The following is a 72,089-nucleotide window of genomic DNA, read 5'->3' on the forward strand; positions in this document are numbered from 1 at the left end:
CACTACTTCCACGAATCTTTATGTCTTCACCATGCGCTCAAAACTGGAAAGAAGGAAGTGATGCAACCGACAGGGATACTAGAGACACTGTCCAACACATATTTGCAAAGCTTTATTAGATTTTCACAGTGGTTTCCATTAATTGACCGACGGGAACTTACTTTCTGAATATCCCTCGTATGTATGAAGACAGGACTCAGAATTTACGAAAACGTTTGAAATCGATGAACAAGCAAAAATCTAATGCCATTTTTGAAAACAGTGAAACACTGCGTGGAACTAATTCATTTAATCACTTAGGATCGTGCACAGTGGGATGAGAAGATCTGAGTCCAACTCAAAGTCTTGTAGGCTTTTTTGTCATTAGAGAACTAGACAAATCTTCATTAAATGTGTCAGTAAGATTTTTTGATATCATTAGTTTGAATCAGTTTACAAGGAATGACGATCATGATTAAAAATTGCATTTTGTTTGAGTATAGTGTCTGCTATTTCCGCTATTGAGACTATGGAGGAGATCAGCATTTTAGTTATTAAGAAACATGTGAGAAATAATTTAATGCTTTGTGGCAACCTGTCATCAAGTGTCCTACTACCTTAGAAGACAAATCGTAAGTGATCCTTTCAAAGCAGTTCTGTTTCAAAGTGAGTTCGGCATACTAGATACTGATATTTATTAGTGATAATCTGAGCTGAATTCAGGTATACACGCAGAAATTGACTGCTAAACGCTGTAAAGGAGGGTTACATCAAATATTGAATCAAATTTACAGCAGAAAAAAGCTCTTACAGAAAATTTTTAATAATCATAAAAAGAATTCACTAAACTGAATGTTATCAGTTAAGGTGTATGGTAACGAAAATTACGTGGGGACTTTACAATACCAATAGATCAGCACAGAAAGAAAGAACGGCAGAAACAGCTGTTTTGTGCGTCGACATTAGAAAAAAACCAGCGTGTGCTACTGTTCATAGCGGAAATACCCATACATTTTGGTATATGAAAAGATTGCGTTGCATGCATTTCATTTGAAATTTTGTTCCCAGCTAGACGCCGTGATGACTCAACCAAGTATGATTGCGCACAGAAAAGACTGTCAATAAAATACGGTGTATTTTGATACTTCTGCGTAAATGACACTTGCTTCCACCAGAATTTGCTTCCAAGTAAGAATGACATATTTTCAGCAAGTGTGCTGTTTTCCGTTATTAATAGGTATTTACTTCTTTCGTTTTGCGTTCAATTTAAAATAATATAAAATTTATACGAATAATAATTTATAGTTTTCACTTTTAAATATTCACACATCAAATTTTATACGGAATTTTATGTTCTTTGCGTTAGTTTATGCACTTTGCGTACTATTGCTCCCATATATCTCATTAGTTATTCTTAGTTGAAACAAATACTCGTAAACACAATACAATTTAATGGGCACATCTGCTGCTTTTAAATATAATACGTAACGATGAATACATAGCAGCGTCATCATCAGTACGAAAAAAACCATGGGTTCTAATGGAGTATCTCGTGGTTTAGTAGTTCTCAGTGCAAAATACTGATTACGTTACATTTTTAAATCTTCCGTTCACACCTTTTCTTTTTCATGACAGTATGTAACTTCGTGAATTAGTTGACTGCAAGTAGCGGCGTAACTTACATGAATTGGTGTGAAACTGATATACAGTGTGACAATAGTTTTACTTACGATGTAATTGTTTGTCAATAAGCTAACGTGAAGTGTCCTTTATAAAGATGTACGTGTTCCAGAGTGAAAAGCTGGTCAACTCGGCCGCCAGCTGTGGCTGGGCAGACGGCGACGCCCGCTTCAAGAGGAGCCTCCTCGTCTTCATGACGGTGGCCGGGAGGCCTCTGGAGATCACGGTGGGCAAGACGAGCAAGCTGTCTAAGCAGATGCTGGTACAGGTCAGTGGACGAGAGTCTCACTCATTCTTGCGCAGAAGTAAGCTTGTCAGGCGACTTTACAAGCGCGGAACTCAAGATTTCCGTTCCTTGCACAATCGAATAGTTTGATGGTCAGTCATTCCTTTACCTTTACACCACGCGTTCCATAAATCCCTCCATGAAGGCGAACCTTCGGAGATGTGTAACAAATCTCGTTACATATTAGAAGGTTATGGTCAGGAACTAACAATAAATCGGGACTAATATTGTCTGCTCACTTTGATGCTTATGGGAATATACAGGCCGTAACGGTTATACCTGCATATATTTTTACATGTAGTACCTAATGAGGAGGTATTGAATAGGACTGGGGAGAAGAGAAGTTTGTGGCACAACTTGACTAGAAGAAGGGATCGGTTGGTAGGACATGTTTTGAGGCATCAAGGGATCACAAGTTTGTCATTGGAGGGCAGCGTGGAGGGTAAAAATCGTAGAGGGAGACCAAGATATGAATACACTAAGCAGATTCAGAAGGATGTAGGTTGCAGTAGGTACTGGGAGATGAAGAAGCTTGCACAGGATAGAGTAGCATGGAGAGCTGCATCAAACCTGTCTCAGGACTGAAGACCACAACAACAACAACAACCTTAATATGTACGCACATGAGTGTGTTGGTTGTTTTTTCTCTGCTAACTGGTGTTTTATCTTCGTACATCCATATTTAAATTGGATTATGGTGGGACACAGCTGGTATAATTTTTATTAAAAATGAAACTCCTCCAGCTGTACTTAAGATTTTATATTTATTTGGTTACTAATTTCGACGTTGCGTCAATGCGATCTTCAGGCCCTATATAACACACCATACATAAAACAAACAATGTGAGACATCAGTAGTCTGTGAGCTATTGTACAAAATAAATATATTACAACCATACTATATAAAGGATGAATTCATTAAAAGTAGTTACATTTCGTTCATTTTCTCTAAGATGGAATTTACCTTGACATTAGCAATTTATACGGTACAAACAAGTACAAATGATGTTAAATATACACAGTTATTTTCGTTATAGATCAATACTAGACACTGCAATAAAAGTAGGGGTATATATAAGTCTAGGTGACCTGCCGTTACTCTTAGAGGTAATAATATAGGCATGAAACAGTACCAAAATTGTGTTAACATATGTAAGGTATGATTCCATTGTTTATAAATACTGAAAGTTGGGAAAGGCGGGAAGGAGTTACGTTTGCATCACACTGTATCGCCATCACTATAAAGTAACGAAGTGAAATAGGTTACTGAAGCAACATCATTCACAACGATACGAAACACAAGTGAGGAGGAACTGGAAGAATGATGTGGAATCCAGTTAACATATTAAAAGGTAGACAATGGTGTAAAATAAATACATATGAGTCAATTGATTAAGCAACTCATTCCAACAAGAGAAATGTAAGCTAACATGCCACCAAAATGTACCATTCCAATGTCGGTGCCTCATTTAAGGCCGTAATCCAGGTCTAATGTAATCTAATTCTAATATACCCGCATTCTAGTACTCAGCCACATACAACTGATTTCAACAAAGTGTACAGTGAGTTATTTGTCAAATGCTGCCGACATACACGTCCCATAAGTAGTAATAACGAAATACGACCGTTTCTCTATTCGTATGTCAACTGTTACTGTCACGTCACTTTCGGAATGACTTAGCTTCCTTGTAGTCTAGAAGTTCACGTCATTGACGTTTGCTACGAACATGGTTATGTAAACGACGTGCATATAAGGAACCCGCTCCCCCTATGTATGTCGTTTCTGAACTCGACCGGATTACTTAAACACACTGACAGTGTATTATAAGGAAGAAGAATCAGCAGTAATCAATGGCAGGAGGATACGGAAGGCACACAACGTGTATCTACACGACATGTCGATCCTCAGGACATGGAGTTGTTCTTATCAGAATCGTTCTCAAACCAATTCCTACAAAAATAGTTCAAGTATACATGCCGACGTCGCTAGCTGAAGATGAAGAGATAGAGAAAGTGTATGAGGATACCGAAAGGGTAATACGGTGTGTAAAGGGAAATGAAAATCCAGTAGTCATGAGGGACTGGTATGCAGCTGTAGGGGAAGGAGTAGAAGAAGGGTAGAAGAAAAGGCTACATGAGAATATTGGCTTGGGACAAGAAATGAGAGAGTAGAAAGACTAATTGAGTTCTGTAAAAAATTTCAGCTGGTAACAGCGAATACTTTGTTGAAGAATCACAAGAGGAGGAGGTTACTTTGAAAAGACCGGATGATGCGGAAAGATTTCTGTTAGATTACATCATCATCAGACATAGATTCCGAAATCAGAAACTGGATTGTTAGGCATACCCAGGAACAGATATAGACTCGAAACACAATATAGTAGTGATGAAGAGTAGACTGAAGATTAATACGTTAATCAGGAAGAATCAGCACGCAAAGAAGTGGAATACGGGAGTACTAAGGAATGACGAGATACGGTTGAAGTTCTCTGAGGCTATAGATACAGCAATAAGGAATAGCTCAGTAGGCAGTACAGTTGAAGAGGAATGGACATCTCTATAAAGGGCCGTCACAGAAGTTTGGAAAGAAAACATAGGTACAAAGAAGGTAACTGCGAAGAAACCATGTGTAACAGAAGAAATATTCAGTTAATTGATGAAAGACGAACGACAAAAATTTTCAGAAAAATTCAAGAATACAGAAATACAAATCGCTGAAGAATGAAATGAATAGGAAGTGCAGGCTGCAAAGACAAAATGGCTGAATGAAAAATGTGAAGAAATCGAAAAAGAAATGATTGTCGTAAGGACTGACTCAATATGTAGGAAAATCAAAACTACCTTCAATGAAATTAAAGGGAAGGGTGGTAAAATTAAGAGTGCAACGGCAATTCCAGTGTTAAATGCAGAGGAGAGAGCGGATAGGTGGAAAGAGTACACTGAAGGCCTCTATGAGGGAGAATATTTGTCTGATGTGATAGAAGAAGAAACAGGAGTCGATTTAGAAGAGGTAGGGGATCTAGTATTACAATCAGAATTTAAAAAAAAAAAACTTTGGAGGACTTAAGATCAAATAAAGAAGAAGGGATCGATAACATTAGGCCAGACCAAAATTTCTTGAGTCATTGGGGGAACTGGCACCAAAACGGCTATTCATGTTGATGTGTAGAATGCATGGGTCCGGCGACATACCATCTAATTTTCGGAAAAATATCCTCCATCAGTTCCGGAAACTTCAAGAGCTGACAAGTGCGAGAATTATCGCACAGTCAGCTTCACTGCTAATGCATCCAAGTCACTTACAAGGGTAGTATATAGAAGAATGTAAAAGGAAACTGATAGTGTGTTAGATGACGATAAATTTGACTTTAGGGAAGGTAAAGGCACGAGAGAAGCAATTCTGACGTAGCTGTTAATAATGGAAGCAAGACTAAAGTAAAATCAAGACACGATAATACGATTTATCGACTTGGAAAAAGAGTTCGACAAAGTAAAATGTGCAAGATGTTCTAAATTTTGAAAAAAATTGGGATAAGCTATAGGGAGAGACTGGTAATATACAATATGTAGAAGAGCCAATATAAATAATATGAGTGGACGACCAAGAACGAAGTGCTCGGATTAAAAAGGGTGTAAGACAGGCATGTAGTCTTTCGCTCCTATTGTTCAATCTGTACACTGAAGTAGCAAAGATGGAAATAAAAGAAAGCTTCAGGAGTGGAATCAAAATTCAAGGTGAAAGGATATCAATGACACGATTCACTGATGACATTGCTGTCCTGAGTGAAAGTGAAGAAGTGTTACAGATCTGCTGAATGTAATGAACAATCTAATGAGTATAGAAAATGGACTGAGAGCAAATCGAAGAAAGACGAAAGTAATGAGCTGCAGCAGAAATGAGAACAACAAGAAACTTAACATCACCATTGATGGTCACGAAGTAGATGACGTTAAGGGATTCTACTACCCAGGCAGTAAAATAATCAGTGATGGACGAAGCAAGACAAAAGCATACTAGCACTGGCAAAAAGAGCATTTCTGTCCAAGAGAAGTCTATTAGTATTAAACATAGGCCTTAATTTGAGGAAGAAATTTCTGATAATATATGTTTGGAGCACAGCATTGTATGGTAGTGAAACATGACTGTGGGAAACCAGAACAGAGGAGAATCGAAGAACTTGAGATGTGGTGTTACAGACGAATATTGAAAATTAGGTAGACTGGTAAGGTAAGGGGTGACGAGGTTCTGCACAGTACCGGAGAGAAGAGGAATATGTGGAAAACACTGACAAGGGGAAGGGACAGGATGATAGGATCTCTGTTAAGACATCCAGGGCACTAGAGGGAGCTGTAGAGGGCCAAAACTATAGAGGAAGGCAGAGATTATAATACATCCAGTAAATAATTGAGGACGTAGATTGCAAGTGCTACTCTGAGATGAGGAGGTTGGCACAGGAGAGGAATTTGTGGCGGACTGCATCAAACCAGTCAGAAGATTGATAACTCAAAAAACAACTAAGAATTTACGTTACCTTACTCATTTCAGAGATGATTATCAGCTGTCTACATATTAAATGAATTACAAATCTGTATAATAATTACTTTACTCCTAAATGGTATTTTTCAATTAGTCTGATAAATTATTTCTAGAATGGTTAGGAAACATAAGGTTTAGCCTATCTAGGAATATCCGGTTTAAACTCTGCGTCTGCCAGCAACTTCTAAGGCTACTGCACCAGAACATAAAACTCTACCCTGAATCCTAGACAAGAATCCTTATTATTGATCTGGTACACAAAAAGTTCGGCAGTAGCATCTCTAATGGTTCTTTTCACTGGTCATATGCCTTGCAGTTGTTTTTATTGACACTTTGTACTCTAGCTGAATATTAAATTCACCATTTACCTCACGGTATAGTTTTAATGCCCTAACTTCTGTAAGTTTCTCTTCCCCTATTACGGTTAGTATGTGAAATTTTCCCATGTGTTTCCTTGAGGCACAGTACAGCGGTAGATCACGATATGGGGTGATTGTTGTATCTGAAGGATAGTGCACCTGGTCGGTGTTTCAATAGTTTACTGCTTTTAGAATAACTTGAAGTAATCGGCAATAGAAACCGGCATAACCAATTTCCGACATTTACTACTTTTTGTTGATGTGAGGTTGGAGATAGATCTATGTGAAGTGTTTGTAAATATAATGAGTTCTATTTAAGTGCTGCATAACGTTTCACAGGTTCTTGGATGCTGTCGTTAATTCTTGAGTTACATAGTTTTGTCGTAACTAAAACTATGTATACTTGTAAAACTAGTTACACAACTCATGGACGCGTAAGCTTCACTTCCTTGGTCGTGTACCATCTTATACCATGAAACGGAAGATCTTCTACGATGGAATACATGAGATTTTCAAATAAACAGAGTTTCTTAAATGTCTTAAATTTTTTTCTGTCTAGAAAATGGAAATCGGTATTATCTGCCAGTCGCTTTTACTTCAAAATGTTTTTAACTTGTAAGTCTTTTGATAATACTTCCTCTTAATTTGATTTCATTTGTTGATTATTGATATGTAGCAGAGTAATTTTCTGTATTGCAACACTTTTAAATGTGATGAAAACAACAGTTCTTAGGTGCTTAACCATGTTGTGCTTTGGAACAGTTTTTCAGTTCATTTACAAGTCTCGCATGTTCCCTTTCAGAAGACGATACTTTTAAAAGTACAAGATGAAGCATCACCGACAAAGTTTGGCTCAATGTCCCACAATTTATGGGCAGCTAGCTGAGCACCACTCTACACCCTCCTAAAACGACATCTAACGAATGTATCATCTCGTACCCAGCTAAATGATTGTATTGCAGTTCTATCATTCTATAGAAGAATCAAATTTTTATTTAAGGCAGTTTCTTCTTATGTTTGATTTATGGCCCAGGGATTAAGATCGTATACACTGAACAATATGTATACCATGTAAATATGTCTTCATTCACGTGGGATTGTATCATCAAGGAGTTTTTCTCATTTAAGACTTTACTATTTGTCCAAATCCTGCAAGTAACTAACGTCTTCAGTTACTCAGAAATTTCCGTGCAGAGAACCATAGTAATTATTTCTAGTGAGAAGCCGCATGTATTAATTTTAGTGTGTTGTTGTTGTCGTCGTTGTGGTCTTCAGTCCTGAGACTGGTTTGATGCAGCTCTCCATGCTACTCTACCCTGTGCAAGCTTCTTCATCTCCCAGTACCTACTGCAACCTACATCCTTCTGAATCTGTTTAGTGTATTCGTCTCTTGGTCTCCCTCTACGATTTTTACCCTCCACACTGCCCTCCAGTACTAAACTGGTGATCCCTTGATGCCTCAGAACATGTCCTACCAACCGATCCCTTCTTCTAGTCAAGTTGTGCCACAAACTTCTCTTCACCCCAATCCCATTCAACACTTCCTCATTAGTTATGTGATCTACCCATCTGATCGTCAGCATTCATCTGTAGCACCAGATTTCGAAAGATTCTATTCTCTTCTTGTCCAAAATATTTATCGTCCATGTTTCACTTCCATACACGGCTACACTCCAAACAAATACTTTCAGAAACAACTTCCTGACACTTAAATCTATACTCGGTGTTAACAAATTTCTCTTCTTCAGAAATTCTTTCCATGCCATTGCCAGGCTACATTTTATATCCTCTCATCTTCGACCATCATCAGTTACTTTGCTCCCCAAATAGCAAAACTCCTTTACTACTATAAGCATCTCATTTCCTAATCTAATTCCCTCAGCATCACCTGACTTAATTCGGCTACATTCCATTATTCTCGATTTGCTTTTGTTGATGTTCATCTCATATCCTCCTTTCAAGACACTATCCATTCCGTTCAACTGCTCTTCCAAGTCCTTTGCTGTCTCTGACAGAATTACAATGTCATCGGCGAACCTCAAAGATCTTATTTCTTTTCCATGGATTTTAATACCTACTCCGAATTTTTCTTTTGTTTCCTTCACTGCTTGCTCAATATGCAGATTGAATAACATCGGGGAGAGGCTACAACTCTGTCTCACTCCCTTCCCAACCACTGCTTCCCTCTGATGTCCCTCGACTCTTATAACTGCCATCTGGTTTCTGCACAAATTGTAAATAGCTTTTCGCTCCCTGTATTTTACCCCTGCCACCTTCAGAATTTGAAAGAGAGTATTCCAGTCAACATTGTTAAAAGCTTTCTCTAAGTCTACAAATGCTAGAAACGTAGGTTTGCCATTCCTTAATCTAGCTTCTTAGATAAGTCGTAGGGTCAGTATTGCCTCACGTGTTCCGATATTTCTACGGAATCCAAACTGATCTTCCCCGAGGTCGGCTTCTAATAGATTTTCCATTCGTCTGTAAAGAGTTCGTGTTAGTATTTGCAGCCGTGACTTATTAAACTGATAGTTCGGTGATTGTCACATCTGTCAACACCTGCTTTCTTTGGGATTGGAATTATTATATTCTTCTTGAAGTCTTAAGCTATTTCGCCTGTCTCATACATCTTGCTCACTAGATGGTAGAGTTTTGTCAGGACTGGCACTCCCAAGGCCGTCAGTAGTTCTAATGGAATGTTGTCTACTCCCGGGGCCTTGTTTTGACTCAGGTCTTTCAGTGCTCTGTCAAACTCATCACACAGTATCGTATCTCCCATTTCAGCTTCATCTACGTCGTCATCCATTTCCATAATATTGTGCTCAAGTACATCGCCCTTGTATAGACCCTTTATATACTCCTTCCACCTTTCTGCTTTCCCTTCTTTGCTTAGAACTGGGTTTCCATCTGAGCTCTTGATATTCATAGAAGTGGTTCTCCTTCCTCCAAAGGTCTCTTTAATTTTCCTGTAGGCGGTATCTATCTCACCCCTAGTGAGATAAGCCCTTACATCCTTACATTTGTCCTCCAGCCATCCCTGCTTAGCCATTTTGCACTTCCTGTCGATCTCATTTTGAGATGGTTATATTCCCTTTTTGCCTGCTTCATTTACTGCATTTTTATATTTTCTCCTTTCATCAATTAAATTAAATATTTCTTCTGTTACCCAAGTATTTCTACTAGCCCTCGTCTGTTTTCCTACTTGATCCTCTGCTGCCTTCACTAATTCATTCCTCAAAGCTACCCATTTTTCTTCTACTGTATTTCTTTCCCCCATTCTTGTCAATTGTTCCCTTATGCTCTCCCTGAAACTCTCTACTACCTCTGGTTCTTTCAGTTTATCCATGTCCCATCTCCTTAAATTCCCAGCTTTTTGCAGTTTCTTCAGTTTTAATCTACAGTTCATAACCAATAGATTGTGGTCAGAGTCCACATCTGCCCCTGGAAATATCTTACGATTTAAAACCTGGTTCCTAAATCTCTGTCTTACCATTATATAATCTATCTGAAACTTTCTAGTATCTCCAGGGTTCTTCCATGTATACAACCTTCTTTCATGATTCTTGAACCAAGTGTTAGCTATGATTAAGTTGTGCTCTGCGCAAAATTCTACCAGGCGGCTTCCTCTTTCGTTTCTTACCCCCAATCCATATTCACCTACTACGTTTCCTTCTCTCCCTCATCCTACTGACGAATTTCATTCATCCATGACTATTAAATTTTCGTCTCCCCTCACTATCTGAATAATTTCTTTTATTTCATCATACATTTCTTCAATTTCTTCATCTGCAGAGCTAGTTGGCATATAAACTTGTACTACTGTGGTAGGCGTGGGCTTCGTATCTATCTTGGCCACAATAATGCGTTCACTACGCTGTTTGTAGTAGCTTACACGCACTCCTATTTTCCTATTCATTATTAAACCTACTCCTGCATTAGCCCTATTCGATTTTGTGTTTATAACCCTGTAGTCACCTGACCAGAAGTCTTGTTCCTCCTGCCACCAAACTTCACTAATTCCCACAACATCTAACTTTAACCTACCCATTTCACTTTTTAAATTTTCTAACCTACCTGCCCGATCCGTAGAACGCCAGTTTTCTTTTTCCTGATAACGACATCCCCTTGAGTAGTCCCCGCCCGGAGATCCGAATGGGGGACTATTTTACCTCCGGAATATTTTACCCAAGAGGACGCCATCATCATTTATCCATACAGTAAAGCTGCATGCACTCGGGAAAAATTATGGCTGTGGTTTCCCCTTGCTTTCAGCCATTCGCAGTACCAGCAGAGCAAGGCCGTTTTGGTTAGTGTTACAAGGCCAGATCAGTCAATCATCCAGACTGTTGCCCCTGCAACTGCTGAAAAGGCTGCTGCCCCTCTTCAGGAACCACACGTTTGTCAGGCCTCTCAACAGATACCCCTCCTTTGTGGCTATCTGTATCGCTGAGGCACGAAATCCTCCCCACCAACGGCAAGGTCCATGGTTCATGGGGAAGGAATTTTAGTGTACTGAAATCGATTAGTTATATCTTTTCCGATAAACACTTCCTTGTCTCTTTGACTGAGTTGTCTTTAATGACATATTCATTTCAAGGTACGATACTGTGAAAGCTTGCATTACACTTGTTTAAGCAGGACGCTATTAAACACAGAATTCATAATCGGATTCTCTTGAGCTTAAAGTTTTATTTCCCAATTAATGATTTAAGTGTTGTTACGCATTACGTTGATTCTTCAGACTACTGTAAAATACAGTACCCATGCTCAGCATATGTGAATGTGAAAGTGCTGATTTTTATAAGCACTGTGTTAATTTTCTATTGCAGCGAACCGCTGAAATGAAGCATAACTTTAGCTTTCCTAAAGTAAGATATGCGAAAATGTTCAAGTTTGGCTATAGCAGGAAAAGCGACGACAGTCTCTAACTAAATTTTGTTGTGTTACTTTCAATTATACTGGCTTCCTTGCAAATCCATATTCAGATTATTAGAATTTTTTAAACAACACTGTTTGAATATTGGTCACACATCGTTAAGAAAACTAAATATGAAATAGTCCAACTCAGTGAGAAGTTATATTGAGTCTCTAAAGTAGAATCTTGTACCTAACATCAAATTAAGCAGAAACAGATTTATGAGTGTCAATAAGCATATTCATTGTCTTGACTGACACTGCACTCTTTTCGTATTAATTAACGTATGTATTCCCATTTGCGAGAAAGAACAACACAATAAAATTTTCCCTGACATTTCCTTACCAAGTACTCTCTTTCTGTACTGATGCGATGAATGAGACAAACCCACCTGCTATTTGTATCTTTTCTTGACGCAAACTGATGCTCATTACACGAATTAAAGGTACACCAGTGAGATTGTTTCGACGACTACTTCGTTACCACAAGCGTTTGTCTCACGCACTGTCAAAGTATACACTACAATATCTTTAAGAACAATAGAAGAATAAAAAATGATATTGCTACTAATGTGTCCTTTTTTCACCACAGGTGCTGAATGGAACATACGGCCTGTTGAACTTGCTGTATCATTTTCATGGTGCTCAGTGAAATGACATGACACGGATAAGATATGAAATCCACACCACTGTAGAAACGCCATGCATGAAATGTAATTTCATGTCACCAAAGCTTTGATATATCGACGAAAATCAGATATGCAGAGCCCAAACCTAATTTGCAAAATCAAATGTAGAAAAATTCCCTATCTTTTCTGTAATAAAACAGCAACATAACATTCAGGGAAAAGTATGTATATCTGAGAATAAATTTCGTCGAAAGGTAAAATGTATCTTACGATTATTTCACATCTATACCTCTTACTTTGTAAGTGAATTCTTAGTACAATTTAGATAAAAAAATAAGACCATAAACTTAGAAATGACACACGATTCCCTAGACCTTGTCCTAAATATATGTGGACTAAAAAAAAGTGTGTTGATAACTTAAGTTTACAACATCATATGGAAAATCTAGTTTTAATCTGCAACTGTGTAAAAACACTGTAGCTATAGATTAACTAGCTAATTTTATTGAACAGAAATCACGTATAACACAATGAAACAAGTGTTACTGGTTTACAGAAAGCATTACGAGGCGATTAACAAGCAAGTCGACCCAGCACAGTGGAGTTGTGTTGCAGTCTCAGACCTGCCTATCAGATCAGGACCAGGAGGATTCTTCGAATGGTGTTGACATCGTTATGACCGAAGCAGACAGATACAAAAAATTACTTCTTTTAAGCCATTTTGCATACAATTAATCACAATACAAGAGTTAGTTCAGGCACCACATAACTAAAATTGATTCACCTAGTATATAACTATTCTCACGCAAAGTTCAAAAGCAGAAACAAACCTGCAGATATCAGTACAGTGCAAATGTATATTTAATTAAACACTGCCGCATTAAGTGTAAAACATTCTCGGTTTTCTTACCGCGTCAATTTGGGATAAAATCTCGAGCTTTCGACGCTAGCCTACAGAAGCCGTCCACGGGCTATAAAATGCCACCACAGCAACAGTAAAGACAGTCAGTTGCTCCTGACGATGACGATAGAGGCTATCGTCGAAAGCTCGAGATTTTATCCCGAATTGACGCGGCAAGAAAACCGACAATGTTTTGCATTTAAGTGCCGTCGCGAAATACTTCGTTCTCACTGCCACATTAAGTCAACTAAAAAATTTATGACCAAGACTAAGTTCAGTCAGGAAGGGCTTCATGGAGAGGCGCAGTCCACTCGAATGTTTGCTATCCATTACATGCAGAGTCCAACAAGGAATTGGTAAATGGCGGGAGCAACAGCGGCAACCTGGTTATTCATTGAACACACTGTAGCCGAGAGTGCTCAGTACTACTCCGCAACTGGGACTGGCTGGCTAGGTGTGGTACAGCCACTTAAACACTTACTGCTCGGAAGATCACTTGGCCCATTCCCAGGCAAGCACAATACCGGCTTAGTGAAATAGTCCACTGACTGTAGTGCCACCAGTTGCGATCCCCGCACTGGGGAAAAGACGCTGGCACTGCGCGTTTGTGCAGCTCTCTTCCCAGTGCAGCCAGTAAGCTTGTTATATCTTCTAGTGGCGGACGCTGACCAGTGTTATTATTTACTTGCAGTAGGTGCCAGCCAGTGTTATTATTCATAGGGAGACGACGCTTGCCGGTGTGGCAACGTGTCAGCGTTGGCTGTGTTGTGGTGCAGCTGAACTCCTATGACACTGTAACCACAGAGGTCACCTGTTACATACATTACATGGTCACATTAACATGATTTTCAATGCAGTAACTACTCAATGCACAAAATGGGGCGAAATCGTGCTATACAGGGCCGGTGCCGAAACAACTGTGGTACACCAAGGGCCACAGATGACCGGGGTGAACGTGTCCAGGCGAATAAATTTTCTACAAATGAAGAACTGACCATCCAGATGAACCAAGGTCAATGGGTCGATACAAGTCTGTAGCTACCTTGGGGATCTTGTCCAACCCTACACACAGTTTGTTTTCCCCCAGCACAATGGGATCTACCAGCAGACAGTGCAACGTGCCACACAGCTCGCATTTTACGTGTGTCATACGAATAGCACCAGGATGGGTTTACCGAACTCCCCTGGCCACCAAACTCCCCAGGTTTAAACCCAGTCAAGTATCTGTGAGACCAACTCGATAGAGCTATAAGCGCCGTGCTTCAGTGGAGAAACCTAGTGCAGCTGGCGACAACACTGGAGTCGCCATAGCTCCACATCCCTGTCGATACCTTCCAGAACCTTGCTAACTCTCCTCCTGCACATCTCGCAACGGTACGTGCTGAAGAAGGCGATTATTCGGCTTTTGACAGTAGGTCACATTAGAGTGACTGGACGATTTACATCTAAATATATGGTACCACTTAGTCAAATGGAATGATTCATCAGTGTATCAGGTATCTTTCATACGTTAAACGGAATGTGCAGCAATTGTTAAATCATCATTATTATACATATACGAAGAACAGCACGATAAGTGCCTCATTTACGGCTTTTCCACACATGATGGCCTTTATCTATGCTCATCCGTTCTGTTCCCGGATCTTACCTAGTGCATTCTGGCCACTAAATACTTTGTCGTGCTCGTGCTGACTACTCGTATCTTGGAATCCAGCATAGAACTTCGTTTGTTCATTTACTACCCATTCGGGGGATCGCAAGTCCTGCCCAACTGTAAAACATTTTCATAACAGCGAGTGTTACATCTTCCACTCAGGGAGTTTCTATGGTCCATTCGTGTGTCTTCGTGTCTCTCTTAGTTATTCCCAAGGCGCAGTTCTCCAGAGATGTGTAAACCTCAGTTCTCTATCTCCATGGTATACATCATAGCTGGGAACAACACACTGCATATTAATGGTGCTTCCACTCCTTTTGATTGAACAAAAACACTAGTTGGTCTACGTGTAACTTCAGTAGAGGTTAATAGTTCGGCGTACAACACAAACTTCTGCTGCCTGCAGTTTTGCAAAGGGTGAACACTGTGAAATACAGTAAGTCTGTGAATAAAACAGCAATCCATAGCACTCCTATGCAAAATCCCAGCCACAGTCAAACACCAAACATAGTCCAGGCACAAAGCTTAATTCGTCAGCAAGAGGGCAGTTAACACGAATTTTGTAAGCATGTAGATCATTGTCCGTCAGACTGAAGCTCGGGAATCAATTTTTCGTGCAGCCGGCGTTTGTCAGCCGTATTTTATAATAATATACATATAGCAACTAGCAGCCCATTCCAAAATCGTTAAGAGCTGCTTAAGAGTGTTCAGTAACAAACAAAAATACGTACAGAGACAGTAATACTTACAATTGTGTTTAATTATAATGGACGTTAGTGAATTTGTCCATGAGCTAGGTAAAGTTGGCCACTTACCTCAGGAGCAGAAGGGTAAGAACTGCGGCCCCTGTTACGTTAGGGGATGCGAAAAGGTGGAATGTTACATTGTTTGTCCTCCTGTACTGACAACTCACGGGCTATGTGCCTCCTACCCATCAGGTACAATAGTAAAAATTTTAAATACAAATAACATAGAATGCACGTTATACAGTCGGTCATTATAAAATGCGGTACACAGTTGTACCAAGGAATATTAATTAAATTAGCGCTGTTCTAACAAAATGAAATGACTAGAAGTTAAATGACATTCAAATCATTTAATAAACACTTGTCACGGGGTCTCATGTTTAAATCCATTATGCAATACAAATACAAATACTGTTATTAGCCAGTTAAGCATCCGGTCAATCAGACAATGCAAAAACACATAGTTAGGCATTTACGGTCTCACAATTTTGGAATTGCTAAGGATGGTAGCAATCCGAAATGGAGAACAGTCGAACGAAATCTTCCGAAGGATGCTGACTTTTAAGGATCAGTACTTGGGGGCCGGCGACCAAGTCTTCGCACCCTTACTGCAGATAGTCTATTGCTGGCTCACAACGTGGGTAACCAATTAATGGTAAGACTGGTAGGTATGCGGCACGAGGTATGTACAGTCTCAGTACTGGCTCTAGAACAAAAATGTTTGCCGACGGAGTACGGCAGTGAGTTGTGATCGCTGATAGGGCAGCTTTATGTCGCCGAGGAGACCATGGATTCGCCGCCTGCTGAATGTATGTGGCACCTCCAGTTGTGGGAGCGAGTAAATAGTCTTGCTCTCTGAGTCACAGACAGCGCTACACGACTGCAGACTTTCTGTTTGAGGCATGACGATAACTGAGTTTTGGAAAACCTTTCGGCATTAAGAGAAGCATATCTGATCGTCTTTACCGTTTGTGTATTTATCTCTCTCTCCTTACAGTCTTTGTCTTTAACTGTCCTAAATACAAAAGACATCAACTTCTTTATGACACTATATTTAATTAGTACCAACTTATTTTCGATTAGTCAGTTTTACATTACTCTAGTCTTGTTCGAACCACTTTCAGACCCACATGAAAACTTGCTTTGCTTTTGCTGACATTTATTACAGTCAAACAGCACAACGTGTTTCCATTTAAGGATCTGGAGTCTATGGTAGTTAAGAAATGTTTTGATGGCGACTTCTGCCAATACCCTGATAAACACTAATGTAAGCATTTACGTACATGTTCCATATTGTAGTCACGTAAGTTTCTTTCCCTTGTTTTCTAGGTCTATTAGTGCAGATTTAATTTGTGAATTCTAGGCAAAGAGATCATTCAAACGTGTAGCTGTTTAGAGTTTCATTCATAACATGCAAATGGACTCTTATGCTATATCCACTTCTCAATTGTGACTATTTCTAGACTTGATTAAATTCCAATCTTGGTTATATGCAGCTGATGAGAATTTTAGTCACCGTCTTGTACATTACGGGAATTATTTTCGTAAGTCAGTAGTTTTTTTGTGTTTTGGACTTCCTTTCTTGTGAGTTTAAATTTTAAATAACATAAGAAATGCAAAAGATCATTATGTGATATCTCAGTTATCATCAGTCGTTTTTGCTTTGAATATATCTTTTTTTCCTATTAAGAATCTGTAATGTCTCATACAGGGAACTGAATTACATTCTCAGGCTTCTCCCGTCTTGCACTGGCGACTAAAAAAGCACTTGGACGTTCACATTTGAACTCTTCCGTCGTGAGGGTGAACTTGGAGTTGGAGTGGCTTCGTAGGACTGATATATGGTCCCATACTGGTTTGATTCATGTGGATGCTATCGATAGGTGGGAGTACACTAGGCATGGCCTTCACCTCAATAGGAAAGGGAAGGGAAAACTGTCTGGGTTGATAGCAGAAAACTTAAGGGGGGCACTGTCACAAGTGGTAAAATACCAGTGGTCACAGGTGTCAGAGGGATGCCTTTTTTAGGATAGGGAAGGGGGAAAGAAAACGAGTTTTAAGAGAGATTGGCAGACACACTCAGTTTGAGAAAACAGATCAACAGGAGTCAGATTTCAGCTTACAGCCTCCATTTAAACAATGTTTAACAGAAAGTAATCAGAAACTGCCAGTTCATCTTCGCCAAAGCAGTTATAATCCCATTAGTATGCAGTATCAGTTATCTTTATTACACCAGAACATTCCGGGACTCAGAAATAAAGTTGATGAAGTACTCATTTGTATTGATGAAATGAATTCATCTAACGAAATTGACATAATCTGCCTCTCTGAACATCAAGTGACCACTGGTATAGACATGTTAGACATTTCAGCCTCCTACTTCTGCAGAGGAGATTTGGATGGAGGAGGAGTTGCCACATTTATTAAAAACTGCCATAAATTCAAGAACATTGACATTAATAAATTCTGTTTAGAGCAGCATCTAGAAGCATGTGCAACAGAAGTAGAGTTCCATAACAGATCCTATATAATAGTAACTATTTACAGAGCACCTGATGGAAATTATAATCTATTTGTAAATCATCTAGTAGGTCTTTTGGGTTATTTAACAGGAAGAAACAAATAAATTTTGATTGCTGGTGAATTTAATACAGATTTTCTAATGCAATCTTCCACTAAACATTTACTGCAGTTAGTAATGTTGTCTTTCAATATAACTCACACTGTAAACTTTCCAACTAGGATCACTACATCCTCAAGGATAGCCATTGATAACATTTTTATTGACAAATCAAAGGAACAAAAACATATCATAAAACATGTAATAAATGGACTATCAGATCATGACACGCAACTCCTTATTTTAGATGAAAATTCTAAGCAGATTATCAAGACTGCTAAATCTGAGTACAGGAGAGTAATCAATCAACCAAAAATTGAGTGTTTTAGAAAACTGCTCAAAGATATGAACTCGAAAGATGTTTATAGTGCTCATGACATGAATGAAAAATATAACACATTCATGAACAATGTCAGTAGCATGTTTGAAAACTGTTTCCCTCTAAAAGTTACTCAAATTAAACAGAAGTCTGTAATAAAACCATGGATTACACAAGGGATAAAGATTTCCTGTAAGATAAAAAGGAAAATATATCTGTCGACCAAGAATAGCTCCAATGCTGATGATTTAGCTAAAGACAAGGAATACTGTAAAATATTAAAAAAAGAAATTCAGATATCTAAACAAATGCACTGTGAGAAGAAAATAGCAATGTCAGGGAACAACATAAAAACAATATGGGATGTAGTGAAAGAGGAGACTGGTAGAACCAGAAAGGAACAGGAGCAAATAGCATTAAGGGTAGATGACACATCAGTAACCGATGGGCATAGTGTGGCAAATTTATTTAACAATTACTTTATATCTGTTACTGATAGAATGGGATTGTCAGGATCAGTAAATAATGCCCTTGAATATCTGAAACCACCCTTTACAAATAGCTTCAGGTACATGGAAATGTCACTCACTTCACCAAAAGAAATAACTTCCATAATAAAATCTTTAAAAACAAAGCATTCTAGTGATTACAATGAAATATCAACGAAGTTAATTAAGGCATGTTCTTGTGAGTTTAGTAGAATTCTAAATTACTTGTGTAACCGGTCAATTACAACTGGGACATTTCCTGACTGGCTAAAATATGCAGATGTTAAGCTTCTATTCAATAAAGGGGATAAAGAGATACCATCAAACTACCAACCGATTTCACTTTTGCCAGCATTCTCAAAAATTTTAGAAAAAGTAATGTACAGGCAGCTTCTCAACCATCTGACACAAATAACATATTATTAAGAACACAGTTTGGATTTCTGAAAGGTTCTGATATGGAGAAGGCTATTTACACCTGCAGTGAAAATGTACTTAATTCAGTAAATAACAAATTACAAGCAGCAGGTATTTTCTGTGATTTGTCAAAGGCATTTGATTGTATGAACCACAACATCCTTTAAATAAGTTAGAATTCTATAGTGCCACAGTCAGTGCTGCAAAATGGTTCAAGTCATACCGAGCTAACAGGAAACAAAGGGTGTCAGCGCGAGGGACTAGTGAATTAAGTCAACAGTCATCATCAGAATGGGAAGAAATTACATGTGGTGTCCCACAAGGATTCATCTTAGGGCCTTTACTTATTCTTGTGTACATTAATGGTCTCTCATCAGTTACACTGCCAGAATCAGAGTTCGTTTTGTTTGCAGATGACACAAGTATTGCAATAAATAGTATGTCGAGTGTAGTTCTAGAAAGATCTTCTAATGATATTTTCATGGATATTAATAAATCGTTGAAAACCAATTCACTGACATTAAACTTCGAAAAGACTCACTATATGCAATTCAGAACCTGTAAGAGGTTTCCACCCAGCATATGCATAAAGTATGAAGAAGAGCAGGTAGAAGTGGTTGACAGTCTTAAATTCCTGGGTTTACAACTTGATAATAAATTCAGTTGCGAGGAGCACACCACAGAACTGCAGAAACACCTTAAGAAATCTGTATTTGCAATTCGAGTAGTAGCTGATATAGGCGACATAAAAATGAAAAAGCTTGCATACTTTGCCTACTTTCATTCCATAATGTCATATGGTATAATATTTTGGGGCAACTCTTCAAGTCAAACAAAAGTTTTCAGATTCCAAAAGAGTGTAATACGTATTATTTGTGGAGTAAATTCACGGACGTCCTGTAGAAATCTCTTCAAAGAACTGAGTATACTAACTACAGCCTCTCAGTATATTTACTCCTTCATGAAATTTGTCCTAAATAATATATCTCTTTTTCCAACAAACAGCTCAGTTCATACATACAATACCAGGAACAAAAATGATCTGCACAAGGACATAAAAGCACTTACTTTAGTTCGATAATTTGCCAGCAAACATAAAAAATTTAGTTACAAATAAAGATCTGTTTAAAAGGAGCCTGAAAGACTTACTAGTGGCCAACTCCTTCTACTCCATTGACGAATTTTTTAATAGAAACAAATGATACTGTTAGTATTAATATTTCAGCTTAAAAAAAATACTGACATGTTCTACATCCACGAGGATATCCTCAGCACGGATCTATGGAACGAAAAACTAATCTAATCTAATCTTGTTTGGATACAGCATCGTTCGTAACCCCTGTCTCATGATCTCATAACCTGAACGCTACAAAATAATTTAAGAACTGGATTGTGACTAATAAAATTACGAATTAAATTTACATAAACTATCCAGTGGTCCCTATTAAACTAAATTTATTCAGTTCCATTATGGAACGCATTCGTATTTGCAAACTACAATAAGTTATACACTCTTTTATAAACCCAAGCTATATATACAGTGGTACATTATAAAACTAATGTACGACCTTATTCGTTGGGAGGATATCCTGGACGACCAGATATCATTTTCAATATTTTACATATTCAGCTGCGTTGTCAAGCCTAAAAGCATTGCACGTTCCTTCTCTAAACTGCAGGGGGACAATACACTGCATCACACTCATCCACATGGATTGCTGCCCTCATTAATCTATCTAGCAAGAGAATTTCTTCTGTATGTAATATTGTGATGACGAATGGTATGCCACGGAGTGCTTCAAAGTAGTGAACATAATTCGATCATTATCAGTGCTCATCTTCCCGCTTGTATTACTTTCAACCTATTTTCTGCAGCATTTTGTCACTAGAATTTTACAAACGGAAGAAATGCTGTTGACAGATAGATTAATGAGGGCAAATATTCATGTGGGTGACAGTGGGTGTTGTCACAGTGTGATGCAGTGTATCGTCCCCTTGCAGTTTCGAGAAGGAAGGTGTAATACTTGTAGACTTGACAACGCTGCTGAATATGTAAAATACTGTAAATGACAGTTGGTCGTCACCATAATCCAGAATATCCTCCCACCGAATGAGGTGCTACATTAATTACGACACTAGACACGAGATCGTGAATACCATTGTCCACTTAAGCGGTAGGACATAGTGATTTTTTTTCCTAAATAGTTTAAGATGTGTATTGAGATAGCTCTCTCTCCTTACTTTTGTCAGTTCGAATCTGCGCTCTTCTAGCGCTTTTCACATACTACTAATGCTGGCTTAGAAGTATTAGTACATTGATTGGTCTCTCTAACATCGTCGTGTGTGTTTACACGGTTATTAATGCTTACGTCAAGATCGCATTATAACTACATTAATCGCATTACGAATTATTAGTTTGGTGCGTAAATTCGTAGAGTTTTTATTTTGCATGTCGGTAATCGGGTTGCTATGGGTTTATTTATCCATTGTCATTTTTATTTGTAGTTCACTATTGCCTTTCGAATGAACATATTGTCATTTGGAGATAGTGATTGCAGCTCTACAACTTAACAAATGGATCGCCAAGTGCAGAAACCGAAACATTCCCTAGAAATTCTTATGATTCAGTTCAATAGATGGCTGACAGCAGTGGATGCAGCCAACAACATTCGTGCCGTGGCAGAAAAATGGCTCCCTCGTTTTAAGGAAGATTGTTTTTACATTAGTGACGCTCCACATTCAGGAATACATTCGAGGTTCGATAAAAATCGTTTAAAAGGATTAGTCCACAGTGATCTACAAATGTGTACTTGGGAACTGGAAAATGTGATGAAATGTGATCATATCATCATCGTGCGACATCTGCATGAAACTGCGAAGGTTCAAACATCGGATGTATGGGTACTGCTCGCTCTGAGCCAAAATCACAAAAATCAGAGGGTGGTTATATATACATCACTGCTTGATCGTCATCAACTGTCTCGAGAACAATACCGACCATTCCTATCTTCTATCGTTACATGGTTTCTTAACGCTGACGTAAGGAAAAGAAAGGAGTGACTGAACCCAATCAAAACAACAACTTGCCGTACAAAGGCCTTAGCCCATCCACAAAAGATAATGTTATGCATCTGGTGGAACATCGATACGAAATGCTTTCCCGAGGTGTAACCATCACTGCTGACATTATTTTGCTGTCGAAAACAGAGACCTCTTGCAAACGGAGTTCAGGAACAACGACCAGGAAAACTGCGTGAAGTGATACTACTCCATGATAACGCCCTCCCGCATTCTGATAGACTAACAGAAAACACTACAGAGGGAATGGGGTTGATAAGTCATTCCACACACACACCCTTTTCACCTAATCTTGCGCCCTCAGTTTTTCATCTTTTCCGCTTTTCCTATCCGGATGAAAATGCAAAAGTGGTTAGACGAGTTCTTCGCCTCGAAACCACGTGATCTCTACTGTAGAGGAATCGAAAAGTTACCCCAGGTTTGGCAGACTGATGTGAATATTGAAGGACAATATGTTACTTATGACATAGGTCTGCTATGTGTTGTATCTATTAAGCTTACGGGAAAGCGGCACGAACTTATGCACCAACCCAAAGTAAGTTGATCCAGATGCAATAAATAACCGTTGTACGTATATTCATAAGGTCACATACTTGTATTCTGCCATTACCGATCTTAAAGAAAAGGTCATCAATTATTATTTAAATCAGTGCTTTTCTTGTCTAAATTTTTTTAAAGTTGGTGAGTTCCTAAACTATATCCCCTAGAAGTTCTGGTATTTCAGTTCTATCTTGACTTTCGTTATTCGTATTGCATGAAACTATTTCCCCAACTACTAACGGATATTCTTTTTCACTTGTTTGGCTCTCTGGTTCTGTTCCCGAAGTTTCTTTCCTGCACTTTTTGCTGTTCCTGCAAAAATTTCATCACTTTTCGTCATACAATGGCATTATAGTTCCATTCCACCTTCTCGGCGTCGCTAATTCCTTTGTTGTGGTCGTGGCTGAACTACCCGTTTCATACATTAGCTTCTTCCACAATCCTTGAATTTGCCACAATTACCACAACATTTATACCCTCTACTTTGATGTCACGTTGGAAGTAAGGCTATACAGGCTTCTGTCCCTGTATTTAATGTCACGTTGGAAGTAAGGTCACACAGCTTCCGACCCTCGGTTTTTAAAGTTAGCTTCATACTGTCCTTTGTACTGTAAGCGTGATGTCATGTGCCTCTCGTCCATCTGCCACCACTGTAGTTTGTGATGTAATCGAGTCTGATACACATTTTGAACACTTCGATACCAATGGGTACCGATAATTGCGTTTATAAGTATGAAAACTTGTTAAATAAGAGTCATTATTTCATGTATAGCTGTTTTTATTGTCTATGACACGGATGAACGCAAAATTTTAACATAAAAATGTGAAATTATTTCCACTAAGTGTTGCTAAAATCCAAATAATTGATGTCGCTGTTGTATTTATGTAACGTAATAAGCCAAAAGTTGCTTTAAATGTAATCTTTGGTCTTTCTTGTTGTTTGCAATTGGTAGGAAGCTGTTGTGTAATGAAGTCAAATGATGTCTGTGATTATGTAGAAAGCAGATACGTTTAGTTGGAAGTAGTGGCTCAGGGATGTGAATGGATGTCAAGTTTTGTCAACCAGATGTTTAAGGAGTTGAAAGGGCAAAGAGTTGAAGATGTAGACATTTTATTTCATTTTGTAATTAATGATTCATCAAACATCCACCATCTTGGAAACAGTTTAATCTCTTCGCACAATCAAGACTTGTGAACATAGTCAGTCCTCTGAAAAGAAGGCAACGAGATCCACTTCAAGATAATCATTGAAGTAGTAAAAAGTTATTTGTATTAAAGGGAACATGCTTTTCATTAACACATCTCATCACAATAATTATGAAAGTTCGGTAAGTAAACACGTTATTGTAAACAATTTATTGAAGTTTTGTGTTACAAGCTACAGTAGCTGTTGAAAATGGGAGTTGATACGTAGAGAGACACAGACACACACACACACACACACACACACACACACACACACACACACACACAAACGCCCGCGCGTCTGCATAAGCACATGAGAATCAGCATACAACATGTTACATCTTCGTCAGCTCATACTTACTATTGTTTTTGCAACAAGTATTATCTTCCTAACCATTTTACCACAGTACTGTCTTTGTCCTCGAGTATTCCATACCTAAATCAATAACCTATTTTTGTTTTGCTATGTCTAAAAGTCATTGTGATTCAAATATAAAAGGGACTCCGTACTTATTATATACTACAGTTCCGTGCCACTAAGACACTATGTTTCAAGTTAACTGCACTGATATTTGGTAACAGTGCTGTCTTTGTAATGCGAGCAGCATCGTTTACTCAAAGTAATGTTCGAGGAGCGTTGGGCACATCACAAAGTCTCTTCAACTGACTCTGTTAGACGTTTTTCAGTGATGGTTCACTTAACAAGACACTATTTTAGGGAAGAAGATAATAATTCATCTCATTATACACTAGAAAAATATACGTGACGTTACTGTCTGGCTAATATAGCTTCAAATTATTTTATTATTTTAGGTGTACTTCAATGATGTTCCAATGTAACAGATAACATTTTTTCTTATTTAAGTGACAGACATAACTGAAGTAACCACTAATAAAGAAAGGCTGCAGATATTCAAAACATTATTGCTCCCTGTCAAATATTTCCATCTCAGATCCACAACATACATATGAAGACTCTCACCCAACTCCACAGGACAGGATTCTCAAGCAGTATGCAAAGCTAAATTTGTGGATACATCTTGGTCACATAATAAAAGTGCGTAACAGTGTGCAAAAAAAAAACATAAACCAAACAAAAACTTTGTAGTTTGTGCCAGCACACAGCAACCTGTCCGCCTCAGTAGCTGAGTAGCCAGCATATATGGCTGCCATGCCATGGACTCGATTCTGGGTACTACCAAACAATTTTGCTTGGTGCGAGTATTGGTGCAGCGTGAACTCAGCCTAATAGAGGAGCTACTTGTCCGAAAAATAGAGGCTCCAAAGTCTGGAATGTCTGCAAAATGTCCAGGGAAGCGGTGTGCTGATCACATGCCAGTACAATCTGTAGCCACACAGCGTTGCAAGACTGAGGATGGCAATATGGTTGATAGACATCCCTTGGATCTTTAGGGTCTGGATGGGGAACCCACTTTACATAGCAACTTACCTGAATGATACTACAGTCCTATGGCACTCAAAAAATTAAAAATGATCATGAGGGAACAACTGCCACAGAACACATATACATAACCATATGTCAAGACTTCCTACACATATTTTAACCAAGAATTATCAGTCTCGCTGCTATATCGCAACAAAAAATCATATTTGAAAGCTAAATTCTGATCATAATCCTAGATGTCAAAACGTTAGAAGAATACAGAAACTAAGCATTGTACAATAAACAATTCAGTTACAATAGCACTCAGACATCATACCAAAATACATGAAGACAGTATTCTCATGAAATCATTTATCAGTTTGTAGAACTCTTTGACTTATCACACAGCGATGTTCACACGCTGACACATAGCTGTGCAGTACAAAGACGGCCAACAAGAAAATACAAACAGTTTACATGTACAGATGTGTAACATACAACACTACAATCAGTTTATATTACCTTGACCACAAAATCATAAAATCCAACAACAGACACCTGTAGCAGATTCAGAATTTAAACAGCTACAGACATCAAACCACTCACATAATCAAAAAAAACAGTAGCTATCAGGCATAGGTTTACAGGCAACATAAAACACCTTGAACGAACACAACTACTGAGAAGTGCTAAGCAAGTTCATAAACATAGCATAAGAAACGAATACAGGAGTATTACAGCACAAAACGCTACACAACACAGTTAAAATAAGATGCCAATAGAGGACATCAAAAATAAGAACGGTCCATATATACTAACTCAAAACAGTAACACAAATGCACACTCACACTAGAAAACCCATACCACAGCACAAGCAAGACAAATGGTACAGTACAAAGGAAGAGAAAAATAAATATGGTGTAGTACCACAGGAAAAAGAAACGGAAGGGGATCAGAATGAGTGGATCTTAAGGGGGTAGAAAGGAAGTGAATTACGAAGAGACACGGATATTTAGAAGTGGAACAAACTGGTTGATTAATAGTTGTCGAAAAATCTTTAAAACACTCTATATCACACTCAACTCACAACGCAAATACAAAATTGTTCACCTGTTATGAATGGCGATGTTCCTGTCAGTTCTAGTATCCTCTCTCTGTGGTCTTAAAGTTAACAAGTTGTATAAAATGAGATCCAAAGTTTATTGCCAGTTTTCATCATTATTAAAACTACTGCAGCAATTCTTTGGCAGGTGGGTCACACTTGTACAGACACAGGTCTGTGATATAGTTCTATTATGTTCTTCAACGTAAGCAGTTCCTAATGGTTAGAAATAACACATAACTGATATATTTGCTTTAAATCTTCACAACATCTTTTGAAGATTCTCAAGGTTAACAAACCGTGTGCTTACGCAACGTAGTTGATAACCAGCTTCAACGTTCATCATTCGTGGTAGATGCATTCCAAATTAATGCACCACAATGTAGGCTAAAAATGGTTCAAATGGCTCTGAGCACTATGGGACTTAACAGCGGAGGTCATCAGTCCCCTAGAACTTAGGACTACTTAAACCTAATTAACCTAAGGACATCGCACACATCCGTGCCCGAGGCAGGATGCGAAACTGCGACTGTAGCAGTCGCGCGGTTCCGGACTGAAGCGCCTAGAACCTCTCGGCCACCGCTGCCGGCTCGCCAGTGGTGGAGGAATGTTTATTGCAGTAAGAAAATCGGTAATCTAGCGAGGTTATCACGGATTCCGAATGTGAATTAATCTGGGTGAAACTGAGTATCAAGGAACGGTCAAAAATAATGATCGGATGCTTTTATAGGCCATCTGGGTCAGGATTCGCAATTGTAGAGCGCTTCGGACAGATCTGCGGGGAAATGGTTCAAATGGCTCTGAGCATTATGCGACTTAACTTCTGAGGTCATCAGTCGCCTAGAACTTAGAACTACTTAAGCCTAACTAACCTAAGGACATCACACGCATCCATGCCCAAGGCAGGATTCGAACCTGCGACCGTAGCGGTCGCGCGGTTCCAGACTGAAGCGCCTAGAACCGCTCGGCCACTCCGGCCGGCACACAATGTAGATCTGTGGCACTGGTACCAACAGAAAAGACCCCATCACAACACTGCCACCGCGCTTCGAGTTTCAGAGTTCACACTCTGGGACAGTAAGTTATTCTCATAATGGCAGTTTCTTTATCAGTGGTCACAGTTCCTTCCAGATCTTCACTTCATAATCTAACTTTAGTTCACTCTGTGACTGTCCTCTCGCACTTACTCTATCCAGCGATTATATGTATGCACCATGCAGTACATGTCTTTGATAGCAGCCAAATGGCACCTCATTCACAAGTTAGCAGAATCGATAATGTGACATGACTGAGGAAGAATAAAAAGGACTTTATGATTCTTCCACTAAATATATATATCAAAATATAACCGAGAAATACGTTTAAAACTGTTAATGCTACAAACTGCTACCACAGATATCTATCACTTTTATTACATGAAATGCTTTTCGAGGTTAGTGCAGTTTAGCATCATTGCTCTATATAAATTTATCACCGTATGTTAACACTCTCTTTGTTAAAATCATCTAAAGAACTGAACGCCTAACCGACTGTCTGCAGTTCAAATAAGTTAACAATATAATTCCTAGTAAGAGAAATAGATGTGTGAAGTTTACGTCCACATCACATGTTGTTATCTTTTCCCCAGTGCATATGTTGTAGGTCTTAGTCCAACAAATTCAGTTGTAGGTTCTCCATGCAGCTCATCTTCCTTTAATCCTGTTCTTGCACAGGAGAATATGTTTACTTCACATGTTCAAATTTTGTGAAAGTTCTACGTGGTGAGCTCCAAACAGAGAAGGTTAGCTGTAGGCTGGTAAGACAGTCAGAATGTCAACAAGAAATATCGCTAATATAAACAGACATCAGGGCTAAAGGCGACCATTGTCACACAACCTGACAAGGCATAAAGCGTTGCAATGCTACATAACGAGACATAATGACATAATACTACGTTACTTCCACGTCCAGTTTCCACTGCAAAATCAAATGTAGGCAGAAAGATCCGAGCTCTCTGACTCAAATTAATTATTGAGGCAAGGGGCATTGATGGCTCTGATAAACAAAACAAATGCGCGTATACATCCAGAGCCTCTGCGTCAGAGGCAGAGGCTCAGCCCTACAAATAACGAAGCTTTCAGAATTCAGAGACACAATCACTCATGCTGCCTTCTCCATGTCACTAGTACCAGAGAGAATAAATCTGATGAGTTTGAGTGAAACAATGACAAGTTGATCGATAAATTGTCTGCCTGCTACTTCCCTGCTTACTTAAACACTGAGATGCAGCAAACCTGATGCAAAGCACAGCCATGGGCTGTTGCTGCTGTCCAGTGGGTCATAATGGTGAGACAACTGGTTTGTAAAGTTTATGTCCACATTACATGTTGTTAGTCTCCAGTGCATATGTTTTAGATCTTATTCCAATAAAGTCAGTTGTAGGTTCTCCATGGAACTCAACTCACTTTAACCCTGTTGTTGCACAGGAGATTATGTTTACTGCCCATGTTCAAATTTTTTAAGGTTCTCCTCTATACCGGGTCATTGTGGATGATCTGCAAGCTACCATTTCCACCTGACCAGACCTGGCAAATTTGTGCAACCTCATAGCCAAGTGTCTGGTCTAGTCTTGGTCGATCCATGGTGGATGACCAGGGTCTAGCCTTCAAGACAACTGACATCCTGGATCACAGTCTGTCCTCACTTGAATGTGCAACAGGCTGTCTACTGGAGTGCTGAGGTGGGAACCACATTGTATCACAGAATGTTTGGGCGGGCAACGCCTCGTCCTGACAGTGCTGCCAGCACAGTCTGTGGCCATGGCACTGACCTGAAGGCTGACATTAAGACCAATGTATCAGAACTTCCTCTTGTCACGCTTGTTTGGACCTTGCTGCCAGTTGTTATTCTGAAGACACTTATAACTCTGTATACTCTACGTAATAAATAATGTTATTGCAGATATCACTCTGCCACTGTCGTCTCCAGGCATGAACTGGACCACTCATCTACACTCCACGATGGGCGTCCTGTTCACAAGCCGAGACCAGCTCCCTAGATCACAACACTGTTTTTCGTTTACAAGTGAAATGTTATATTTGCTATTTTTTATGAAACCTGAAATATCAAAACAAGTATTTATGTCCACCCATTAGAGTCAGTCACAACTGAAATGCTTAAGGTAGAACTCTAATGCATCACATGGGAACCATTGTGGTGCCAAGAGGAAGGAAACTCTTTCTAATTATTTAGCTGAACCCACACTTCATGGTCTCCCAGCTAAAAGTGAAATATTTCATTTCTTCCTGTGACTGTTGGAATCGCTGTGTCGATGTATTTTTTGAGACGCAGAGTGTACTCTGTCTTTCCAGATGCATTTCAGTGTTTCTATAAAATTCATTTTCGGTTTTGGTTAGGAATGTATATCAATATACTCAACCAAAAAAATCTAGGCTTCTGTCAAGTAAGTTTCATTAATAAAAACTAAACACAAAAGTTAGGACCATTCTATCGATAAAGATACTTTATTGAAGACCATAACTGTGAGAGTAAAAGCAAATTCTATCCCTAGGAACCGGAATGATAAGGATTAATCATTTCGTTGGGGGGGAAACAGCTTGAATTGCTAGAGGGCAATGAATGAAGGTGCGGTACAGTTCTTCCTGGCAAAGGACGCAGCCAGCATATTGTGCTGTCATTGCAGAACAGACTATTCACGTAATCCACCAGGAAATTAAGGCAATGAAAAAAGATAGCTATATTTTTGGTATTTTTGTATGAAAGACGTGTGTGAGGTAAAAAGTGAAGACCAATCCAGTAACTAATTTTAATCAAGCCTACAACTGTTCAAGTTATGCAAAAAGTAGCATTCTCATGTTCCAGAGAAACCGTTTACAAACGCTACCTGATCCGTGCAGGGGAATGTATATAGTCACACACACAAGTAATTTCATAACTCAGCACAAAAATAAATATGGTCGCATAGCTAATGCTTGAATACGGCAGACAGAGCACTGATTCATAAAGAACTTAAAAACGATAATTTGCTGTAGCTGTTTTGCTTATAGCATCCACTGGAGCTGAATTTCTAAACTATCTTACTCAGAAGGTAATTCAAGAGTGTCGCTTTTATGTAGTATAAATATAAAATGTTAGAAATCTATCCGCATGACATAGAATTAAAAAGCAAGTGGCTGAACAGCTACCATTATCCTAACTTGACTGTATCTGAAACCTAATAGCATTCAAATAAAATTCGCTTACTATCAATGTTTAGTGAGTTCAGAATTCAGTAATTTATTTCCGATATATCCTAACTTATTGTGGATCTCAAATTGTGCCACAAGGTTTACCAAGGTAGCACCTGTGCAACATGTTGCACTAGAGCAGCCTTAAACAATGATATTGTATGTTTTGCAATGAAGCAGAAAAAAGTGGATTGAGAAACAGAATCAAATGATTTTACAACCCAACAGAGATACTCAAAGCTACAGATACAAGAATTAGAAATATGACAAGCAATAATTGCATCACATTCTCATCTCACAGTTGTTGAAATAAGTAAACACTACTTTACACTTTTAGGAGATGAGACGTCTTTGAATTTGCAGCACGGGGGACTGAAATAATAATATACGAGACTTTAATCCGCTTATTCAACGAAGTATAGCAGCCTACAAGCACACATTTTTCAATGCACAATTATGTCTCTCGATTTCTACTCGGAGAGTGGTCGGAACCAGTTAAAGTCAGTGTAACCTCATCTTAATAACTAAGCTTTGCCATAGCAGTTAAACGGAAATGGTCTCACCCAGTTCGTCATTTACTGGACAGTCTCCACAACAGAATGGACTTCCACCAGACAAAAGGCAGACTTCTCTCCAAACACAACTCCACCAACTAGCATTCTACCAAAGCCAGAACAGCACACAGTATAGAATGTAAAGCAAAGGCGCCTTAGGCCCACAAAGTATTTCCATAGCTCAAAGCAAACTGATGCCTCAAAGATGTAAAATTACTTCAGTGAGCAAGCAAACAATTTGTTACAGTGCTTCATAGCTGATAGTAGTACCCTCGTGTTAAGTGTAGCAATGGTAAATATCACGATCTACCAGGAACAGAGTATAATGAAAAGAAATGACAATGCATATGAACAGGCAGCTTTCAAGATGAAAATAAATTTTCTTGTTTTTTGATATGTTATTCAGGAAACGAGCAACAATGTGTTAGGAGATAACACAAAGCAATGTTGAAAACTTACGGTTCATGTCGTAACACACACAATGTTATTTTGTGAGAGAATTTTCCTAAACACTAGCATGTGCTGAAAAGTAAAGAATCTGAATTTTTTATGTGAAAAGTTTTAAAACTTTCAGAAAACACGTTATTGACATTCTACATCATCATTCTTCATGTCTACGTACAAGTATCTGCAGCCCTCTGCTCCCAGAGTGCTCTGAATTGTAGAGAGTAGCACGGTAGTGTGTAACGCAACTATGTAAATGTGTGAGAGACAGTGTGCTGAAATAGAGTATGCAATTCGAAGCGTTCGTCCACACATCGAACACCTTCTCCTTCAACATGACAATGCCAGACCATACACAAGCGCTGCGACATCTACAAAGAACCAAAACTTTGGGATCACTGTCATTGATCATCCTCCATACAGTCCTTACGTGGGTAAAACGGTAATAAATTTTGTTTTATTTGAAGAGCCTTAAGAGTTTCTACATAAAAACTTTTGAGGTTTTACTTTTCAGCAATCGGTAAACACAGTACAAACATAACTGGTCGTTTTCGTAAGTGGAGACCTAGGGTAACTTAGTCCATACCTTTTATCTGGTGCTCAATAAATCATGTTATAGAAACTGTAGTTTGAGCTGAGTGCCTGACAGCTTACATCAGGTGCTAACACTTTCTGCCATTCAGCCATGCTATTGCCCAGTACTCCGATTTTACTGCTTAAAGTGCATACATTTGAATACTTCATACCACGTTTATGCACAGTTTCATAGTCGAATTCAGTCACTTCTAATGCCCATCTTGTCCGCCTGCCTGAAGATCCTTTTAACTCTAACAAACATTTCAGTGATAAATGATCTGTTTCTGACTTATCTTTCTAACCATACAAATAGCATAAAAAGTAGCTGATCCCAAAACTAATGGCTATCGTCTCCTTTTATGTAGTGGGTAGCTGCATTCTCCCCACGTCTAATGACTTAAAAAGCCAACCACTACATTGCTGGTATCACATATAAGAAGAATTCTTTCCCTAAGTCAGGAAATATCAGGATCTGATAACAAATCTTTTTTCAGCACTTCAAATTCTGCTTGGCTCTCCGTCGACTACTCAAATTTTTCACCTTTACTTAATAAACGGTTCATTGACTTTGCGATTTCTGCAAAATTTATGACACTTCATCTCTTTTAATAGTTACATAGACTAGAAACGATGATAACTGCTTCATTGGTCGTGGTGGCGAGATTTCAAAGACTGCTGACGTAATCAGGATTAGTTTTTAAATCTTTTCCACTAATTACATATCTGAGAAAGTTCACTTCTGTGTGTGCAAAATGGCATTAATTAACGACGAGCGTTACCTACACTGTTCATATTGTATCAAGTAATTCTGACACATATGTTGTGTGTTCATCGAGATGTCATCCAAGAATACCGTATACATCTTTGGCTTTAATCAAGGAAATACTCCGTATAACAGCCTCTGAAATGTAGCTGTTGCATTCTTGAGTCCAAATGGCATTCTGCGATACTGATAGTAGCCCTATGATATTGTGAAAGCAGTTTCTAGCGTATCTTCCTGGACTACTTTTAGTTGGTAGTATCTGCTCCTCAGGTCGATCAATGAAATACAACTGAATTGGCCTAAGTTGTCCAAAGCCTCGGTAGTATTAAAGATGAGATGTACATCAGTGACAGTTTTTTCATTCAGATATATGTAGTCATAACAGAATCTGTATTTTGCAGTACTGTCTGCTGATTTTTTTGGGAATGGTAACGATTACCACTGCACCCTACGGAGTATCACTATGTTTTGTTATTCCCTCTGCTCGTAGCTTATTAATGAATTCCTTCATTTATCTGTGCAGATGCCATTTGTACTAAACAAAACTATGAATCATATCAGTCAAACTTGCATCGTTTGTTGATCACAACCTTGTAAGTGATTCACATTTTTACATTCATTAAACTCCTTGTTAGACTAACCTCATCCATGCCAAAATTATGTAGGCTAACAGGAAAAATTAACTCTCCAACTATATTGCTAACGCACACTAGTGAAGTGGTCGGTTGGCAGCAAATGGCGGTGACAGGCTGTGGGGCACAGGGCAAACACTATTAACAGTTACAAAGAAATTTTATTGATTTCGATACATGGCACAGTAAGGCACGCATGCCTCTCTGCCTGTTGTTGCTGTGCTGGAGTCCAGCGCTGCTAATGCCAGAGGCCTATTTAGGCCACGACCATTGACTACAGCTGCACACCCTGTTGTGCCGCGATGGTGTCCCACTCAGGGGACAGCCACTCAGCTCTGCATGTGGTCATGGTGTCAGTATGTGGAGTCTGCTATGTACGAGTTTCAGCCCGCTACCACAACCAAAAGACACTCAGTAGTTGGCATGGGCGGCAGGCATAGGTAGCAGGTTGGCAGGGCAGTTACATCAGGTCTCGTTAGGGACTTATTGTAGATAGTAGGTTCAGTACGGTCTCGAACCCACAGATGCAACTGGTAAGGCCCAGTTATCTCAATGTGCAGTGGCGCCCTGGCATTGCTGTGGTACTGCAGACTTCCAGCAATGACAGTTTATCCCTGCCCTAAAATTCAGAGTTAGTCATATGTCTCCAGTGCCCATGTGATTCACTATAACATGGATCCTAGCCCTATTGCCACAACAAGAGACTCGCCCTGTTGTGGTGACACATCCCTGCCTGCTACGGTTACTGCTGCATGCCGCTTTTTACTGCTGAGCTCAGCTATCCTCACTGCGCAATCCACTGCTGTGTCTGTTATTGTGACCCACAGGTTGTCACACTGGCGGCTATCGATCCGCCGCTGTTAACGCAATGCTCTATGGCGCTTCCATGCTACTTTTCCTTACTCTTGTTAAAGACGAATAATTTTCTGACCAAAGATTGGAACACAGCGCTATACTGCACTCCCCTATGGAGAAAACGCAGTCCCTTGTGTCTTAACGTGGCTTAGACCTCTGTTGTGATTACTTCTACCTATAATCCATAACAAATACCCGATACTAAATCGACTATTCTTAACCACTACACGAATTAATGCATTAGCCCCTAGCTCTGTAAATTTATCATTCATCTCTCGCTCACATCTATCAACGGTCCCTTGCTCTACTCACTAAGGCGCTACAGTCTGGAGCCGAGCGACCGCTACGGTCGCAGGTTCGAATCCTGCCTCGGGCATGGATGTGTATGATGTCCTTAGGTTAGTTAGATTGAATTAGTTCTAAGTTCTAGGCGACTGATGACCTCAGAAGTTAAGTCGCATAGTGCTCAGAGCCATTTGAACCATCTACTCACTAACCCAAATACTCCGAAACATATTTCACTGCTTAGACTTTTCCCATACTAAAACAAAACCTTGTCGGTTTCATTAAATTCTTGTGCTTGGCATCTCATATGTCCATCTGGCGGTTTCTTATCCCTTTTTTGGAGCAATTTTGGAACTTATTTCTCCCACTGTAGCACTCTTTGCAGACTGAATTCTCCTCAAAATGCTTGTATTCCTGCTCACCCAATACAACTTCCTGGTGACTGGTGGCACTGCATCATTAAAATTATGCCACAAAGTATTTGATTAGGGTTTAACTGGTTTTTCTTGTATACTACACTCAGCTCATGACAACCCTACATGGGTAACAGCTTTCTCTCGCCGAATCGTAGCTTTGGCACGATATCCAGTCAGAACCTTTGCTTCTGGTACTTTACCCTTCGCCCATTTCACACTCGTTTTGTACATCAGACATCATCGTGCTGTAAACAGCTCGCTGCGCATGTCACCTGTTTGCCCTGCAAGGTTGTGACCCAGTACTTGCATTCGCGCTAAATTCTGAACCTCTGGCGTACTCTCTTCAACAGATTCAGCTCTCTGTCTACTTGAATAACTACTTGCCTAGCTCGCCTCCTCTTCCTTTTCCTCTGTTCCCGCTGCTTTCCAGGATGTATATGTGCCTGTACCGATTCATCCACAGCATCTGAAACACAACTATCAACAACTTCTTCTGAATTCCTTGTAGTGTATAAAACAACAAAGCGTCTGCAGTTCCTCTCTGCTCGACGCAAAAACCACCAGCACTTGCACTTCCCTGTGCATCCAGTTCAGACGACATGGCCTCCACAGAACAGCTATTGTCAACAAATGGGGCAGATACTATTGCACTAAAATTACCCATGTCGCAACCACCACACTGAATAGCTTTGGTGCCACCCACACTGATTCTGTTCGGCACTACAGTCACTTTAGACCTCAGAGTTCCATGGGGTCGGAGCTAGTACTTCTACACAACTCTCCTTAATTTCTATAACGTAATTATTCTCTGCCTTAATTGAAGTTTCCGGAACTCATACTTCAACACCATCTACAGTCAATTTAATCTTGCCATTAAAAAAATTCGTCAAATAAATGGAACATCCTGTCCTACTCCTCCCAGGTTCTTCAGGTTTAACTACATCAACAGTATTAGGATGTTCTGCAGTAATAGGTAAACCATCCACAGCTCTCTTCCTTTCGGCTTCCTCCTTCTCCTTTCTCTCTGCTTCCTCTTCTTTCGTTCTTTCTATCCTCTCAAAAATTAACCTATTCTTCACATCCAGAAGCCCACTTACCATTACGCACTCCTCCTACTATATTCCCTATACTCTGGAGGTCCTCCTATCAGTTACACAACCATGAAGAGAGAGAGAAAGAAACAAACACTAACACATACTACTATCCAAATACTCCTTACCAACTTACATGCTAAAATACTGTGTCATACTCCTTGCTCCACACCAAATAAAGAAATAAAATTACAAGGATACCTAACTGTAACACTAACATATTACTCCTCATCACAACTTAATTATTCTCATCTGAGTGGCTGCTCATACTCCCCTCTAAAATCACTACTCATGGTTAGCACCCTATATACTACTAGCTACTGTGCCATAACTATCGCTCATGACAACATTTGTCTTTAGCCTCCTCCCTTTACTTTAGGCAACCCCCAGTCACCCACGCAACCTGCAAGAACAACTAATCCCATGGCAAAACCCAATGCTTTGCCATGCCACTAGTAGTCAAATACAAACAAAACAAAGAGACTGCACTCATCACACAACGAAGGTGCTGTAGGCGTTATTGCTCTTTCTGCTGTCACCAAAACGGCGTGTTGATGGTCATGAAGATCCCACTTCTGACGTCAGATGAAGTGGTCAGTTGGCAGTGAGTAGTGACTTCCGGAGCCCTATAGTCTCCCTGTCCTGCGGCACCCTTCCGTCATTGTGGTACTGCATGCTTTCAGCAATGACACGTGATCCCTGTCACAAAATCCAAATTTGCTTATATGGCTCCTGTGTCGATTTGCTTCTTTAAAGCCAGCGCTTAGTCACAGAGCCCTAACAAGAGACTCCTCCTAGCGTGGTGACACCTCCCTGCTTCGTACATAGTGCCATTTACCGCTACACCGCCGAAATTACTGGGGAGCCTGTTATTGTGACCCACTTGTCGTCACACTGGCGGATAGTGACCTGCGGCTATTGACACGAAGCTCTATGGCGCTTCCATGCTAATTTTGTTAAAGACCAATAATTTTCTGGCCAAATACTGTTGCGGCACTACACAATTCTTCTGCGCACACAACAATGCACTTTATCCAATTCCTCATTATTCTCTAGTGTTTCTGCGTCAAACTCCTTGTGGTAAATACCTCTTATAGGGACCGCCCTCTGCTGGGTTGGAAATTCCTACTTAACTATCAGGATGCACTTCAAGGACCTGTGCAGCGCCATCAAACACAATAAAACAATATTCATAATCATTACATTTATTGTTGAAAATACAAGTAGTTGCTGCTTCTACTGCTCCAACTGGAGCATACATAATGCGGAGAAGAAGCCACTGAATCCACTAGTGGACTCGCTGCTGTCAAGAACTCTGTGTCAGCATGGTGCGGAAGCCAGTGTCTCTCTGATGCAGTGGTTTTGACGACCACTGGCGAGAAAGACATGCCCTGTCGGTAGTCGTTTGTGATGGCAGTGACGAAGATGCGTGTCTTTTGGTTCACACGCCATTTTGGCGAGTTCTCGGTCCCTTCCAGACCACAACCCACATTGTATCCTCAGGTGAACCGCAATGTCGGATGTCATGTCACCGTGCTGAATAGAGAATCTGGCCAGCCGGTACAGAAGGCTATCAGACTCATTTGACGCTGGAACTTAGAGCATACTTTAGTGGTCTTGGTATATCATCAGCGCTGGATACTATGCTGTAGTCAGTACTAGACGCTGGACTCCGACTGGCAGCTACGTCATCCAGAGAAGAATCTGCGGAATGCAGTAGAGACATCGCTGCTGCGAAAACCGCTGTGCCAGTATGGAGCGGAAGCTGATGACTCACTGCTGCAGCCACTGGCGATGAAGACACACCCTGACGGGAGCTCTGTTTTGGGAGACGGTAGTGACTACGTCACGTGTGTTTTGATTCATACGCCGTTTTGCGAAGTTCTCGATTCCTCCCAGGTCACTGCTCACATTGATACCTCCGGTGGACCAGAATTTCGGATGTCGGTACAGTGGGCCATCAGACGCGCGCATCCATGTAGTTTAGGACAGCTTCTGCCCCAGACCGGGCTGGCGTTGGTGAACTCTCAGTCAGTTAATCAGCGCTGGCTGTCGTGCTGACAGCAGTAGAGATGCTCGACTACAATTGCCGTAGCTTCGGTTCACTGATCGTCTCGTAGGGCAGCAATTGCGGGATCAACACTAGAACAATCTCACACGCAAAATGTTACTATACTGTAACCAGAGAATCGAGTGCGAACGACATGACCGCCATCAATCGTACTGATAGAGTGTCAAAAGCTAATCGGGTGGGGTATTTATGTCGCCAGAAAGACACTGTGCTCTATGACGTCATTTGTGACGACCAAATTCATTCTGCCCTCCGAGTCGTCATCGATCTTTAGTTCCGTTACATTTGCTTAACGAGTTTGTTACACTGTCTTTACTAATTAAATCTTCGCTAGGCGTTGTCGCGTACTACCTGATGTTTCTTGCATAACGTTACGGAAGTAAAGAACGCACTTCTGTTTGCACTGTTCTAACAATTTTCTGCCGGACTACACGACTGACCATTAAAGTTGCTACACCACGAAGGTGACGTGCTACAGACGCGAAATTTAACCGACAGGAAGAAGATGCTGTGATATGCAAATAATTAGCTTTTCAGAACATTCACGCAAGGTTGGCGCCGGTGGCGACACCTACAACATGCTGACATGAGGAAAGTTTCCAACCGATTTCTCATACACAAACAGCAGTTGAACGGCGTACCTGGTGAAATGTTGTTGTGATGCCTTGTGTAAGGAGGAGAAATGCGTACCATCACTTTCCGACTTTGATAAAGGTCAGATTGTAGCCTATTGCTATTGAGGTTTATCGTATCACGACATTGCTGCTCGCGTTGGTCGAGATCCAATGACTGTTAGCAGAATATGGAATCGGTGGGTTCAAGAGGGTAATACGGACCGCCGTGCTGGATCCCAACAGTCTCGTATCACTAGCATTCGAGATGACAGGCATCTTATCCGCATGGCGGTAACGGATCGTGCAGCCACGTCTCGATCCCTGAGTCAACAGATGGGGGCGTTTGCAAGACAACAACCATCGGCACGAACAGTTCGACGACATTTGTAGCAGCATGGACTATTAGCTCGGAGACCATTGCTGCGGTTACCCTTGACGCTGCATCACAGACAGGAGCGCCTGCGATGGTGTACTCAACGAATGGCAAAACGTCATTTTTTCGGATGAATCCAGGTTCTGTTTACAGCATCATGATGGTCGCATCCGTGTTTGGCGACATCGCGGTGAACGCACATTGGAAGAATGTATTCGTCATCGCCATAATAGCGTATCACCCGGCGTGATGGTATGGGGTGCCATTGGTTACACGTCTCGGTCACCTCTTGTTCGCGCTGACGGCACTTTGAACAGTGGACGTTACATTTCAGATGTGTTACGACCAGTGTCTCTACCCTTCATTCGATCCCTGCGAAACCCTACATTTCAGCAGGATAATCCACGACCGCATGTTGCAGGTCCTGTACGGGCCTTTCTGGAGACAGAAAATGTTCGACTGCTGCCCTGGCCAGCACATTCTCCAGATCTCTCACCAATTGAAAACGTCTGGTAAATGGTGGCCGAGCAACTGGCTCGTCACAACAATCCAGTCACTACTCTTGATTTAGCGCACATGTTCACAGATCAGTTGGCCACACTTTGATCATCAGTGCACCTTGCGCATTGTTTTGCATGGCATTGTTGCTGCCAGGGGAAATAAAGTTCTGCCGAGTTCGACTGTGGTTCGCAAAAGATAGATTTTACCGTGATGTTTGTCTAGGAAGTGAAGTCTGATAGCCGGCCGAAGTGGCCGAGCTGTTCTAGGTGCTACAGTCTGGAACCGCACGACCGCTACGGTCGCTGGTTCGAATCCTGCCTCGGGCATGGATGTGTGTGATGTCCTTAGGTTAGTTAGCTTTAAGTAGTTCAAAGCTCTAGGGGACTGATGATCTCAGCAGTTAAGTCCCATAGTGCTCAGAGCCATTTGAACCATTTGAAGTCTGATAACTGCAGAATAACCCCCATCAACACTTCCACGTGTTTATGTAAACGGTTAGATCCAATGGTTAACATCAGCAGTGATATCCCTAACTACTTTACGACATTTTCACCTACGCTGGGCACCTGTAATTTGGAGATCTGTGTATCTGTCTATCTAAGAGGTCCAGATTATTGGCTCTGAGCACTTTGGGACTTAACATCTCAGGTCATCAGTCCCCTAGAACTTAGAACTACTTAAACCTAACTAACCTAAGAACATCACACACATACATGCCCGAGGTAGGATTCGAAACTGCGACCGTAGCGGTAGCGCGGTTCCAGACTGAAGCGCCTAGAACCGCTCGGCCACCAGCGGCCGGCAGTCCAGATTAATCACCGACACGTGCACACCCGTGTCTACTAAATATTTACGTTGCTTACCATGTACGAAACCTAAGAAACATATGTCTGTGCAGTATTGTGTGTTACTGAGAATCCATTTTCACGGGTGACACGTTCCTGCTTGTATGTAACGGACGCTTCCGCCGATGCTGTTTCTCCTATTCCTTATATCAGTGCTGCCGTGCTTCATGTTTCACTTGTCCAGAGTCTTAACACTGCGGCTGACGCCAGTGCTTCTACAGATGGCCCTTACGTACAAATCAGTAACATTTTACTCCAGAGGCGGGAATTGAGACTCTCTACACCCTTTAGAAACAATATCAATTTCCTCTAACTGTATTGAATTCTAATAGCCGCAAATACATCAGACGGATTCCCCATTCTAATTCTGTATGACATGGCAGCAGGCATTCCCAATAGAAAGACATCAAGAGCCCTAATTTCAGCTCCATGCAGGATGACTCTGTTAGCCTCTGCACCAGTGCATGCTTTTGCGCATTGGTGTTCCGGATTCTATCCGAGAACAACTCAACGACTCCACTGATTCATTGTGTTTTCTGTGTCAAACCACTAAGATTTTCCCTAAGACTGTCGTGCTATTATGCCTCACCAATTGCTCTATCGGCGATAGCTATAATGTCGTTAATAAACACAGTTACTGAAACGTGGGACTTAGGGGCTGCAGTTACCGCTGGTTGCACAGAAAAACACATATACTTTAATTATAAACAACAAAACTCTCAACAGTCATTTTTAAAAGGATTTTACTACATTGGTGGCTGAAAGCCTTATTAGAAGAATTGCAAGTTTTAGTCCGCTGCAGGCCACAAGCAATGTTACACACAATCAACGGCTGAAGGCTTGATTAAGAAGGTTCAAAATTATTCGTCTCTTGAAGGCCAGAAGCAATTTCAAAAATACACAACGGATGAAGGCCTGTATTACCAATAAGGTGGACAATTGCACGTTAAAAATACCAAAAACCCTTTTAACAATCTTAATAACTGTAACAAGCTATAGTGACGGCTGAAGGCCTCACTAAAACAGGATTCAAAATTAATTGTCAGCTGAAGGCCACAAGTAATATTTGAAACAATTAACGGCTGAAGTCCTGATTAAGAAAGGATTCAAAATTATTGGGGGCTGAAGACCACAAGCAGTTTTCAGAATACTCAACGGCTGAAGGCCTGAATTACAAGTAAGTAAGGCAGTTGCATGTTAAAATACTAAATCTTTTTAAAACAATCTTAACGAACTGTAACAGGCTATAGTGACTGCTGCAGTCCTTATTAACAGAAAATTGAAAATAATTTGTCGGCTGGTGGCCACAAGCGAAGGCCGGTGTGGCCGTGCGGTTCTAGGCGCCTCAGTCTGGAACAGCGTGACCGCTACGGTCGCAGGTTCGAATACTGCCTCGGGTATGGATGTGTATAATGTCATTAGGTTAGTTAGGTTTAAGTAGTTCTAAGTTCCATGGGACTGATGACCACAGATGTTAGTGCTCAGAGTCATTTGAACCATTTTTTTGAAGGCCGCAAGCAATGTTACAAACAATTAACGGCTAAAGGCTGGAATTACAAGTGGGGAAGTCAATAACATGTTAAGACATTAGGGTAAATTTTAAACAATTATGATAACTTGCCCAAATAAGACGAAGTGATCCACAGAAAGTGCTCTCTGGATCGACCTGAGGAAGGTGACCACAGCTGTGTAAGCGGTGAGACAGGCAGCCAAGAGTTGTACTCAAGTAACAGGACGGCAACTCACACTAGGGGTAGCTTAAACGCCGACCGACCGACTAACCAAGCCTCCTAACGTCCGATCACCGGTACAACGATGGAATATATTTAGGCAAGGGCGAAGAGTCGGACAGCACCACGTCTTCAGAAACACACCCAAGGCCGAAGGAAATGCTAGTGCCAAGATAGACCTCCAAAAAACGTATGCACAGTACAATTCAAGAGGCTGTCGTATGGCTGTCGAACTACACGCCGTGTCGGACAGCATCAACACAACGAGGAAAGGTACACTGCCGGTAACGTACGCTAAGTTCCAGGGCAGGTACCGAGCGAGGTGGCGCAGTGATTAGCACACTGGACTCCCATTCGGGAGGACGACGGTTCAATCCCGCGTCCGGCCATTCTAATTTAGGTTTTCCGTGATTTCCCTAAATCGCTCCGGGCAAATACCGGGATGGTTCCTTTGAAAGGGCACGGCCGATTTCCTTCCCTAATCCGACGAGACCGATGACCTTGCATGGGGGCTTAATTAAATAAAATGCAAATATTTTTAGTAGCTGACTGTCCGATTACGAAGTCTCATAACCGGTTGGCCCTGACTAGCAATAGTACGCAATCTGACTGCATAGAACAACAACGAATGAAAGAAAACTTCCGTTAACACAATTAATTAATTAAGTCCCCAGCAACTATGAAAGCTACGCAAAACAACAAGGCACAAGTGTCGCTGTTCTGTGTGTGGAAGTGTGATTCAACGTACACATCTGGCACGGTTCTTCCTCAATACGACAAGATATTTTAAATACCATTTATACTGAAGTAATAAAAAAAAGATAAACAAATACTATAATTACACATAGAAACCAGAAATACAGTCTAATACAAGAACACGAGCCAGATGCTTTGTTGACTGAACCTGTGTCCAAGAGGCATTATTGTTTAAGACATTCAAATAATAAAAAAAGGAATTTTTTTATCTTCATATATATTGACGAAAAGCACATTACAGCATCCCTAATCCAACAACATCTGGTGTCTAGCCCATCAAAACAATACTACAAGTTCTGAACAAGCACTCTCCATGGGAACTTCTCAACAACGACTCACCACTGCTACATCTCAATAAGCACTCTCCACCACGACTTCTCGATAAGAACTCTCCACTACCACAACAAACACTGCCAGTGGAGGCGGCTGAATAATACTCTTTGGCGCAATCTCTGGCGCTGTGGGTCAGTGTAGCCACCTTTCAACCTCGCTGTTTGGTCTCTTCCCCCAACCAATCCAATCCAGGGCAGGTAACTGGGGCGTTAGCGACAACAAGGCAGAAAATACCGTTGGTTGCATTTCACTAATAAGAATAATACTAAATTCAAGCCGGCCGGAGTGGCCGAGCGGTTCTAGGCGCCACAGTCTGGAACCGCGCGACCACTACGGTCGCAGGTTCGAATACTGCCTCGGGCATGGATGTGTGTAATGTCCTTAGGTTAGTAAGGTTTAAGTAGTTCTAAGTTCTAGGGGACTGATGACCTTAGAAGTTAAGTCCCATAGTGCTCAGAGCCATTTGAACCATTTGAACTAAATTGAAACTAACATCAAGGAGCAGAAGGCGGCTAATAGCTTCCGCCAACCTGACAAACTCCACTTGTTGCGGTTGGTCTTACCGAACCTGGGAGCAGCAACACGCAAACAACAGCGAGATATTAAACGGTGGAGGTTTCGGTACTGGACACAATTCACTCAACTTCAAACGTCCTGGGTTCAGTCGTCGGCTACAGCCTCTCGGTCCGACAGTGCCTGCACGTCACCAGCGGTCTCGGCTGCCCTTGCGCTGCGGACCTCCTCGCTGCTCCACCCCAAGCCGAACTGCTGTCCGTTCGCAACCGCTCACCAAATCCAGTATGTAGACAGCATTAAAATAACCGCTCATTCAAAACCACAAGATACACACGGATCCGGGAAAACAATTCCACCAACAACTCACCTTACTAAAACCAGTCGCTGTGAAATAACAAGGACGAATTATCAGTCGGCACAAACACAGAGAAGCCAGAAGCGGTCGGAAGACAAAATGCACGTCGTCCGCTGCGATGACTGACCGAACGACCAACCAACGGTCGTCCCCACTGAAGTCAGTCACCGTGCACTCTCGCGACCACATCTTTCCGTCGGACAGTGCATGTGTGTCGCCAGCGGTCGGGCGAGTACTGGCTGTCCGGGCCTCTCTGCTGGTCTATCCAAACTCCACTGGTTCGATACACAACGACCCGGAAACACTAGAGGCCACTCCAAAGATGATACCATAATACGCGCTATCTATAAGCGCTGGTGCTGCTACTCACGGACAGGCAAGGTGAGCAAAGGTAGTGGCGCCGGTGAACATACTAAGAAAACGAGACGCAACTATCGCATTTACAAGGTGCCAAGCTATAAACGGCATTGACACGAGCCGCATACGGCTCAGTTACACACTGCGACGTTTTCCTGGGAAAAGACGTTATCAAAATGGTTCAAATGGTTCTAAGCACTGTGGGACTTAACATCTGAGGTCATCAGTCCCCTAGACTTAGAACTACTTAAACCTAACTAACCTAAGAACATCACACACATCCATGCCCGAGGCAGGATTCGTGCCTGCGACCGTAGCAGCAGCGCGGTTCCGGACTGAAGCACCTAGAACCGCTCGGCCACAGAGGCCGGTAAAGACGTTATCATCTTGGCTGCTAATGGATCCACAGAAGGAAGGAGTAGAGTCAACACTTTGCTTGCTCTGATCCTGATTGTATCAGATGGTGAAAAGCATACGTTACTTCCACCTGCCAATCTATTTCCTCGTTCTATTCATTATACTAACCGTAAGAATTAATTTTCAGAAACCTAGTTCTGTTCCGTTAAAGATGCAACAGTCTCGCCCCATAGTAGCTGCACATGTATCCGACATTTTGTGTATTCCGCAACTGCCGTACCAGCAAAAGACGAAATGAGAAAAATTGCACTACCAGTACACAGCAAAAAATAAATTAATGAGTATCTATGGCTTATGATGGCTCGGTGGGACTCGAAACAGTCCTGTGCAATAGGATCAAATCATCTACAAATTCCACATGCGACTGGTGTAGAAGGATGGTCGGGTTGTTTAGCCTGAATATGTTCTAATTGGCTCTGTCATATGACATGACCTAACTAGACACCCTCCAAAACAGAGAATTAGGAATTCAATGACTACTAAATTACACAAGAATCATAATTAATGCGGTTTATTACGTTAAAGTGACTTATAAACAATCTGACAAACAGTGATAATTCTAAAGTAAGGCCTTGGCATATTTGACTTACGTGTCGGGACTAAGGTTCTAATAATCGCATAAAAAATGACAGCAGTCGCAAAGATGTACTACAGTTGTCGTGATGTTAGTATAAAAGACAGATTGTGTTAGAAAAGGGGATATGTTGCATCTATTGCCGGATTTGGAAGCAAATTGATCATTCGTATTCGGAAGTAAGTCTTCAGAGTGAAGCTTGAGATTAATGAAATTCTATAAAAATTGCTTTACTGTTCCCAGTAAAGTGCGAACTGCGAGAAATAAACGAAGAGACATATATTATAAGTCCATTACTGCTCATGAAACATGAATTTCTCATTGATGAATAATAAGTACGGTAAGATTAATGAACGAGGCAACTAGCAAAAAAAATTGGTCACCATGTTACGTGCTGCGAACTGTATGGTAGTCCTATCTATGTTTCAAATTCAAATGGCTCTGAGCCCTATGGGACTTGACATCTGAGGTCATCAGTCCCCTAGAACTTAGAACTACTTAAACCTAACTAACCTAAGGACATCACACACAATCATGCCCGAGGCAGGATTGGAACCTGCGACCTAGTAGTCGCGCGGTTCCGGACTGAAGCACCCAAAACCGCTCAGTCACAACGGCCGGCCGTCCTATGTTCAGAGGCAGTGAATAAGATAAACCTTTTAGAAGTAAGCAGAAGTATCATAATAACAACAACCGAAAGATGTAGTCATGCTTACTGTAATAGTATAATTAGTTAGGAAACTCAACAGCACCACGTATTTACAGAAATCTGTTCTGTGTATGAAGATGAAATCTGTAATTCATTATGATTGGAGTCCGGCCAGCCTCATGTAGATTCTCCAACGTTTCTGTAATCACCGTACTTAATAAGAAAGTGGCTCCTTCAAACATCCATGACAAATTGCTTACCTGGGCGTTCATCTTCGTACAGCTAAGTACGCGTTGTTTTCTCTAATCACTCAGATGGAGAGCCCTGGAATCATTAGGCCTAAATAAATGCAAAAGCATCCCTCGAATCACTTCGTACACGCCCACGAGAAGGCAGTCCGATACGATAGTCTTATGCTGTCATCGTTTCCCACCGCTGCTTCTAGGAAGAAAAGAGCATCTTCGTGGATTATCTGAAAGCTACCGTCATTTCAGATTGATTTATCGATCGCTTGTTGTACATTTGGAGCCGGTACACAGAAATTAACGAATGTCATATTTATTTTGTATTATAAGTAATACTATAATGTATTTGGTAATTATCTGAAAGATAATCCACGTGATTCATTGTATGCTAACGTAACATCACTTACTGACTAAAGTTATTACGAAGTTAACTACTCTCTTACTACTAACTAAGATCTCCGTGGTTCTTAACTGCACTTACTTGAGAAACAGACAATGCCACATTTAGCGCCTCCGGCCCTAGCGTAGTGTTTCTGGAATAAGGTCAGGACTGGACTGAATAGTAGAAGTCGGTAACTTCTGGAGTTCTCTAAAAATTTCCACTGACGGGTGTACCTATTTGTGCAGCTATAATGTCCGGCTCTGAATTTGCCCGTGACTCCAGTAAGAACGCTCGCTACAAAAACGAAGAGTGCCGAGTTTTTTAAATTTACTTTGGTCGCAGCACAGTGACATGTCACGGACGTATACCCTGTGGCTACAGAAATAACTTCTGGGGTTCCCCAGTTGTTATTACACTCCTACATGCAACCCAGCACATGTCTACGTCTTCATGTTCACTAAAATTGGGTTCTTTATGGAGAACCATTGTTGTTCGTGTCCTGTCTTGGAATACAGATCTCCCGCTACGTCCTCGATATCTTCTCTGCTGTTCTGTTCTGCCACTTCGTTTCATTTCATATTATGTGTGTCTTTTCACCACCTATCGTCGCTCTTTTATACTGGGTGATGTCTCTGAAACTAATATGGTGCTGATCGATATGGTCAGGCGTTCCAATTTGTCACAATCACAGATACGGGGGTTAAGTTCCTCACCCCACAATTCATCAAAAGGTTAGAGCCTTTTACTTGTGACAACTTTTTATATTATCAAAACGAACCACTAGTGGCATGTGGCAGAGGAAATAGTACTTCCAACTTTATTATTAAGTGCGCAACAGACGTACATCAGAATAATATGTTACAAGCAAAGATTAGTATATTTCGTCTGTGTGTGGGGGGGGGGGGGGGGCGGGGAAAGGGGGAGAAGGGGTAAGAGGGTGGAGAGCAAAACACTCTTCTAAATGGTTAAATATGCCCCGGCAAAATTTATTCCCTCATAGTAATCTGTTCATCTTAGAGAAGCACTTACTCTCTACATTATCAGTTATTTTCCGTATATTTTCCAATGTCTCTATATCTCCCTGTAATTTTGATGCCTACAGATTCCTCAGAGAAGTTATTTCCTGATGTCGTAACATACATTCTGTGGTGGACATCATCATTTCTTACCGTATCAGTGTGCTTAATTTTCAGCGTGCATCACTACTGTCATATCACATACTCTTAGTTCATCACCTTTTCTGGTTTTCGGAGTAAATAAATACGGAATATGTAAACTAAAAACTGCTGAGATACTAAATACTGCTTACATATAAATAAAATAATGTGTATTCTCCATTACTCGACAACAATTACATCACTTTTTTTGAGTTCTTGATGAATCGTTGTAAATTATTAGTAAAAACATATAATTGTCAGTATTTCATAATACCATTTCCTAAAAAGCGCAGTATTTTGAAGGTAACAAATTATTGTGTAGGCTATTATACTAAAGAGTGTGAAGTCAAGAATTTGTTTGTTTATAAAGATATACGGCCACCAATAAACATATAGGGTGTACCTAATATCGCTTGCAGGGAGTATTGCTAAAATCAAAAATGAGTTACAGGATATCAGTCTGCATTAGACTGTAACCACGTCATATACGCGACAACTATAGAAAACTGACTCCACTTTCACGAAGCATTGTTTAGAGACGAGAGATAAATACATTACATTAACTAAAATGCTACACTTTAAACTGCGGTTTCCATATATAAGAAACTAGAAATTCTAGAGACTAAAATCACCTAAATATCCGCCATTAATAATCTAGAAACTGTTAAAGAAAGACCTGGTTCACTCCTGCTACTCAGTTTATTTATTTTATGTTAACCTTTCCGGTTATTACGCTTTCTGGTAATACTCGCCAAAGTTAAATGCGACTGGAATGGTCAATAAAACCCCAAAACACTCTTATGTTTGTAGTAAATGTTACTCAATAATTAACACTGCGTAATGATGCCACCATTTATTTTCTTAATGCTTAAGTGAAACAGGTAACATCCATTCCATAAAATGCTTACAGCAGTGTAAAAGTAGAAAATGGGTTTGGCAACGGAATATATACCGAGTGAAATAAGCATGTGTGAAACATCTGCAAAAGCGTGTTCTTTCGTAAAATACTCCTCAGGTTCAGTACTCACGGAAGTATCTATTGGGTCAACATTGCACTTCCCTTTTCCATTACGTACTACTGCTGACTTTATATCTGTACCTATCTGGATAATTACAGACAATTTGCTTTCATTTCATTCGTTTAACACTATAGAATGAATTCCACAAAATTTCAATAATGTCAGAGAGCATCTGTGGGCTCTGACCATGCATCTCTTTTGACAACAAGATAACGTTGCTGACGAACTCAGCCACCGAACCAAAATTGCTCTGCAGAGCAATACCAGTAACTGTGAAACCCCACACTGTGAAAATCGCATCGGCAGACCTCGTCGCAATCTCTAACGACTCAGTCTTATATTTCAAACATTCTTTCTTGTATACGGCAATTTCTCGTACCAAATCTTAGTTATTACGTAATTTCATACATTACAAAAGCTGTCACTTGCGCATTAAACGGTACGCTTCTGATCCACAGCCGCTCTGCATGATACATGTACTAAACAAGCATTACGCAACCGTTTAGTACACTTTGGACGGCATTATTGACGATCAACAGGGCGGAATTCCGGATACGCCATTGTCGTCCTTTTTAACTGCCAATCAAGCATCAATAACAGCCCATCGTGTGGAAAAAATACAGTTTGCCTCGGAAACGACTCCAGGACATGTAACGAGTCACGTGCCATGACACTCAATTGTGTATCTGATATTTCTAATAAGGCTTTTGTTTACTAGGCTAACGAACTATTTGTAGGCGCCAGTATGAATAACTCAAATGTCTCGAAAGCCTTGTATCAGGCGATACAGAGAGCACTTCGGAAAACGCTGGGTATTTTTAAGAGTATGAAATGATGGCCTGAGAAGGCTGGGGCATCCTTCTCTTCAAATAGCATCCAGCAAGTGACTGAAGACTAATCCTTTAAACGAAGCAGGCAAGACCACTCTCTCCTCCATTGCCACGTGAGGTCCGGAGACAGCAGCTGATGGAGCAGTGACACGGGCTGACTCAAGGTCTGCACACATCGAACATTCACATTTCCTATTCTTATTCATTTCTGTATTGGGCCGGTTCTTTTCACTCATATTCTAAATAAGAATAAAGTATTCCAGCTAATCAGACGGTCAGGAACAATTTGATAAATTTACAGATTTATATTTCTTTATCTGAGATAACCATGTCACTTATAGCAAGTCTTTCAAAGCCAGGACAAGAATCAGTGTTACTTTTAAGATAATTTCTTGCAGAAATTTTGTTTTCAGCCTTCTCCCTTTACCACGCCAAAAAAGTCCTATCGATGCCTTGCCTCCCCTTCTTCACATGTCACTACACTTTAATGTTTACTTCTGATGTATGGGAGCACGTTCTTACACACCATTTACTAGTCATGTCAAGCTACTGTTTTTTGTTAGCAAGAAACGTCTCAGGGCTAGAGAGTTCAAGTGCCTCAATAAATATGTCATTAGCGTTCATTTAGTGCTTTTTTAGTGATAAGTAAAAGTGATTTACATCTGAGCTTGAAGTGCACGGTCGGTCGCACATGCTCGTCATTTACTGAAAAAGTAAGGTGCTAACAACCAAAGCTCGAGATGTCAGACACTCAGATCGATAGCAAATGCTGTACGTCGCTAGAGTATCAACCAGAACACCGATTTGGGTCGTGCTGTGTGCTGCTGTCCAGTAGAACACGCGTAAACTGTAAGTAGAAGTATCACCAGAACTACGGAGAGCAGGAAAATATTATCTGTGGGTCCTTGTTTTCTAGATATCTCGCGGGTGAGTTGGAAGAGCTTGAAGTCATCGCACTAAAGGTCCCCCGTTCAAACCCCACTGACAAAAATGTTTTTTTTTTAATTGTTTAGGCGTGAAACCGTTATATGGGAGAACATTTTCCTGACATTTAAAAGGACTTTTCGGAATTTGTAGCAATTTTCTTTTGGCGGTCTGCTTGCGCTACGTTAGTTGAAAGTAGCAAACCTACAAGAATATCTGCATAGATAGGCGTGGTGTTGAGTCGTATTTGTTCGTCAGAACTCCAGACCTATCTCTACAGATATACTCTATAGGTTTGCCACATTCAACTGACGAAGCGAAAGCAGACTGCCAAAAGAACATTGCTCAAAACTCCTAAAAGTCCTTTTAAATGTTAGGAAAATGTTGTCCCATATAACACTTTCACGCGTAAACATTTAAAAAAACTGTAAGTATGGTGGTGGGGGGGTTTGGACTCGGGACCCTTTCCGCGACGACCTCACGCTCAGTCAATTCACCCACGTGAGACCTTGCCTCAGAGATACGTTTTCCCTCTGCTCCGTAGTTTTGGTGTTACTTTTAATTGCGGTTTACGCACCTTCTACTGGACGAGAGCACATAGCACAAACTAAATCGGTGTTTTCTTTGATACTATCTCAATATACAACAATTGGTAGCGATCTTATTGCCTGACATCTGGAACTTTGGCTATTCATGTCAACAGATCGTCCTGAAATTCTCCTTTCCAGTGTCAAATATATCCGCGAGCTGTCTTCTTCAAACGTATTTTCAAACGCCTGTATCGGAATTTCACGGCGTATTTCGAACTTTACTGTCAGTTCCTCTTTTTCTGTGAAGCGTTTAACATAGAAGCAGGAATGATCAATTCAAAGCCACTGGCGCAAAACGTAAGTCAGAACAGAACAGAGCCACTCATATAATGAACTTTCACTGATTTCTAAATTCAATTACTGATCTTACGTAACCCTCTTGAACATCTCCTAAAAATTTCCTAGGCTTTACCACATTAATAACGACATCTCTTGAATGAAGCATTGAACAGATTAATGTAGCATCAAATGTACATACGTCATCGACACTCATATTTCGCAATAGCTTTCGTCATAATCGTGAAATTAAGCAATGCCCTTTGACAGAAATGATATACAACTTTTTTGTGTTCCCGAAAACTACCTAAGGATTCGAACTCGTAACGTCATTAAATTCCTGCGGAGAGATAGATACTATAGTTATTTTATTTGAAGCTCGTCCACCTATTTTCAATAGCAGAACATTATCTATTACGTGAGAAAGCAATACCGTTTCCTAAAATTTGGGCAAGTAACAATGTATAAGAAACATTATCTGAAAGCCAAATTTAAGTACAGGAATAAATACAATTTGCATTAATTCTAAGAACTGTAATTTTATATACCAGTTCCGTGATGGCATTATTATTGTCCAATAATCCACACAAAAAAAGATATTATTCTTGAGCACTGATGTTATCGGGTATTATTATTATTATTATACCTTACATATTAAAGAAAGAAATGAAGTTACAGTAGTTTTTTAACATTGAGGGAGACAGTGAGGGAGACATAACTTTTATCGTGGGTACAGAAATTCAAAATAAATACTTCATTTCTCTGAGAATTAATGGCAGCACTGTTTCCATTTGGCATTTAAAACGGTACTTACTTTTACTTTCTCGTAATTAGTAGTCTTCAGTATATTTTTAATTATATAACTTTTTATTTCATACTATGATATTAACAGTAAGGGTCTTGATAGCTGCAGTCATATTCCAAAAACTTTTTGTTTTCATTATATGATTATCCATGTTACGAATCTTACGTAAACCTCTTAGTTGATAGCGTTCAGTCATTCGTTGACGGGTATTGGGAAAATATAGATCGCAGATTTGTTTAGTTATTGCATTTTTACATTTTAGAAAACAATGCAGCATCTCGACGGGAGGGGAATTAAAACGAGATGTAACTGCAAAACGTCCGAACTGACTTGGTTCTTGTATTGCAATTTGTTGTCTGACAACTACGTATCCGTATTGCATTCGTTAATATTTCGACAAAATTTTTATTAAGCTTTCAGATCGTTCACATAAAACAAAAATCTCCTGTTACAGTTGACGAGTATAAAGGAGTTCAGTACTCTCGACTCGCTGCCTATAATCCAGCGATAGTAACCGTCACATATTCGTAGCACCTTACCGCACAACGTGGCCACAACTAAACCTTCCTGACCAAAATTGATTCGCAGTCCCACGCCCGTTTCACAGGTTCAGCTTAGCCAGATAATGCTTTACATCTGAATGTATATGCCTGTGAAATCGTCGTGTGGCCAGCTTTCCTCATACTTCTGTCGGCTATGGGCAAAGCAACTCTCTCACGCACTTTTTGCATTATTACAAAATAACGAATACCTATATATCCATACACATATATCAGAAAGTCTATTCTGTTGATAAGTGCTAAAACGTGAACTGTTTGATATTGACAACCACTATGTGGTTCAGTTTATTAGTTACGTTTGTGGTGGTATCATTCAAACAGCAAGTGAATAGATGTAAACTACTGATATTTATTGGCTGTTTGGTATTGTGTGAGATACTGATATTGAATGTGAATAACAGAATACTGATAACTGAAAATGTTGCTTTCATATGAATGCACAGTACTTAACATGAGACAGATTATTGTATTATGGAATGACACTTAACACACCGAATGACAAAAGGACTTCCGATAAACTCTTCAGATCAAAGGTGCTGGAAAGTGGACATTATATATCTAAGGAAATTTCTGTAATATTTCACCGTAAATTCTGTATTAAGTCTAGATTTGTTAATCAGAATTATTGTCAATCCTTTCCGTTGATAACTCACAAACATACAAGTACAATACGATAATTCATACACAAGTCACAATGTTTACACAGTTCTGGTTACATGGCATGCCTCCAAAGCCGAATGGTTAGAGAGAGTTCTGTGTTGCTAATGTAACTGATGTGAAACGAAATTATACCTCTTTGGGAACGCTAACAACGTTCTTCTACCTTTGTCCAAGTTTACTTAATGGTTTGTCAAAGTTCTGCTTTCACTCGATACAAAACAGATGGTAGCTGAAACACTCTAGAAATAAATCTTCTCTTTTGCAATTCTTCTTTTCATCAAGGTTCTTCAACTCTTGAGAAATCTTCTTCTGTGTTGAGCTTCAGATAGATCTTCTTCTCGAAATGTTAGTAAGCTACTGCAAGAATGACGAACCAATTGTGTTCTAGGAAGTCCTGAAATCTTATTGCCTCTTCACACTATAATCGCATCTTCCGTCTCCGTACAATGTGCTTATGGTCTTAAATTCTTTTATTTCAACCGCTACGGAAACTGTTCCAACTTCATCAAAACAATTAATTCTCCATTCATTAACTCCGTGCTTGCTCCCATCTGTTAACATACATCTGAATCACTCTGTGGACTAGACTCCACTTCAACACTTCGAATTGTCTGCACCACATTTCATCTTCCACTCGTTACTACGTAGAAACCAGCTCTTTCATACAAAATTAACTGATATTGCACAAGTAATCACACAAGCCATATCCATCCATTCTAGCATACTCGAGCGCAGCGGTGAACTGACTGCACATCCGTACTTCAAAATACTTCACACGTCCCTCACTGCACGGAAAACACCTTCCTCTTGCCATCTATAACGAATTTCCCACTGATAATTCAACATGCCATCTTCACCCATCCCATCACTTCCACGTTCCACCATAAACTGATTCTACTTCATCTGTTACTTCTATGCTGACAATTTTTACATAGATAATCTGTTCTCTACCGGACCAAAGTTTCAAAATACAATAGGATAATTAATAAATATAATGCCAGAATAATATTACAAATTCATATAATATTTTTCTTTTTACATTAATATGTGCATTTATATAACGGATGTATAAAAGGATAGCAAAAACACGAACTTACTTTACGTTCCTGCTAGGTACCAACTGGTAAGGGGCTGTTGTGTAATCACAGAAGACGGCTGAAAATATGGCTGTTATAGTTGTTACTACTGAATACACCTTAGTTGCTCAGTGAATCCCACAAACCTTTCGAATAATCCGATTTCAGAATTTCAGCATGTCTGCATCTTCATGTTTTCGCGACTTGGTACTCAAAAATAAGAAAGCTATGTCTTACAGAAAATGTTTGTTGACGCACCGTCTTAAGATAACATACTAGCTTGAAAAATGAGAAACAAGACAAATATTAGTAAACACAGAAAAACATTATTTAGATTTGAATGTAAATAAATAAAACTGCAACCAGTCACTATTTTTGAATAATTATTTATTATTCGATAAACCGGTGGAGGTTTCTGAATGTTACATCATTATTTCTAGCAGAATGCCGGGTGCTGGCTCTGTGAGAAGAGGCTGGAACACGCTTTAATGTATGTATAATCATGACTATTGTTTATTTGTCGATATGGATGTAAATTTAGTTTCTTACTTACTGCGACAGTATGAACGGCTTTTTTCGTTAGTGTCTATCTGTCTTTTATACAATCTATATTGAGTTACACTGTGACAGTGAAACTTTGCAAGCTGTCAACCGTCGCAGTAAGCAAAAAATTAGTTTAGATCCATATCGACAAACAATGTCATGGCGATACATTAAAGCGTTTGCATCTTCATGTCACAGAACCAGCATCCAGGATTACGCTAGAAATAATTATGTAACTTCCAGAAAACATCTAAAAAAGAACCTAAAAAGGTTCGAAAACCTGTTTATGGAATAATAAATAATTATTCAAAAAAGTGAGTGGTTCCAGTTTTATGTATTTACATTCAGTTAACAGTCACGGGTTCTAAAATGTCCGTAATGGATAAGCTTAATCAATTAGTTAGATTAGCTGAATAGAAAGTCACTGAGGATGGTTCGGCATTGTAGAACTCTCACTTTATCATAAGTAGTATTACACAGTGCAGGTAATTTCGAAGAATAAAAATCGCTACATTACGAATAGCATACTACATGAAACTAAAAACATGGACAAAATGGTTCAAATGGCTCTGAGCACTATGGGACTTAACTTCTGAGGTCATCAGTCCCCAAGAACTTAGAACTACTTAAACCTAAATAACCTAATGACATCACACACATCCATGCCCGAGGCAGGATTCGAACCTGTGACCGTAGCGTTCGCGTGGTTCCAGACTGTAGCGCCTAGAACCGCTTGGCCACTCTGGCCGGCAAAAACATGGACAGAAAATATGTTACTGATATCTTTTGGAATGCTATTAATGGGAATTCCATGGTCAAAATTTCTATCTTACAGGAAAAACTGCACAGAAATACGAATTCACAGAATAGTCTTCATGAATTCGTCCCAAAACATTTGACAAAAACACTCAACCGAATGTTCCCTTGACCTTCACTTCGCAAGAAATGTACACAGAACGCAAACATAGTTACGTCACTAGAATTCTTACATTTTTATCCATAGACCACACAGAAGTAACCAGCTTAGCGATAAATGGGCTTTGTGGCTAATACAGTTGATTTTCGGGGTAGTAATGGAGTAAAGACGGATGGAGTAAAATCTCACTTCTTATTTATTATGAGACAGAGATTCGATGGAGTGATTTTTAATACGTATGCAGCTTAGTAACACAATGTAGTTTAATGTAACAACCTGTAGATGAGTTCACTAGTTAGAGATTCCGATATCAAGTGGATAGCTTTAAGATGACGAAGAAGCACAAATTCAGAGAAATACAACAAGCAGCCGCAAAACATTGGCCGCAATGGCTTTTCAAGGGAACCATTTCAGAATTTTCCCTAAGCGATTTAGCAAAATTATGAAAAAGGTAAATGTGCATCACAGCACAGGGATTTTTATTTATCTCCAAACGAATAATGGTCCACTCCTTAAACATTGTGTGTCGGTAGGCTATCTCGTTCCATAAACGTTATCTGCGGCAGATAGGCACTTGGTGCAGGGAGTGGCAACTGACCCTTAACATAGACAAATGAAATGTATTGCGAATACATAGAAAGAAGGGTCCTTTATTGTGTGATTATATGATAGCGGAACAAACACTAGTAGCAGTTACTTCTGTAAAATATCTGGGAGTATGAGTACGGAACGATTTGAAATGGAATGATCATATAAAATTAATTATTGGTAAGGCGGGTGCCAGGTTGAGATTCATTGGGAAAGTCCTTAGAAAATGTAGTCCATCAACAAAGGAGGTGGCGTACAAAACACTCGTTCGACCTATACTTGAGTATTGCTCATCAGTGTGGGATCCGTACCAGGTCGGGTTGACTGAGGAGGTAAAGAAGATCCAAAGCAGAGCGGTGCGTTTCGTCACAGGGTTATTTGGTAAGCGTGATAGCGTTACGGAGATGTTTAGCAAACTCAAGTGGCAGACTCTGCAAGAGAGGCGCTCTGCACCGCGGTGTAGCTTGCTGTCCAGGTTTCGAGAGGGTGCGTTTCTAGATGAGGTATCTAATATCTTCCTTCTCCCTACTTATACCTACAGAGGAGATCACATATGTGCTTTCAGGCAGTCATTCTTCCCGCGAACCATACGCGACTGGAACAGGAAAGGGAGATAATGACAGTGGTACGTAAAGTGCCCTCCGCCACACACCAATGGGTGGCTTGCAGAGTATAAATGTAGATGTAGATGTAGATGCTGATGCCCCTGCCGAACATAGAGCCTCGGCAGATATTACTAAAGCCTCGGCACCGAGGAGACTGTGGTCAAACGAATGGCAGCGATCATTCTGCTGGAGACGTCTCTGGACCACGGTTGTCCGTGTATGCAACAGGCGCTGTGCGAGCCGCTAACTACAGCCTCCTCCTACAGCTTTTGCCAAGATGCATGCTGAATAAAATATCACTCCAGGACTACTTAGCTCTCATAATTCTCTCAGATTATAGTCGATTCATACTACCAAGACGACAACATTCCCAGTTTGCGTGGATGACCGTAAAAGCAACTTGATGCAACAGCACCCCAATGTTGTTTTTGATTGTTTTTCTCGGATGGTCGTTATATCCAGCAATCTTTCGCAAGTCCACGGTAATCTGCAATGAGCTCAAAAACTCGTTCTTTTCCAACGGTATACGAAGAGCTTTTTGATTGTTTCCTATCACATTCCAAGTGGTAAGCACAGTGAAGTGTAGATTCTTCTAACGGTACGCAAGCTGCTGAAACTGCGGTTCAAACACCGCAGTCGTCTCACCTAAAGATACCACCAGGTCTCTTTCCAGGTATTCTGGAGATAATGTGACTCGATATGCAGCAATATTTGTGCGACTATTCAGCACCTGCGTTAAGAATTACTGTACCGTATCATTGTGCAGCAGCCTCCTCTTTTGTCACCAACTGACGAATTGAAATTGTTATTACACTGCACTCGTATTGGCGAAAATAGGCATTAAAATTACGCTTCAGAAATTTTTACTTTTTGTTTCCTTCAATACTTTAAAGCGAACAGCCGACTAGTTTCTTCTATAAGGCCAAAAATTGATTGATTTTGCTACTTTCGTCCATCTGAGTTAGAGTTCGTTCTCTGACGATGTCGATGTTGACCGGAAATTAGACTTTTTGTTCTGTTTCCCTTTAATGGTTTCTATCGGCATTGTTTAAATGAATACTGGCAGGCTGGACACCGGAGCAACCACAAGGGTAACTCTGTGGGGACACTGCGTTCACTATACCCAATTTTGAGGTACAAGCAGTGACGGAATTATTCGAGGAGGAACTATCGATTGAATGGTCGCAATTAACCAATTTCTGGAGCCTTATCATGAAAGTAAAACTAAATAATTTAATTATATCACAGTTTCAGTAACACTAATTTTCCGTTCATACAAATTGTTAGAATGATAACACATTGTGCCCTTCTCTGCGCCAGTAGTCAAAACTCTGCAGGTCTTCCTGCATTTCGCTACAATTTCATACCGCTGCAAAATTTTTGTGTGTATAACAGCACCAATCGCGGAAAGCCTAATGGAACTTCCGACGCAATCCACTAGGTTATTTCTGTGACGGAAAAAGAGAACACCGGTGGTCTACGGGTAATGTCCTTGACTAACAACCAAAAATAGTCCTCAGTCCAGGGTTCGAAGCTCACCGCTGCTCAGACTTTGAATAAGAATCTTCAGCAACGTCGACCGGAGAAGTCAATCTCATTCTGCCAATGGCATTATCAGGCGGGGCGGAGCAGCGGACAGAGGTTTAGGGCACTCTCTGCAGAAGAATAAGTTATGATCAATGGCTTCAGGATGCCGAAGCCAATGGAAACCATTACATTAAGGACACATAATGTTTATCTACAGCACATGTGGCCTGCATTCGGATCTGCGGGAAGGGATTCCAAGGAAGAGGTGACCATGAGAAAAAAAATTTAAAAATCAACGACAGGAATGCGCTCTACGAGTCAAAGCATGGAACGCCAGAAGTTTGAACGTAGTAGGGAAGCCAGAAAATCTGAAAAGGGAATACAAGGTTCAAGCCAGGTACAGTGGGTCTCAATGAAGTGAAATGGAGAGAACACAAGGAATTCCCGTCAGAGGAGTATAGGATAATATCAAATGCAGCAGAAAATGGTATAAAAGGAGAAGCAATCGTTATGATTTGGACGGTAGGCAGAGAGTGAGTCAATGGAAACTATTTACTGATAAGACTGTTCTCGTTAGAATCGACAGCAAATCAACACCGACAACAATAGTTCAGGTATACATGCCGACGTCGCGACCACGATATGAAGTGATACAAAATGTATATGAGGATACTGAATGGGTAATACAGTACGTAAAGGAAGATGAAAATCTAATAGACATGGGTGACTGGAATGCGGTTGTAGGGGAAGAAGTAGCAGAAAGGGTTGCGGGATAATAGTTGGAGTGACAGAGGAGACAGAATAAACGAAGTCTTAAATTGAACTTCACCTGTTAACGGCGAATACTCTGTTCAAGAATCACAAGAGAAGGAGGTATACTTGGAAAAGGCCGATAGATACGGGAAGATTCCAATAAGTTACATCATTCTCTGGCAAAGATTCCGAAATCAGATATTGGTTTGTAAAGAGCATCCAGGAGCAGATACAGACTTAGATCACAATTTAATGTTGATGAAGAATAAGCTGAAGTTTAAGAGACTAGTCTGGAAGAATCAGTACCCAAAGAAGTGGTAATAAGAGATACGCTTGATGTTCTCTGAACCTATAGTACTGCGATAGTGAATAGCTCAGCAAGCATTTTAATTGAAGAGGAATGGACATCTCTAAAAAGTGCAGTCACAGACGTTGGAAGAAAAATATAGGTACAAGGAAGATAACTGCAGATACACCATGGTTAACAGAAGAAATGCTTCAGTTAGCAGACTTGAAATAAATAAGAAGTGTAGGGAAGCGAAGGCGAAATGGTTGCATGAAAAATGTGAAGCAGTCGAATAAGAATTGACTGTGGCAAGGACATACAGAATAGTTAAAACACTTTTTGGCAAAATTAAGAGCAAAGGTGGTAACTTTAACTGTTCAATGGGAATTCCAATCTTAAATGCAGAAGACAGAGTGGGTAAGTGGAAAGAGTACTCCGAAGGCCTCTGTGAAGGTGGAGTTGTCTGATGACATGATAGAAGAAGAAACGGGAGTCGATACGGTAGAGATAGGGCATCCAGTATTACAATCACAACTTCAAAGAGCTTTGGAAGACTTAATATCAGATAAAGTAGAAGGGATAGAACACATTTTCATCGTAATTTCTAAAACCATTGTGGAAAGTAGCCTCAAAACAACTATTCACGTTGGGCTGCAGAATGTCTGAGACAGGCGATATACCATCAGACTTCTGGAAAAACATGATCCACACAGTTCCGAGAAGATTGGAATATAAAACTGATCATGTGTTAGACTACGATCAGTTCAGATTTAGGAAAAGTAAAGGTAACACAGATACACTCCTGACTTTGAGCTTGATAATGGAACCAAGTCTCAAGAAACATCAAGATAAGCTATAGGGAAAAAAATGGTTGAAATGGCTCTGAGCACTATGGGACTTAACTGCTAAGGTCATCAGTCCCCTGTAACTTAGAACTACTTAAACCTAACTAACCTAAGGACATTACCCATGCCTGAGGCAGGTTTCGAACCTGCGACCGTAGCGGTCACGCGGTTCCAGACTGTAGCGCCTAGAACCGCTCGGCCATTCCGGCCGACCTATAGGGAGAGACGGGCAATGTATAATTCAGTGTTCCGAAACTGTTTCACTGCGGAAAATCGTAACACGGTCCCTGACTTCAGCCGTCGCACGGACGCCAAAATGGAAAATATTGAAATAAACGATATCGGAATTGAAAAACAACTGCTATCACTTAGTAGCGGAAAAGCATCCGGACCAGACGAGATACCCTTAAGATTCTACAGTGATTATGCTAAAGAACTTGCCCCCTTTCTATCAGCAATTTATCGTAGATCGCTGGAAGAACGTAAAGTACCTAGCGACTGGAAGAAAGCGCAGGTCGTTCCCATTTTCAAGAAGGGTCATAAATCAGATGCGAATAATTATAGGCCTATTTCGCTTACGTCAATCTGTTGTAGAATAATGGAACATGTTTTGTGTTCTCGTATTATGACGTTCTTAGATAATACAAATCTCCTTCATCATAACCAACATGGATTCCGCAAACAGAGATCATGTGAAACTCAGCTCGCCCTATTTGCCCAAGAAATTCACAGTGCCGTAGACACTGGCGAGCAGATTGATGCCGTATTCCTGGACTTCAGGAAGGCATTTGATACGGTTCCGCACTTACGTTTAGTGAAAAAAATACGAGCTTACGGAATATCGGACCAGGTTTGTGATTGGATTCAGGATTTCCTAGAAGAAAGAACACAACATGTCATTCTTAACGGTTCAAAATCTGCAGATGTAGAGGTAATTTCGGGAGTACCGCAGGGAAGCGTGATAGGACCTTTATTGCTTACAATATACATAAATGACTTAGTTGACAACATCGGTAGCTCCGTGAGGCTATTTGCAGATGACTCGGTTGTCTACAAGAAAGTAGCAACATCAGAAGACTCGTACGTACTCCAGGAGGACCTGCAGAGGATTAATGCATGGTGCGACAGCTGGCAGCTTTCCCTAAACGTAGATAAATGTAATATAATGCGCATACATAAGAGCAGAAATCCATTCCAGTACGATTATGCCATAGGTGGTAAATCATTGGAAGCGGTAATGACCGTAAAATACTTAGGAGTTACTATCCGGAGCGATCTGAAGTGGAATGATCACATAAAACAAATAGTGGGAAAAGCAGGTGCCAGGTTGAGATTCATAGGAAGAATTCTAAGAAAATGTGACTCATCGACGAAAGAAGTAGCTTACAAAACGCTTGTTCGTCCGATTCTTGAGTATTGCTCATCAGTATGGGACACTTACCAGGTTGGATTAATAGAAGAGATAGACATGATCCAGCGAAAAGCAGCGCGATTCGTCATGGGGACATTTAGTCAGCGCGAGAGCGTTACGGAGATGCTGAACAAGCTCCAGTGGCGGACACTTCAAGAAAGACGTTACGCAATACGGAGAGGTTTATTATCGAAATTACGAGAGAGCACATTCCGGGAAGAGATGGGCAACATATTACTACCGCCCACATATATCTCGCGTAATGATCACAACGAAAAGATCCGAGAAATTAGAGCAAATACGGAGACTTACAAGCAGTCGTTCTTCCCACGCACAATTCGTGAATGGAACAGGGAAGGGGGGATCAGATAGTGGTACAATAAGTACCCTCCGCCACACACCGTAAGGTGGCTCGCGGAGTATAGATGTAGATGTAGATATATGCAACAACCAAGAGATAGTCTTTTGCCCCTATTGTTCAATCTATACATCGAAATACAATGACGGAAGTAAAAGAGAGGTGCAAGAATGCGATTATAATTCAAGGTGATATAATCCACTGATGACATTGCTACCCTCAGTGAAAGTGAAGACTTACAGGACATGTGGAATGGAATAAACAGTCCTATTAACACAGAATACGGATTGAGGGTAAATTGAAGAAAGACGAAAATAATGAGAAGTAGCAGGAATGGGAACAACGAGAAATTTAACGTCAGCGTTGGTGCGCGCGAAGTAGATGAAGTACTGTGCATGGTTTTAACGGTGAACTGGAGGATAAACATAGCCTCACGTACAATGCCATTTAATGGCCTAAAAAAAGTCATGTTGTATAAAAAAAATATGTTATATTATGTAATCAAGTAAGGCTGAATGTGTAATTTTAATGGTGTAACGCCCTAGTCTAATATTTCGCCTTGTAAATGCCGATCGAGTAAGTAAATAAATAGAGAAGAATGCTTCAGTTTCGAGAAATATCATAACGCAGGAACATAAAATGCCTTCCAAAATTATGATACATTGTGACATCAGCAATATAGACCTATTGCTTGGCCGTCTATTCGACGACAGTCCTTGAAAATGCCAATGCGGTTTTCTTTCGAATCTCTGGGATTCGCTCCTCGCGTGATCTATTGTACACCGCTGATAGAAAAGGAGAAACTTCTTTCACAACAAAAGCAATTGGTCGTCCATAGAAATTACCGATGCTGACTGCCGGATATTGTTTTGATTGGTTACTTCGGGACCAGATTACCTTGTACTAAACTCCTTTCCGAAAGTTACGTTCATGGATTTGGTTCGAGGATGTGCCGGACTCAGTTTCTTAACGCCATCGTTTCCTGCGCTGAGCTACGTTTCTTACAACTTTGGGTATATAGTGTACAGCTGTTTCTTATTACAAATATTTACTTCATATACACTGACAGGAAGAAGTCGCAACACCAGAAAGTAATTAGAGTAATGAAGTTTCGGGAATACATTTGTCTAAGTAACATACTGAAGTGTCTGACACTAAAGTAACACAGGTTAATGTAAGCTCGAAGTTATCCATTGGAAACGTGAAATGCTGGTAGGTGTAAGAGCCAGAATGCTAAATGCAAGCATGCGAACGAGCGTGCATTGTGTTCCACGGGTGCCGGATGTTAGTTGGTGGGACGGAGTTCCACGTCTGTTACACTTAGTCGGTCAATACAGGAACGGTTAATGCTGTTTGTGGATGACGCTGGAGTTCTCGTCCGATGATGCCAAATATGCAGTCGGCTGGAGACAGATCTGGTAATCGAGCAGGCCAAGGCAACATGTTGGATTACAACAGCAATTTGGGGGCGAGCTTTAACCTGTTAGAAATCACCCCTGGAGTGCTGTTCTTGAACAGCAGCACAACAGGTCGAATCACCAGCCTGACGTACAAATTTGCAGTCAGGGTGCGTGGAATAACCACGAGATTGCTCCTGCAGTCATACGAAATCGCACGCCAGACCATAACACGGGGTATACGTCGAGTGTGTCTAGGACGAAGATAGGTTGGTTGCAGGTTCTCGATTGACTAATCAACACACCGCCATCACTGGCACCAAGTCAGAACCAGCTTTAATCAGAAAATTAATTAGTGAGCTCTCGCTTCGCACTACTGAAGACGCAAATAGCGGTGGGTTACAGTCAGTGGAACGCATGATGGCTCGGAGCAGTCCCTGAAGTAACCGATTTATAACAGTTCATTGTGTCACTGCCGTGCCAACTGCTGCTAAGATTGCTGCTGCAGATACAGTACGTTGCGCCAGGGCCACAAGCCGAACACAGTGGTCTTCCCTCTCCGGTAGTGCAACATATACGTCTGGAGTTTAGTCTTCTTGCGACCGTACCTTTCTTGACCACTGCTGCTAGCTATCATGTACAGCGACTATACTCTGGCCAAGTCTACCTACATAATCGAAGATGGAACATCCAGCTTCTAGTAGCTCTATTGCGTGATCTCGTTCAAACCCAGATGTTGATAAAGGCGTCTCTGTCGCTTTAATGGCATTCTTTACTAGCATCAGCTCAGCACGTCCAGTCTCAAAGGTACCTAATGTTCACGACCATTACAGTGTATACTTAAAGCAAACGTCCTCATAGTGGCGTTACTGGTGCCATTCTTATGCAACTGAATAGACATCATCTTTCAGATGCAGGAGCACGCCTACAAACTTTCGTTTATGACGCACAACTCCTACTAGGTGCTGCGATTTGTGTTCGTCAGTGTATTTTAAGCTCATTTTAATACATTTTTTCTTAATCTGCTATCTGAGGAATTTCATCTCTGATGCCATTATACGATTCTTGTTTGCTATCCAAGCTCAGATCCGTAAAGTAGCAACGGAACGGATGGTATTTTATACAATTTCTGTTGTGTTGCTTTAGTTATCGTTTCGTTTAATGTCCTTTTTGTATTGCTCCACGGATACCCAGAAATTTTGCGAGCCCTATTCTGCATCTACATCTACATGATTTGTCTACAATTCACAGTTAGGTGCCCGGCAGAAGGTTCATCGAACCACCTTAAAGATATTTCTCTATCGTTACACTCTCGCGGATAAAACGAGCACTAAAATCTTTCTGAACGAGCTCTCATTTCTCTTATTTCATTATGCTGATTTCTCCTCACCAATAATATAGTTTCGCAATAGGAGGAAAGAATGGAAATGGGCGTTTGGCTTCATTGGCCGGGAGGCCCCTTGCGGGGCAGGTCTGGCTGCCTTGGTTCAGGTCTTATTACATTCGACACCACATTGGGTGACCTGCGCAGTGGATGGAGATGAAATGCTGATGAAGACAATACAGCACCCAGTCCCTGAGCTGAGAAAATCTCCGACCCAGTAGGGAGGGAATCGAACCCGGGCCCGTAGGACGGCAATCCGTTACGCTGACCACTCAGCTATCGGGGCGGACGCAATAGGGGGAGAGGGTTGTTGAGAGAAATCCTGCAGCTGCCACAAATGCCTTTGTTGTCACCTTATTTCACGTTACACATCCGTGGCCCTTTCTTCGCTATTTCGCGTTAGTACAAAACAATCTTCTTTGAACATTTTCAACGTCTTCCGTCACTCCCACCTTATCCGGGTCCCACATCACACACATTACTCGAGAAGAGGGCTGACTAGCGTGGTGTAAGGATTCTCATTACTAGATCTGGTGCACTTTCAAAGAGTTCTGCCAAAATTCTGCCAATAAATCAGAGTCTTTGGTTTGCTTTTTCCACTGCATTACCTATGTGATCATTCCATTTTAAGTTATTTGTTATTTTAATCGTATGTATTTACTTGAATCTACAAACTTCACATTTGTGTGATTTATTGTGTAACCCAGAACGTATCACAACCAGACGCCAGACAACGTTGCAGAGTCTTCTGCCTGGTGTAGCCACCAACAGCGACTGCCATGGAGCGGGCGGACAGCGACCTGCAGGCGCTTCTGGGTCCCGGAGCGTCCATCCGGAGTCTGATGGGCGTCTGGTGGTCCCAGGGCCGGTGCGGCCGTATCTGCTCCGCCGCCTCAGCCTCCGTCACGCTCAGCTCTTTCGTCTGGCTGTCCACATTCACTGGACTCAAGCTCGTACTGGATCCACCGCAACAGCTCGAGGACATCGCACTCTGCTGTTTCGTTATTGTTCTCTGTTCCGGATTTCTTGCCAAGGCAAGTATTAAGACTTGTCCATAGTGGCAGGTGATATTACCTTTGATGACCCAACAGTTACTTGCGAAATGAAGAAAATCTGTGTTCCTCATGCTCCTGATATGGTAAAGAAATAGATAATTTTTTTCATCGAACAGCTATTATAAATCAAGATACAAAGAAATGACTGCCATTAGCTGCCAGAGGGAACTGATTTAAATCATTCGGGAAAGTTCAAAATTTGAGCTCGACAGGATTCAAGCCTGGGTCTCTTGCTTGCTAGGCAGATTCGCTGACCACTGTGCCATCTGGACAGTGACATAGCACCGGCACAGACCTTCCTAGCATGCCTCCCATTAAACCCAAATTCTCAACTACTGATGTAGATCCTTTGCTCATTATCCACATTACTCACGGCATTTCGCCGATTTCCATAAAGGTTCAAGAGTGGTGTGAATATTCACGTCAATTATGTATGTATTACAAGGATCACTACATCAGTGATATGTGGATAAGTTAAGAATTTTGGTCTGGTGGGAGATGTGCTTGGGAAGCCCAAGCAGTTGTAATGCGTCCAGATGGCACAGTGGCCAGCACATCTGCCTGACAAGCAATAGCCCTGGACTCCGATCCTTCTCCAACACAAATTTTCAACTTTACCCATTGATTTAAATCAGTGCCAACTAGTAGCTAATGTCGGTCATTTCTTTGTGTCTTGATTCACAATCGCTGTGGGATCAAAGATGTGCCTGTATTTTCGAACAACTCCAAAAGAACAGACATCATACACAAATTTATGTTTCTCTACAGGGTGGAAAGGCTCGTCAACAACATCTCTTGTCGCACGTAGTATGCAGGCAATTTGACATTCCATACTCCCATTATCTTCTGTCATTCGTGGAACTTTCTGTTTGGTTTTTCTTCTTGGCACCATACTGTCTTTAAGGTTTTGACAAACTTCCGGAGTGACACGCCGTTTTCCCTCACCCTGTGTTTCCCTATCTCAAATGTTGGTGGCATCTTCTGCCCATACACTACGTTGTAATAATGCCATACTTCCGCGAAATTTTGAATTGTAGCTTGCCACAAAGTAAGTTGTGCATCCCAGTCATTGTGATGACTGTTGACTTAGTGACTCAACATTCTCCCTATCGTCCAGTGAATCTGTTCCAGTCTGCCTTTTGCTTACGGCTGTAATATGCTTCTTCTTAATTTAGGAATTAGTAACAGCTGACAAAGCCCCTTTATCAGTTCTGATATGTAGTACCTTATTCCATAATCAGCATTTCTGACATTTGAAGTGCCAAACATAAATGACCAATTACTGGCCGTGGCTTGAGCAATTGTGTTGGCTTGTTGACTTGGAATAGCTATGAACTGAGGTGACAAAAGTCATGGGACACCTCCTAATATCGTTTCGGACCTCCTTTTGTCTGGTATAGTGCAGCAGCTCGACGTGGCATGGACTCAACAACTCGTTGCAAGTCCCTGCAGAAATACTGAGAAATATTAAGGCATGCTGCCCTCTATAGCCGTTCATAATTGCGAAAGTGTTACTGGTGCAGGATGTTATGCCCAAACCAGCCTCTCAGTTATTTCCCATGAATATTTGATGGAATTCGTGTTGGGCAATGTAGGTGGCAAAATAATTCCCTCGAATTTTCCAAAATGTCCTTCAAACAAATAATTTACCACTGTGGCCAGGTGGCATGACATCATTGTTGGGAAAAATAAAGTCCATGAACGGCTGCGAACGGTTTTCAAGTAGCCGAACACAGCCACTTACAGTCAATAATCGGTTCTTTAGGACCAGAGCACTGAGTCCATTGCCTTTAAACATATACCACACCATTATGAAATCACCACCAGTTTGCACAGTGCCTTGTTGCAACATGAGTCCATGGCTTCCTGGGGTCTGCGCCACACTCGAACCCTGTCATCAGCTCTTACCAACTGAAACCGGTACTCGTCTGACCAGACCACGGTTTTCCAGTCGTCTAGTGTCCAACCGACATGGTCACAAGCCCAGGAGAGGCGCTGCGCGCGGTATCGTGCTGTTAGCAAAGGCACTCGTGTCAGCCGTCTGCTGCCATAGCCCATTAACGCCACATTTCGCCACACTATCCTAACAGATCGCTCTTCGTACGTCCCGCATTGATTTCCGCGATGGTCTCACGCAGTGTTGCTTGTCTGTTAGCACGACAACTGTACGTAAACGCCGCTGCTCTCCGTCGTAAAGTGATGACAGTCGGCCACTGCGTCGTCCATGTTGAGAGGTAATACCTGTAATTTGGTATTCTCGGCATACTCTTGACACTTTGGACCTCGGAATATTGAATTCCCTAACGATCCGAAATGGAATCTCCCACGTGTCTAGCTCCAGTTACCACTCATCGTTCAAAGTCAGTTAATTCTCTCGTGCTGCCATAAACACGTCTAAAACAATCTCACATAAATCACCTGAGTACAAATGACAGCTCCGCCACTGCTCTGACCTCTTATATCTTGTGTCTTGTCTATGTGATACTACCGCCATTTGTGTATGTGCATGTCGCTATACCACAAATTTGGTCATATGAGTTTATTTCTATAGACCTCATAAAGTGACCTATTATCATTAGCCTGTAACTATTCCCTGTTCAAAATGACTTAAGATATCCAAATCGATCATCTCAAATGGTTTTCTGGCCTCCAGTAAACTCTGGTTTGGAATACGCTTATGATTTAATTTGGCTGCTTGTGTGGATAGTGCACAGTACTTTACATATTGTTCTCAAATGGTTCAAATGGCTCTGAGCACTATGGAACTTAACATCTGAGATCATCAGTCCCCTAGACTTAGAACTACTTAAACCTAACTAACCTAAGGACATCACACACTGCCGGCCGGGGTGGCCGAGCGGTTCTAGGCGCTACAATATGCAACCGCGCGACCGCTACGGTCGCAAGTTCGAATCCTGCCTCGGGTATGGATGTGTGTGATGTCCTTAGGTTAGTTAGGTTTAAGTAGTTCCGAGTTCAGGAGACTAATGACCTCGGAAGTTAAGTCCCACATCCATGCCCGAAGCGGGATTCGAACCTGCGACCGTAGCAGCAGCGCGGTTCTCGACTGAAGCGCCTAGAACCGCTCGGCCACATCGGCCGACATATTGTTCTCTGCCCTCTTATGTGTTCGCCACCAACGTTGTCCTGCTACAGGTCATTCTGTTGATCTACAATCTCCAAGTTCTGCTAATACATGATCATGTGACTGTTTTAACACTTCATGTCACCTACTAGCTGGTACCACAATATGAGGTCAAAGATTAGTTTTTTACATAACACTTTGTCGTGAAAAAGAACTATGGATGCGTCGCATGTATCTTACAATCCTTGTCACCAGCTTGCACATTCCTTGACTTTACAGAGGTGAAACCTGCTCAATGTAAAACACAAGTTTCTGACTCAGGCTATCGGCATTTCTGTGTTTACTGACAGGTCGATGTATCGCCTCAAAACGAATTCACAACATGTTAATTGGCTTGATGGTTCTTTTAAACCTGATAGCCATCTCAGATCTTCATGATCTGTTATGACGTAGAATGTTCTTCCATACAAATAACACCAAAAATCTGTGTTCTCTCCTGTCAGCTTCCTAATCTCATATGCAACAGAAGGCATGGTTGCTTGTGATGCATTACATCACAAACTCCTTCTTAGAATCGCTATAGCTTACATCGGTCCATTTTTTTACAATTCTTTCAACTGACTGTACGCATCTTCACGCTCCACTGACCAGTGGAACGTCACTCCTTTCTTCAATAGATGAGCGAGTAGCCGTAACTTTGCCTCAAATTTTAGTACCAAATTTGTCTAGGCCACGTCCCTGGACAGTTAACCACACATTGCTGACAAACCATTCTAGACATTCTCTGAGTTTCAACTTAATCTATCAATTTTCTTGAAGTTTCTATTTTCGATAAATTTGGTTCAAGTCTGACTTTGATGCTAATGAATTCTAAACAGCACTATCATTTGCGACTGTGGTTTTACTTTTCACAGGCAGTTAACACAGAGTACGCTCCTATGAACGACGCAGAAGACTTCCTTCCTCACTTCCGTAAAACATGCAATATTCATCATGTTTTCTTAGCACTGTCTTCTGGTTTGCTAAGACAGAAATCGTAGACCATTTAAGAATATTTCTCACTGACATTGAGACACATTTATAAACATAAAATGTCCAGCAAAACCACAAAAATAGAGTAACTGCCTCATACAGATGTGTAAAGTGAACTCTCATGGGAACGATTAATGACTTCCATACCTCATCCACTAATCACAATACCAGGTCGTCATTCTGGGACTGGAAATATTATCAATGATCCAAATATTCAAGAAATTACGTCATGGTGACGTCATGTCACATCTGAAACTGGGACACTATGTTTTCCTGGAGATCCGATGAGCGATTGTACTTCAGTCTGATACAGACACAACATTCTCTGCAGGAAGAGTCATTATAAGCTGACTCATACCTTAAATGTACTCTCTAAATCTACATCATACTCCGCAAGCCACTGTCTGATCCCTCCAACCCTGTTCCACTCGCGAATAGAGCATAGGAAGAATGATTGTCGGTAAGCCTTTATATTGGCTCTAATTTCTAGGATTTCTCCTCGTGGTCAGTACGCGAGATGTATGTGAGGGTAAGTAATATGTTGTCTGATTCCTCCTGAAACGTGCTGTCCCGAAATTTCAATACTAAATCTCTCCCTGATGTACAACGTCTGTCTTGTAACGTCTGCCAGTGGAGTTTGTTTAGCATCTCCGTAACGCTCTCTCACCAGCTAAAAGATTCCGTGACGAAATGTGACGTTCTTCGTTGAATCTTCTCTATCTCCTCTATCAGTCCTACCTGATAGGAATTCCAGATAGGTGAACAATACTCAAGAATCGGGCTAACAAGTGCCTTATAAGCCATTTCTTTCGTGAATTTCCTTAAGATTCTTCCTGTGAATCTGAGTCTTGTGTCTGCTTTTCCCACTATCTGTTTCATGTGGTCATTCCACTTACGGTCGCTCTGGATAGTTAAGCCTAGATATTTTACGGCAGACGCTGTCTCCGGCTATTTGTCATCAATAATGTAGCTGTACGGTAGTGGATTTCTTTTCCTATGTATGCGCAATATGTTACATTTATTAATGTTCAG

Source organism: Schistocerca piceifrons, chromosome 1 (assembly GCF_021461385.2).
Source record: "Schistocerca piceifrons isolate TAMUIC-IGC-003096 chromosome 1, iqSchPice1.1, whole genome shotgun sequence".
In the NCBI taxonomy this organism is placed as follows: Eukaryota; Metazoa; Arthropoda; class Insecta; order Orthoptera; family Acrididae; genus Schistocerca; species Schistocerca piceifrons.